The 72089-nt window shown below is 43.6% G+C and overlaps 2 non-coding genes and 1 gene segment (V, D, J or C); 2 read left to right on the forward strand and 1 right to left on the reverse strand.

Moving 5' to 3' along the window:
* Positions 1-16954: 16954 nt before the first annotated feature.
* Positions 16955-17027, forward strand: trnav-aac (transfer RNA valine (anticodon AAC)). Its single transcript has one exon. It is a non-coding gene; the product is annotated as a tRNA-Val (tRNA).
* Positions 17028-18661: 1634 nt separating this feature from the next.
* On the forward strand, positions 18662-18734 carry trnav-cac (transfer RNA valine (anticodon CAC)). The gene has a single exon. It is a non-coding gene; the product is annotated as a tRNA-Val (tRNA).
* A 7824-nt stretch (positions 18735-26558) lies between these two features.
* LOC144698094 (Ig heavy chain C region-like) lies at positions 26559-43668 on the reverse strand. The segment is given in 7 exon segments: positions 26559-26649; positions 26788-26915; positions 29955-30284; positions 31000-31308; positions 31671-31958; positions 32172-32471; positions 43591-43668. Coding segments are annotated over 7 exon segments (1407 nt in total).
* Positions 43669-72089: the final 28421 nt, after the last annotated feature.

Raw genomic sequence — 72089 nt, forward strand, 5'->3', positions numbered from 1 at the left:
TGCAACCACAATGTTCAGCGGCGCTGTCAAGCTCTCAAACACAAACCGAGCGTAAACCAAATTAACCTCGATTCAAACCGTCACAAAACTGTTTTCAGGAGCCGCCGACAAAACAAGCTGCAGAATCCAATTGGACCGATTCAGCACAATATCATGTTTGTTGACACCAATTCTAATCCTCAATAATCTGTTGCTCTGTCTCAGGAAGCTCCCCAGTTCATTTCCCAGAGGCGGTGCTGAGCTGGGTGTTAGTGAATGGAAACACCCCGAGCTGAGATACAGTATTGAAAGGGGAGTCGTTGCTCTTTTAGAGGCCAGGCCTGGGTAGGGAATTAAATCCTTGTTTGCTAATTATCGCCAGCGAGCTCCGGGTTGTTGGTGGAGAGAGAAAATATTCCAACATTAAGGAGACATCCTGAAGCAGGGGACAATGGAGGACTCTGCGTTTTGGGCTTATGAACATCTGTCCATTGTTCATGAGCTGTCCCCGATCCAGTAGCACACTCTGACCAGGCCGAGGTCAAAGGCTGTGGGAAGGTTACAGGGGAGATGGGGACAGAGCTGCTCAATATCACAGGCAGGGACAGAAAGAGCCCAAAGGACAAAAATATGTTCATGCTCCGCAAAAAAACTTATGCAGATCATTTTTAGTATAAATGCGAGCTGAAACCAACTAATTTAACTCCCAATTCCCCTCGTTTGTTCTTGTTAAGTGTTTTGTTTCATGACCTTTTCGGAAGGTCCCGGCGAATCTGTGGTTAAATTATCGCTTCCGATTAGCAGCGTGAGAGCGCCCACTGGTGGCCACCAACTGGGACTGCCAGTGTGAGTTTTTCGGCTTTGTCCGCTACATCTCTGCAGTCGTGTGGGCTCCATGACACACGAACAAACGGCGGTGTCGGAGAGACAAGGAGACCAGCGACATTTAAATGGACCGTTTCGTTTCCTTTGTGCAAACCAGCAGAGAATCCGTCTGGAAAATCTGGAGACTTACCTCCCGTGTCTGAGCTATATCTGCTCAGTAAATATCTCGGAGATTCCCCGGGATTGAGGATGTGGTACAATAGAGTTGGACAGTTTATGTTATCAAGTAGCTACAGCCCAGTGTTGTGTTTTGTCCTTGGAGAGCAGTTAATTCAGACTAACCCTGAAAGAATTGATCCACAGCACTAGTTCCGAAAATGTAAATGCAGAATGTTTCAAAAATCAGAGTAATCATGATCCGTGGAAAACACACCGACTATTTAAATACAGGCTAAACGAACAGGAAGATTATTTTTTATCAATAATGAACATAGAGTGTCTGCTTTAGAGTAATAGAAAATAGCAGAGTTCCAATTATGAACTATGGAGTTGAAATAGCGATGGTTAAACTTTCACAAGTCGATGACCATCCTGTTCTGCTCACCGTTCAAGTGACTGAGGACAAATAAAGTGGCAGGGACATGATAATACTTGAATCTTGGAATCATAGAGCACGGAATGGGGCCATTCGGCCTATCATGCCAGTGCCTCTTTGAAGGAGCTATTCGGTTCGTCTTTCGACTCCTGCATTTCCACATCATTCGGATTTTCCCCATTTCCAGTTTCACACCTTCCTTTTAAAAGTTACGATTTAATCTTTGCTTCCACCGTTTTGGGCAGTGTATTCCAGATTTTAAAAAATCGCCGGGTCATAAATGAAGTGAACCTTTCCCTATGTTTTTCTCTCTTACTCCGGGTGATTGGATTTTCCAATTTTCTTCTTGTGGTACTGGCTGCTTCTGATGCATTCTATCAAACCATTGATCATTTTGAGCAACTCAACTAAGTATTTCCTCTAAATTCTTTGAAATCAAGTGAACAAACCCAGTTTCTCCCGTCTGCTCACATAAAAGCCCCTCATCCCTCTCTCGGGTTTACAAATAGTCATTTGCTCGTACAGAACTTGAGCATTTGTGAAAAAAGAGACATGTCGAAGTATTTCGTCTTGCACTCATCGGGACAGTTTTGTAAGACATCTACGGCAGGATACGAAAAAGCTGGACAAACTTATCATGTCAGGCAGCTTTGTGGACAAGGCAACAGATCTCACCTTTCACCTCCAGATCCTTTCATTGAAACTGGGAAAGGTTAAAAATGTAGGAAGTTTTAAACAAGTGAAATGGAGATGGGAGGAAACACAACCACAGGAAAGGGCTCTGATAGGGTGGAAGTCTGGAGAGATTCAATGAGAAAAGAGTTTGGGTGCGTGGCATCAGAGTGAGGTAATCAGACTGATAGAATGATTACACCACAGGATGAGACGATTCGGACCGTCGGGCCTGTGCCAGCTCCCTGTAAGAGCAATGGAAGACACACAAGATGTGGCTGGAGGAGCAGTCAATGACAACTGCCGCCTGGAAACAAAACAAAAACAAGTGTAATCGAGAGAAACCGCAAATCTGCAGTGTAGAGGAAACAAAATGGCGGCAGCATTTACAGTGTGAAATTGTTGAGCTCAGCCTGAGTGTGAAGGCTGTAAAGAGCCCAGTTGAAAGATAAGGTTCTGTTCCTCGAGTGTAGGTTGAGCTTATTTCGAACACTGCGGGAGGTCGAGGGGCGGGAGATCATGGTTAACATCCAAGTCACCGGTCATTCCAATTCTCCACTTTGACTCTGTGGATTATTTCGTTCGTTAGTTGGATGTGGAGGGGATGTTCGTCCTTGTGACAGAATCAAGAAGTGGGCCGCCCTTTAAAAATATGGGATGGCCCATTTAAAACAGAGATGAGGTGACTTTTTTTCTCTCGGAGGGTCCTGAGTCTTGGGAACTCTCTTCCTGAAAAGGCGGTGGAGGCAGATTCTGTGAATATTTTTAAGGCAGAGGTGGATAGATTCTTGGTAAGCAAGGGAATGAGAGGTTATCGGGGAGTAGGTGGGATGCAGATTTGAGGTTACTATCAGATCAGCCGTGATCTTATTAAATGGCGGAACAGGCTCGAGGCCCGGATGGCCTCCTCCTGCTGCTTGTTCGTCTGTACCTGTGAAGTTAACGTTGATCTTGGGCATTCAATCCTATACAAACAAACCTGTGCTCAGACACTATCTCTCTTCACAAAGTTCCACTCAATCATACACTCACCAAAGACCCTGGCACTTTGATACTTGTTGCCCAGCAATTGGCCTCAGTCCTGTCTGACTTCCCTGCGCCTTAATTCCCTATGAAGTGGAATGCTGAAGTGGGTGAAATGATTCACACTCTACTGAGTGTAACTCCTAGAATACAAATAAACCCTGGTCAAATGAGATGGAAGCTGTGGGATTCCAGCTCTGTCAGTCCTCCTGTTGTCTCAGACGGGATTACAATTGGAGACACACAGCCAGCTGCCTGAACCCGCCAGCGTGGGGCCACCTGAATTGGCGAATAGGGAGAAGGTGAAGGTCCATTTACATGGTCAAGCCTTTCAAAAACGTATCTTAACTTTCTTGCACTTGGGTTGTGCTGATAGATTCCCTGCAGCATGTGCTCAGGTTCTTAAAACCAAACCCCATGTAAACCAATCCCGCCGTAGACACCGCAACCAAATGAACAAAGCACAGCTTGTGACTATGCCAAAAGGAAACAAGATCAAAGGGCCCGTCCAAGATCTCACACATTTTTGGCGAGAGAAACACCAAAATCGAGAATCACTCCCCAAGACCAACGATCCTTTAACAATCAGCCACCTCAACCAAAAGATACTTCCACTGCCAGCCAAAGCTGATCACACATCTGCAGCGAAAGCTGTAAGCGCTGGAAAAACTCCGGCGGTCAGGCAGCATCTGTGGACAGGGTAAGGAAGTTCATGTTTCACTTCCATGACCTTTCATGAAAGCCTGGGAAGGTTGGAAATGTGGGAAGTTTTAAAGAAGCGGAATCGTGGAAGGAGGAAGCATTAAAAACAGGAAAGGGGTCTGATCGGTTGGAAGTCAGGGGAGAATATGAACTCTGTTTTTCTCTCCACAGATGCTGCCAGATCTGGTGAGTTTTTCCGGCATTTTCTGTTTTTATTACCCTATCCAACGCGCCGGAGGAACAAAGAATCCTAAACCAGAATATCATTTAATTGCAATGCAAAGCAGATCAGGCATCTCCGGCAAAAGCCGATAGTGCTGGAAAAGCTCAGCACGTCAAACAGTATTTATGCAACTGGGAACAAAGCTCATCTTTCACTTCAATGGCCTTTCAGCTTCGTTTGAGACCATTGACGGACGAGGCCTTCGTTGTTTTCCGCCCATCACCATTCTTTGTCACATATTGGGCTGTCAATGGGACTTAAAGATCCAGAGCCCAACATTGCCGGCTCTGCTATTTGACCCGGGGTCCGTTTAAGCAAACATGATGACCACTCCACCACACAAACAATGCACAGCGCTGAACTGAACGAGCTAGAATGTCAAACCGTGCAGTTTCACTGTACTTCAGAACCTTTGTGGAAATACAATTCGGCTGAAATACAGCCACGTGGCAGAGAAATTGATCTAACATTAGAATCATAAAATGTATTACCAGATTTGGAGACTATTCAAAAGTTCCCACATTTGCGAACTACCTTCCTCCAATGCGCCCCAACTTTTTTCCATTTGGCCTGTCTATGATGTTCAGCTGTGCTGTCATTCAGACCCATTTGGGGTCTTTGTTTGGAAGAAATGGAATTCTGCTGCTATAATAAATAATGCTGGAGACAGAATCATCTAACGATGTAATCATAACTTGGCATGGCACAATAAGAGGCCCTTCGACCCATCGTATTTATGCCTGCCTTTTAAAAGACCTACCCAATTAGTCTCAATTTCCTTCTCTCTCCCCCTAAATCTGAATTTCCCCTTTTCGAATCATTGTCCAATTCCCAAATGAAGCAGGGGTTTCTGCAGAACCCATGCACAGATTGCCCTATTTAACAAAGTTTCCCTGACCCAATGACATGAAGAGTTGGACTTGGGTTCCTTATACAGTTCTCGATACAGGCATTATTTATTTATGCAAAAGATTTCATATCGAATTTACAAAAGGCGTTTCTTCTTATCAAGAAATTCCTCACTATGCTTGAGTTGATATACACAAACTAATGACATTTACTCTACAACCTGTTAACCGAGGGTGTTATATAACAAAGAGTTACAACTTAAAACCGTGCTGCGATCACATGCTGAAATGGTTAATTTAGTTTATTTGGTTGAAAACCATTTTGTTCCATGAACAAAATCTTACGCAAGATAAATATTTGTCTTGGAAACAGGACGGTGCTGATGTACCAGAATGTTTGGAGGATTCCAATGGTTAGATGAGAGGCCATGCCACTTGTTCCAGGGAGACAGTTGTTGGTGTCAACCTGATCCCTCAGCTTGTTTCGAATATCAAAATGTAGAAGTGTCCTCCAGCAAATATCCTAGGGTGCAATTCTTTCTGCTCAATCATTCATAACTTCAGTTTCTTAGCTGAACTACCTTCTAATATTTTCAACTCAATATTTTTTTCCAGGATTCAATATTGAATATTAATATTTTTATTATCATCATGAAACGAGACTCTCACAAATATCCAACAAAATTCACTTATAAACATAAAAGGCAAACAAAGGAAAACGAGTCATTGGGCAATAGAAATCACTAGGTGTTCATTTTGAGATTCACATCAGGCAGCCTTTAAACAAAAAGAAAGAGATGGTGGTGCTATTTGGATTTGAAGTTTTTTGTTCTAGGTCTGAAACATTATGGTGCTCAAATTCCGTTCGTGAACAGGAAATGAGGGGTTTCAACAGATTTGCACTGATCCTCGGTTTCCTCATCCCCTGAGTGGTTTTTCCTAGTCCTCTATTATGAAGACCGATAGAAAGTGATTCTGTACCATCTCTGTCATGTCCTCTGCCTCAATTACAGCATCGCTTGCGTCTGACTGAATGAGCACAAATTACTATTAGACATCTTTGAGACGGTGAGTTACTATGTTAATCTGCAACTGTATACCCAGTAATTTCTGTTGTTGACTGAACGAACTGCTGATGTGTGTGCCGAGTCAAAATATAAACACCCTTTCCTGCTCAGTGTGTCATGAAACTTCACCCCTTCCGGTTTTTCCAAATACATTTTGTGACATAGGGCAAGGGTAAATGTAATACAGCTGTAAGCAACTCCATTCACTTCATATTCAACAACAAATCAAAATTATCGAGTTTCTCCTCACATTTGGATGAGCAAGCTTTGCTAACGTTTCTGCTCGGTTTCAAACCGGGACCTTTGGCTTATAAAGGAAACTGTTCACCGCCACAGTAGAGAAGCAAGTCGGTGGCAAAGCCCCAATGGGGCTGTCTACAATGTTAAGCTGTGCCGTCATTCAGGAGCACTTTGGGTCTGAGATGGAAGGAATCGAATTCGGATGCTATGATCAGGAAAGATGCAGGCAGGCTGACCTAACAATGTCATCACAAAATTGCACAGCACAATGAGAGGCCATTAGACCCAGCACATATATGCCAGCTTTTTTTTCTCAATAGCTAATCAATTCGTCTCAATTTCCTCTCTCTTTCCATTAACCTAACTTTACTCCCCGTTCCATGAACATAGACACCCAGGTTTGGACATCAAAATTTTCCAATCTCTCACAACTGAAGCAATGCTTTGCGTTTCTGTCTCTGACCGAACTGTCAAACGTGCTGGGTTCAAAACACACTCTCTACAGAAGTTAGGGTTTCAATCTGGTCGCTGCCAAAGGTTCAGTTGATTTGCCCCTGGGGCTACTTCAGCACATGCTTTAGGACGAACAAGTGACAGCTCAAAATGATGCAGCGGAGATAATTTATTTTGACAGAAAGACTGGGGAGAGGCAGTATAAACATAAATTCCTGTGGGGAGAAGGTGGATATGTGAAGTTCGTTCAGTTGCACTTCCAGAGAGTCAGCATGAACACGACAGGCCGAGTGACCTCCTTCGGTAGTCATCAATGATTTTAGACGAACAACAGTCTATAGGACCTATAGTCGTGGCCGAGAGCTTAAGGCCATGGACCTTAAATCCACTGGGGCCTCAGCATTATATTTTAATCCCGAAGGATGCACTTCTCATCATTCCTGATCTTAAACAAGTGCACACAGAATTAATTATCGATTAAATGGAATAAAAGGTCATCCAAACTCTCCAGCGTTTTTTCCTGTTTCCTTTCATCAGCAAGAATTCAACAAATTTCTAATCTGAAGTATAATAAGTATGAACCAGGCTGGTGGCAGTCTTGGTTTCTTGCTGTTTGTCTCTCCTCAGGCCTCTCTCACTTTCGGCCTATAGGTCTGTGTGTGTTCCTCTGTGATTGTCAATGCGGTTCAGGTCCCCATTTTTGCACGTTAAAACTTTATTCATATTATAAAAGCAAAATACTACAGATGCTGGAAATCTGAAACAAAAACAAAAATAGCTGGAAAAACTCAGCAGGTCTGACAGCATCTGTGGAGAGGATCAGTTAATGCTTCGAGTCCGTATGACTCTTCATCAGAACTAAAGAAAAATAGAAATGAGGTGAAATATAAGCTGTTTGAGGGGGGTGGGACAGGTAGAGCTGGATAGAGGGCCAGTGATAGGTGGAGACAAAGAAGAGATTGCCAAAGATGTCATAGACAAAGGGATAAATGGGTGTTGACGGTGGTGATAGTACCTAAAGGATGTGCTAATGGTGACATTAAGGGTAGGAAGCAGGGCGAGTAAGTGACAGATGGCCCTAGTGGGGGTGGGGTAGAGGCAATGGATCGAAATAGGCCAAAATATGGAGGTAAAACAATGGATGGAAATACTTTTAAAATTAATAATAGAAATAGGTGGGAAAAGAAAAATATATGAAAAAAATACTTCACCCCACCCCCCCCCCCTCAACCGTCGGCATTCCGTACGGAGCGTTCCCTCCGGTACACCCTGGTCCACTCCTCCATCACCCCCTACACCTCCACCCTCTCCCACGACACCTTCCCATGCAACCACAGAAGGTGCTACACCTGCCTCTTCACATCCCCTTCCTCACCGTCCAAGGGCCCAAACACTCCTTTCAAGTGAAGCAACACTTCACTTGCACTTCCCTCAATTTAGCCTACTGCATTCGCTGCTCCCAATGCGGTGTCCTCTACATTGGAGAGGCCAAATGCAGACAAGGTGACCGCTTTGCGGAACACCTTCAGTCTGTCCGCAAGCATGACCCAGACCTCCCTGTCGCTTGCCATTTCAACACACCACCATGCTCTCATGCCCACATGTCCGTCCTTGGCCTGCTGCAATGTTCCAGTAAAGTTCACCGCAAACTGGAGGAACAGCACCTCATCTTCAGATTAGGCACTTTACAGCCCTCCAGACTTAACACTGAGTTCAACAACTTCAGGTCATGAACTCTCTCATCCATCCTCACCCCCTTTTTTCTAATAATTTATATATTCTTAAAATATATTTTCTTTTCCCACCTATTTCTATTATGAATCTTAAAATTATTCCCATCCAATGTTTTAGCTCCACCTTTTAGCCCATTTCGATCCCTTCCCCCTACCCCACTCCCACTAGGGCCATCTGTCACTGCTCACCCTGTTTTTTTACGCTTAATGTCACCAACAACACATTCTTTAGCTAATATCACCACCGTCAACACCCCTTTTTCCTTTCGTCTATGACATCTTTGGCAACCTCTTCTCTGCCTCCACCTTTATTCATATTAATTGCGTTGTTTCATAATAACATGGTAGACAGAAAAGTTATCAGGATTAAAAGAAGCAAGAGAAACTTCTGTTGGTGCAGCATGTGTATAGCCGTGGGGCATGTTATCGTGACTGAGTGGTTAAGGTGCTGGCAACCCATTGCGGCCTTTGCTCATAGGTTTGAATCTTGCTGACTCTGCTGCCCCTTGTACCTGATTTTAACCAGGTGCCTGCAGAACAAATTATTAGTAAACAGAAGAAAAACAAAACTTCCCTGTTTTCTTATTTCCGTTTATCTGCCAGCATTCTCCAAATTTGCAACAGAAAATGGAACAAAAACTGAGCCAAGTTGGTAACATTCTCCCCTATGGATTGGTGACATCCTTCCCCATCTCCTCTGGTCCCTCTCACTCTCTCTCTATCTGCCTGTGTGTGTTCCTCTGCGATTGTCAATGCGGTTCAGTTCCCCATTTTTACCAATTCAAACATTTTTCACGTTAGTGGTGTAGCTATCCATTAAAAAATGTTAAAGAGTACACAACAGGTCAGCTTTAAAACAGATTGGAGGATGACTGAAGTTCTCACAAAGCAACATTTAAACAAACAGACACCGAGTCACTGTGGTCGAATGGCTAAAGGCAGAGGAGATGTTAATGAAGCAAGGAAAGAAACAGATAATGGGAGAGCAATTATTGCATCAATCTCTCTCACTTCTGTCCCACACTGAAAACTCTCGATCCTTCCCCTCCTGGAATAAACATTTCATTGAACCAAGTCACATAGGAAGAAAAATCTTCATTGTGACTTGTATAATGTTCAGGCGCAGTTCCCTAATTTCCCTCCTGTAATCTTATGAATTAGACCATTCTCATCTGGTTACCACCGAATGTGGACCCGATGCTATCAGTTCTCCAGGAAGCGACCATTCTATTTCAGTGACTCTGAGCAGCTGTGTTGGTACAGGGGCGTGAGTGGAACTTGCCACTTTTAAAGTGTCATCATTCATTGCACATTAGACCGGCACCTACAAACTAGTCTCCCGCATTTCCCTTGAAGCTGTAGGCAGTTTCCACTCATAATCCACCAATTGTGATGTTAACAAAGTGGGATGGAGACAGACTCCGCTTAAATGCGGTGATGCTAGCAGAGGGATGGAAAGCTTCACTCCTGAAAACAACAGCAATGTTTAAAATGAATAATATCTAAGTGGAGCTCGAAAGCAGGATCCTGAGATTAAGAGGCTCATGCTCCACCGACTGAAGCAACCGGGCATGCATGAATCAGGCTTCATATCTCAGAATACATGGAGAAAATATTGGTTTCCATCTGGTGTCTCGGTTTGTTCTGAATTTCAAAGTGTAGAAGGGAGAGACGATGACATTGTCACTGGGCTAGTAGTCCATAGACCCAGAGTAATTCTCTGGGGGACCCGGGTACGAATACCGCCACGGCAGTTGGTGGAATTTGAATTCAATAAAAATCTGGAATTAGAAGTCTATTTTTAACCATAAAACAATTGCCGACTGTTGTTTAAAAAAAATCTGATTCACTAATGTCCTTTAGGGATGTGACTCCAGATCCACAGCAATATGGTTGACTCCAAATTGGCCTAGTTGAATAAAACCTTTACATGTCCTCAAAAAAAAGTGAAGTAACCGGATGGAGCACCGGGCATCGACCTAGGCACCGGAAAAAACAATAGCAAACTCAGCCATGTCGAAAGTCCTCCTTCTTACATCTGAGGACGTGTGCCAAAATGTGGAGAGCTATCTCACAGACTAGTCAAGCATCAGCCTGACATAGTCATCCTCACGGAATCATACCTTTCAGATAATGTCCTAGACTCCACCATCACCAACCCTTGATATGTCCCATCCCATCGGCAGGACAGACCCAGCAGAGGTGGCAGCACAGTTGTTTACAGTTGAGGGGGAGTTACCCTGGGAGCCCTCAAAATCGAGTCCAGGCATCAAGCATTCTCATGGAATCAAGTCAAACCTTGGCAAGGAATCCTCCTGTTGATTACCACGGACCGCCCTCACCCACTGATGAATCAGTGCTCCTCCATGGCTGATCATCCAACTCAATAGCCTGCCCGCTTTCTCCCCATACCCTTTGATCCCTTTCGCCCCAGAGCTATATCTAACTCCTTCTTGTTTACAACACACAATGTTTTGGTCTCAACTACTTTCTGTGGTATCGAATTCCATAGGCTCACCACTCCCTGGGGGAAGACATTTCTCCTCATCTCAGTCCTAAATGGTCTACCCCGCGCCCTCAGACTGTGACCCCTGGTTCTGGACTCCCCACCATCGGGAACCCATCCTGCATTTACCCTGTCTAGTCCTGTTAGAATTGTAAATGTTTCTATGAGATCCCCCCTCATTCTTCTGAACTCCAGCGAGTGTAATCCTAACCAACTCAATCTCTCTTCGTATGTCAGTCCCGCCATCCCAGGAATCAGTCAGGTAAACCTTCGCTGCACTCCCTCTATAGCAAGTACATCCTTCCTCAGATAAGGAGACCAAAACTGCACACAGAGAGGGAGCTTTCCCAGCTGCAGTGAATTGATGGAGTCGCTGCCTTCCACGGCCCATTCACCAAGGAAGAGAACCGAAACCCTAACTTCCTGTTCTTCCTCTCCACCCTGCCAGCAAGAGAAACAGTTTATTTTAATCTACTCGGCTCAGACCCACATGATTTGGAACACCTCTATCAGACCTACCCTGAACCTTCTATTCTCCATGAAGAACAAGCCCAGTTTCCCCAATCTATCCAATTAACTGAAGTTCTGCATCCCTGGGACGATTCTGGTTAACTTCTCTGCGCCCTTCCTAAACCATTCACATCCTTCCTAAAGTGCGATGCCCGGAAGTGGACACAATAAGACCATGAGACCATAAGACATAGGGGCAGAGATTAGGCCGTTCGGCCCATCGAGTCTGCTCCGCCATTCAATCATGGCTGATAAGTTTCTCAACCCCATTCTCCCGCCTTCTCCCCGTAACCTTTGATCCCCTTACCAATCAAAAACCTATCTCACTCTTACATACACTCAATGATCTGACCTCCACAGCCTTCTGTGGTAATGAATTCCATAGATTCACCACTCTCTGGCTAAAGAAGTTTCTCCTCATCTCTGTTCTAAAAGGTCTTCCCTTTACTCTGACACTGTGCCCTCGGGTCCTAGTCTCTCCTACTAATGGAAACATCTTCCCCACGTCCACTCTATCCAGGCCTTTCAGTATTCTGTAAGTTTCAATCAGATCCCCCCTCATCCTTCTAAACTCCATCGAGTATAGACCCAGAGTCCTCAAACGTTCCTCATATGTTAAGCCTTTCATTCCTGGGGTCGTTCTTGTGAACCTCCTCTGGACACTCTCCAGGGCCAGTACATCCTTCCTGAGATACGGGGCCCAATATTGCTCACAATATTCGAAATGTGGTCTGACCAGAGCCGTATAAAGCCTCAAAAGCACATCCCTGCTTTTATATTCTAGTCCTCTCGAAATAAATGCCAACATTGCATTTGCCTTCCTAACTGCAAGTTAACCTTAAGAGAATCCTGGACTAGGACTCCCAAGTCCCTTTGCACTCCAGGTTTCTGAATTCTCTCCCCATTTAGAAATTAGTCTATGCCTCTATTCCTCCTACCAAAGTGCATGACCTCACACTTCCCCACGTTGTATTCCATCTGCCACTTCTTTGCCCATTCTCCTAACCTGTCCAAATCCTTCTGCAGCCTCCCCGCCTCCTCAATACTACCTGTCCCTCCTCTTATCTTTGTATCATCTGAAAACCTAGCCAGGATGCCCTCAGTTCCTTCATCTAGATCATTAATGTATAAAGTGATAAGTTGTGGTCCCAACACTGACCCCTGCGGAACTCCACTAGTCACCGGCCGCCATCCTGAGATGGGCCCTCTTATCCCCATGCTCTGCCTCCTGCCAGACAGCCAATCTTCTATCCATGCTAGTACCTTGCCTGGAACACCATGGGCTCTTATCTTACTGAGCAGCCTCCTGTGTGGCACCTTGTCAAAGGCCTTCTGGAAGTCCAAGTAGATCGATTGGCTCTCCTTTGTCTAACCTACTCGTTACCTCCTCAAAGAATTCTAACAGATTTGTCAGTCATGACCTCCCCTTGATGAATCCATGCTGACTTTGCCCTGTTTTACCATGCACTTCCAAGTATTTTGAAATCTCATCCTTAATAATGGACGCTAAAATCTTACCAACGACCGAGGTCAGGCTAATCGGCCTGTAATTTCCCGTCTTTTGCCTCACTCCCTTCTTAAACAGGGGGGTTACATTAGCGATTTTCCAGTCCCCTGGGACCCTCCCTGACTCCAGTGATTCCGGACAGATCACCACTAACGCCTCCACTATCTCTTCAGCTATCTCCTTCAGAACTCTGGGGTGTAATCCATCTGGTCCAGGTGATTTATCCACTTCAGACCTTTCAGTTTCCCTAGCACCTTCTCCTTGGTAATGGCCACCATACTCACCTCTGTCACCCGATTCTCTTGAACTTTGGGGATGTTACGCGTGTCTTTCACCGTGCAAACTGATGCAAAGTACCTATTCAGTTCCTCCGCCATTTCTTTGTTCCCCACTACTACTTCTCCAGTGTCATTTTCCAGCGGCCCAATGTCCACTTTTGCCTCTCTCTTACCCTTTATATATCTAAAAAACTTGCAATTTTCTTTTATATTACTGGCTAGTTTATACTCATATTTAATCTTCTCCCTCCTTATTTCTTTTTTAGTTGTCCTCTGTTGGTCTTTGTAGGCTTCCCAATCCCTTGGTTTCCCACTGCTCTTCGCCACATTATATGCTTTCTCTTTAGCTTTTATGCTGTCCCTGACTTCCCTTGTCAGCCACGGTTGCCTCGTCCTCCATTTAGCATGCTTCTTCTTCCTGGGGATGAATTATTGCTGCGTCTCCCAAATTACTCCCACAAACGCCTGCAATTGCTGTTCCACCGTTTTTCCTGCTAGGCTCATCTCCCAGTCAATTCTGGCCAGCTCCTCCCTCATGCCTCTGTAGTTGCCTTTATTCAACTGTAATACCGTTACATCTGATTACAGCTTTTTCCTCTCAAATTGCAGGGTAAATTCTATCATATTATGGTCACTTCCTCCTAAGAGTTCCTTCACCTTAAGCTCCCTTATCAAATTTGCCTCATTACACATCACTAAATCTAGAATTGCCTGTTCCCTAGAGGGCTCCACCACGAGCTGCTCCAAAAAGCCATCTCGTAGACATTCCACAAATTCCTTTTCTTGGGATCCACTACCAACCTGATTTTCCCAGTCTACCTGCATATTGAAATCCCCCTTGATCACTGTTACCTTGCCTTTCTTACACGCCTTTTCTATCTCCTGGTGTATCTTGTGCCCCACATCCTGACTACTGTTCAGAGGCCGGTACATAACTCCCATTATGGTTTTTTTACCTTTGCGGTTCCTCAACTCTACCCACACAGATTCTATATCATTTGACCCTACGTCATTTCTTGTTATCGATTTAATTTCATTTCTTACTAACAAAGCAACCCCACCCCCTCTGCCAACCTGCCTATTTTTTCAATAGGATGTATATCCTTGGATATTTAACTCCCAGTCCTGATCCCCTTGCAACCATGTCTCCGTGATGCCCACCACATCAGACCTGCCAATTTCAATCTGCGCCACAAGCTCATTTACCTTATTTCGTATACTGCATGCATTCAGATCCAACACCTTCAGTCCTGTATTTCCTGTCCCCTTTCTCATTGTCGTCCCTTTATCTGATGTGCTTGAAGTTAGATTCCTAGCCCTTTCCAAATACTCTGCCCTATTTTGTGTTCTGGGGACTTTAATAGCCTCTCCTGGGCTCTCCTTTCTTTTCAGTTTTTTCATAATTTTCCATGAAGTTGAATCCACCCCCCCACACGCTAACCTGCTGCTTTGTTTCCCATTAGTCATACTTGTTGGAGTTTTACCCTCCGCCCCCCCCCACTTTCTAGTTTAAAGTCCTGTTGACCACCCTATTTACCCTTTTCGCTAGAACATTGGTCCCAGATCGGTTCAGGTGGAGACCATCCCAACGGTACAGATCCCTCCTCTTCCAATACTGATGCCAGTGCCCCACGAAATGGAACCCCCCTTACCCGCACCACTCCTTTAGCCACGTGTTTACTTCCCTTATTCTCGCGCCCCTATGCCAATTTGCACGTGGCTCGGGTAGTAATCCGGAGATTATAACCCTTGAGGACCTGTTCTTTAATTTAGTTCCTAGTTCCTGATAATCCCCAAACAGGTCCTCTTTCCTTGTCTTACCTATGTTATTTGTCCCAACGTGGACCACAACAACTGGATCCTCCCCGTCCTTCTCTAATATCCTTTCAAGCTGGTCAGAGATATCCCTCACCCTGGCACCGGGCAGGCAACATACCATGCCGGACACTCGATCCTGCTTACAAAGGATGCTATCAATTCCCCTAATTATAGAATCCCCTACAACTACCACTTGTCTTTTTGCTCCCCCCTCTTGAATGGCCTCCTGTGCCATGGTGCCGTGGTCAGCTGGCTCATCCTCCCTACAGCCCTGTTCCTCATCCAACCAGGGAGCAAGTACCTCATACCTGTTGGACAAGGTCAGGAGCTGAGGCTCCTCTGTTCCTGAACACAGGATCCCTCTACCTGCCTCACTTGCAATCACGCCCTGCTGATCCTGACCACTGACCAAACTTGAGGTACTTAATCTACTGGGTGTGACCGCCTCCTGAAACAAAGCATCCAGGTAACTCTCCCCCTCCTGGATGTGCCGCCGCGTCCGGAGCTCGGACTCCAGCTCATCAATTCTGAGCCGGAGTTCCTCCAGCAACCAACACTTGCTGCAGATGTGGTCACTGTGGCTTGCAATGGGATCTGCCAGCTCACACATCATACAGCTACAGCACATCACCTGCCCAGCCATCTCGACTTAGATAATTAATTTATTAATTAGCATTGCAGTGTTATTTTTTCAAATTTGGTGCAGATTTCCTACCAACCAATCAGGTCACACCTTTCCTGTGATGTCACTTTTTCAGTTTCGGCTTCAGTTACTCTGTGCCCCAAGGTCACCGCTCAGGTGCTCCTCCCTCCGAGTCTGCTCCCTGGAGACAAGGCCGCGAATCCCCAAGGTAAGCTAGATTTAAACTCACCACTCCAGTGCTCCTCCTTCTGAGTCTGCTCCCAGGATTTACTCACCGATCAGCTGCTTTTTCTTTTAAAACCCACTTTCAGAACAGTGTCCCTTGCAGGTCTGGTGCACTCCTGAAGGCACTGCCTCTTCCTCTCTCTCCTTTTTTTCAGGTTTGAGGAGGAGGGAGGGATGGAAACACTACAGCAATGTAATGTTTGGGGCTATTCTGTTCTTTGACAGTGGGTCCTCCTCAATTACCTCCTGAGTCGCAGTGGCTGCGGTGACTTATCCCAGAATGCTTCAGTCACTTCTCATCAGCGCCCTCTGTTGGATGCTCTTTCTCCTGTTGAGTGCAAGAGTCCTTCTCCTCGATTCCCTCCTGAGTCGCAGTGGCTGCGGTGACTTCTCCCAGAATGCTTCAGTCACTTCTCACCAGCGCCCCCTGTTGGATCTGTGGAGCAAAAGTAATACGATTTAAAAATAGTAAGGTTGAAAAAATAACACTTTCACAAATTCGATATGAGATCAATTGCATAAATAAATCATGTTCATCTGGCGAAGTATATTAGGAATCCAAATCGTCATGTGAACCTTGTGAATTGAGGCAAACCAGGCATGGATTCTGCAGAAAAGACTTTTTCAAAAGGGAATTCAGCAATTTAATGAAAGGGAGGAAAAAATTGGTTCATTAAGAGAGAGAAGCAAATTGCGATTAATTAGTGTGCTTGGATCGGATGATGGAAGGGCCGCTTATGTCTTTGCATGGATAGATGGTGCTCGGCCATTTTATGATGACATTGCTACATCAGTCTCGCTGCAGTGTTCCTGAGAACAGCAGCTGTATTTCTTATCTCCGTAATAGAGACCCAGATTGCTGCTGAGTTACAGCGCAGTTTAGCATTCCGGACAGGCTCAATAAAGTCTCTCTCTCCCCAACCCCACCCGCCCCCTCCCCCCCACCTTAAACCAGCTTATATTTCACCCCTCTCCTAATTTTACTCAGTTCTGTTGAAGGGCCATGAGGACTCGAAACGTCAACTTTATTCTTCTCTGCTGATGCTGCCAGACCTGCTGAGTTTTTCCAGGTAATTCTGCTTTTGTTTTGTCAGTGAAGCCACAGCTGTTTCTGTAGTGTAATGGTTATCACATTCCCCTAACACGCGAAAGGTCCCTGGTTCGAAACCGGGCAGAAACATTATGAAAACTTACTCAATATATTGTGAGGATAATTTGCATCGTTGAAACTTACCTGAATCTCCAATTTTGCAGGCATAATGCATTTGCTCTCACCGAGGTCATAAAACGCGTGCAGCAAAATCAGAATAGGTGCAAAAACTCAGCAGGTCTGGCAGCATCTGCGGAGAGGAACACAGTTAATAAATAGAAAAGAGGTGAAATATGTAAGATATATGCGAGTTTATATTTCACCTCTTTTCTATTTTTACTTAGTTCTGTTGAAGAGTCATACGGTCTCGAAACGTTAACTGTGTTCCTCTCCGCAGATGCTGCCAGACCTGCTGAGTTTTTGCAGGTATTTTTATTTTTGTTTTGGATTTTCAGCACCCGCAGTTTTTTGCTTTTATCTGCAGCAAAATCAGTACGTATTTCGATGCAGCTTAACACAGTTACTTACCATGTCAAAGGTGTCTCATTGTAACGTGTGCTCACAAAGACAGACAAAGAGTGATCAGATCTAATTAACGCATCATTCTCAAGCATCATTGTGTTCCCAGTAAAATTCTTGGATTTTGTATAAAAGCTAACTGCGCTCAATTTCAAATGAGCACCATATGATTTGCATTACCTGTTGACTGGCATTCTTTCGTCTATCAGTATGTTTGCAATTCGGGGCTGGTGTATATTTCAGAGAGTCTCAATTCAGACGAAGGCATCAATAACAGATAAAATATGAATATTAAATATAGAATAACGGAACAAATACTGAGTTTCTTTAATTTCGTCTTCCAAGGATGAGAAGGATGTTCCTAATGATTGAGCAGAAAGCATTGCACCCGGAGACATTTGCTGGACGGACACGTCTACATTTTGAAATTCAAAACAAGCTGAGGCACCAGGGTGAAATCAACAGTTGCTTCGCTGCAACAAGTGACATGGATTGTCCAACGAATGAAAACCTCCAAACACCCTGGTAGCTCAGCACGCCCTGTTTGTTCCACAAGTATTTGTCCTCTGTTAGATTCCGGTCCAGGAACAAAATTATTTCAAACCAAATGAAATAAACGAACAACTGAAGCACGCGATCTTGGCAGGGCCCTGTTAAACTCCGGAACAAACATTTTCCTCTGTAATATCGCACCCTCGGTTGAAGGGGTATGGAGCAAAAGTAATAAGATTGTAAAAATAGAAAGGTTAAAAATAACACTTTCGCAAATTCGATATGAGATCAATTGCATAATTACATCATGTTCATCTGGTAAAGTATATTAGGAACCCAAGTCCAAATCGTCATGTGAACCTTGTGAGTTAAGGCAAACCAGGCATAGATTCTGCAGAAACGACTTTTTCAAAAGAGAATTAAGTAATTTAATGAAAGGGAGAAGAAATAGATCATTTAGAGAGAGAAGCAAATTGTGATGAATTAGTTTTCTCGTTTAAAAAGGGACCTGAGATCGGATATTGGGAGGGCCTCTTTTGCCATTGTTTGGATACACGGTGCTAAGCCATGTTATGATTACATTGTTACATCAGTCTTGCTGCAGCGTTCCTGAGAACAGCAGCTGTATTCCATTTCTCCGCAATACAGATCCAGATTGCTGCTGAGTTACAGCACAGTTTAGCATTCCGGACAGGATCATTCAAACCGCAGCAGTTTCTGTAGTGTAGTGGTTATCACGTTCGCCTCACACGCGAAAGGTCCCCTGTTCGAAACCGGGCAGAAACATTATGAAAACTTACTCATTAAATATTGAGGATAATTTGCGTCGTTGAAGCTTACCTGAATCTCCTATGTTGCAGGCAATATTGCATTTGCTCTCACCGAGATCACAAAATGAATGCAGCAAAATCAACACGTGCTGAGATTCCATGACACACTTGAGTGGATAGATGTTCGTATTTCACTGCGCTCACATTTTAGCAGCTCATTTAATCAACAAGATAAATCAATGGATCTTTCGATGCAGCTTAAGAAAGTTACTCACCTTGTCAAAGGTGTCTCAGTGTGATGTGTGCTCATAAAGACAGACAAAGTGGGATCAGATCTAATTAACGCATCATTCTCAAGCCTGTTCCCTGTAAAATTCTTTGATTTTGTTGAAATGCTGACTGTTGTGCTACATCTCAAATCAGACCCATATCAAATGCATTACCTGGTGACTTACATTCTTTTGCGTGCCAGTCAAGTTTGCAATTCGATGTTGTCTATTTCAGAGAGCCTCAAGTCAACCAAGGGCATCAATATCAAATACATTAATACTGAATGGTGAATAAGGTAAAAAATTGCTGAGAAAAGTTTGTTGAATTTCTTCTGCTGAGGAGCAGAAGTGTGTTCATAATAATTGAGCAGAAAGCATTGCTGCCTAAGACATTTGCTGGACCGAGCCTTCTGCATTTTGAAATTCAAACAAACTGAGGCACCAGAGTTGTCTTCCTGTAACAAATGACATGACCTCTCAGTCTAACCATTGGAGTCCTCCAAACATTCTGGTAGATGAGCACTTTTTCCTAAACAAATATGTATTCTGTAAGATTACCTTCCCAGAACAAATGCATTTTAAACCAAATGAACGAAACAAACTGTACCAGCCTTTGATCTTGGCAGGTCTCTGTTGAACTGTAACAATGATTTCCCACTGTGATATAACACCCTCGATTAGCCGTTTGTGGAGCAAATGTAATTAGATTGTATAAATCAACTCAGAAATAATGAGATGTTTGGTCAGAAAAATACGCACTTTTGTCAATTCGATATGAAATCAATAGAAAAAGTAAATAATGTTCATATGCATAGCTATGTAAGAAGCACTAGTCTAAATCTTCATGGCATTGGGTGAGGGAAACAGTGTTAATTAAGGTAAACTAGGCATGGAATCTGCAGAATCTCCTTTTTCAAAAGGGAATTGTGCAATTAATTGATATTCAGAATAATAACAGGTTTACTAAAAGAGGGAAGGAAACTGAGATTAATTCGTTTGCTCTTAAAAAAGCTAATCGAGACAGGATTATGGAAGGGCCCCTATGCCATTGAATAGATACATGGTGCTTTGCCGTTTTATGATTACATTGTTATATGAATCTTTCTGCAGCATCCCTGATTGTACCAGCTGAATTCCATTTCACCGAAACAGAAACCCAGAGTGCTGCTGCATGACAGCATGGCTTAACATTCCGGATAGGCCCTGGTCAGTCGGACAGCTCACCCTTCATTCTCCCCTGATCCGTTTCCTAAAGAGTTTGTAATTATTCATAGAACTGGAGACTGGGTTTCCTGTTTTGGTTCCTCCTCCATTTTTCCACCTGCCAACTAACAACATTTTCCAAAATCTCGTCACAATGTTCCGCCTTGCACCATGTTCAGGGGTGAACACATTCAGTTTTGTGGAGAGACTATAAAGGCCGGGATCGTTTTCTTTAGAGCAAAGCAGGTTAAACTGAGTTTTCATGGTGTTGTTTAAAATTATTGGGCTGAGGAAGGGATTGGTGGTGGGCGGTTTGATAGAGCAGTTAGGGAGAAACTGTTTCCACTCTCGAGGGTCAGTCACCAGAGGACTGGGGTTTATGATAATTAAATAAAGACAGGCTTGCATTTATATAGCACCTTTCCCGACCAGCGGACGTCTCAAATCACTTTCCAGTCAATGAAGGACATTGTGAAGTGCCGTCATTGTGGCAATGTCGGAAACACGGCTGCCAATCACCGCTCAGCAAACTCCCACAAACATTAACGTCATAATGAACGGATAATGTGTCTTTGTGATGTTGATTGAGGGATAAACATTGACCAGGAAGCGGGGAGAACTCCCTTGCTCTTCTTTCAAATAGGCGCATGGCATCTTTTACATTCTGGCGCCTACATCCCGTTCATGTCTCTTTTTTTCCGTACTGAATATGAAAGGAGGGATGTCACCAGACCTGCACCGAGTCGTGGTTTCCTCGGTTCCCTGGTAGTTTTTCCTCTTCCTCTATTCTGAAGCCCGATACAAAGTGATCCTGTGGCATATCTGCCATTTCCTCGATTTCAATTACAGTATCGCTTGTCTTGCTAGTCTTTAGGAGCACTCATTGCTTTTAGCCATCTTTGAGACGGGGAGTAAGTATGTTAATCTGCATCTGTAAACAAACTGCTTAGAGGTCTACCGAGTGACAGTTGAAAATGGTTCATAAACTTTACTGTTTCGTGTGTGATGAAGTGTGCTTCTTTTTCGTTTGTGGGATGTTTTTCAGCCCATCTGGAAGAGCAATTGCCACGTGGCCGTACGATACTGTATTTAATATTTAACAACACAAGTGAATTATCGAACTTCTCTTCACATTTAAATGTACAGGTTTTGATAATGTTTCCGTCTAATTTCAAACCGGGGTCTTTTTGTGTGTTTGGCGAACGTGATAAGCACCACGCTACAGAATCACTGCGCTGCCGAAACCCAATGGACCTGTCCACAATGTTAACCTGCGCGGTCATGCAGCAGCACTTTGGGTATTTGTTTGGAAGAAATGGAATTCAGCTGCTACAATCAGTAATTCTGGAATCAGACTGATTTAGCAATGTCATCTTAAAATGACACAGCGCATTAGGAGACAATTCGGCCCATCGTGTCTATGTCAGTTTTTTACAAAGAGCTTTCCAATTCGCCCTAATTTCCTTCTCTTTTTCCATTACCTTGATTTTTCTCCCTTTCCAGTTCCCTTTTGAAAACTCTGAGAAACAATATTGAAAGAGGTGCAGGAGTTTCTGCAGTGCCCCTGCGCACTGTGTGATCATTAACAAAGGTTCCAAGACCCAAAGACATCAAGAGTTGGACTTTAGATTCCGATATAGTTTTTGAAACAAAAAATGTATTTATGCAGCTGATTTCATACCGAACTTTCCAAAGAGATTGATTCAGATCCAGCATGTCCTCGTTTTTCTCAGTCGCTCTATACAATCTAATTCCCCTTGCTGTACAACCTGTTACAGAGCCTGTTATAGAAAAGAGGGAAAGGTTTGCTGCAGCTGCACAAAGCCCTGGTTAGATCACACCTGGAGGACTGTGGATAGTTCTGGGAACGGCAACTTATAAAGGATCAATATTTGCCTTGAAAGTTTCAGAGGAGCCGCATTGATTCTGTTGGTGGGTTTGGAAATTGAAAGTTGTCCATCCGCAGCTTGTGGCACTATTTCCCCTCACTGTTCACGTCATGCTCATGTCGAACACACTCGATGCTGTTATTGGCTGAACAAGTCTTCTGTGTTTTAACTAAATGCTGCTATTCGGCGCTCCCGCTCCTGCCGCCCGGGGTTGGCCCTCATCAGGGAATGTTGTTTTCTTGTTGCTGTCTGAACTGTCACAATGAACTGATCCCGCAGTCTCTTTCCCCCGGGATCGACAAAACCCGTCACGTCTCTTCTTCTTTCATTCTCACTCGTTCATTCCCAGTTTGAGTCGGTTCTCCTTTCGAGCCCTTCAACAAATCCATTTGGACCGACAAGTGGCAGCTGAAATTTAATGTCTGGAAGTGTGAAGTGATTCATTTTGGTCGGAGAGGAGAGGAAACTGAAAATAATAGTTACAGTTTTAAAGGGGCTTCTATGTTGCACATTGAGTGGTTCGGATCAGGAATGTATCAAAGCGGTTCGGTTCCACGAGGGGATGGACGTATTTTTACCGTCGCAAACTTCACTCACATTAGTTGTGTAGCTTCACATTAAAAAGGCTGAGAGAGAAAAAGCAGGTTGGAAAGATGCAAGAGGAGATTGTTTCTTTCGGTATGTTTTTTCAGTGGAGACCGTTCAGTTACTGAATGTTACAAAGTGGAGAGTGATTGAAAATGTCAGTCAAGGCATGGACAATTTTAAATGCTGTGGTGGTAGCGTGGCCGAGTGGTCCAAGACGCTCGAGTTAGGTTTCTGTGGAAGTGTGGGTTCAATCCCACCATTGTCAGACGCTTCATATTTTCAATCAATTTTGCCAAACCCTTCAGTCATAGAGGCCCACAGCACAGAAAAAGTCTGCACCCATCAAACAAGTGCCTAACTATTCTAATCCAATTTTCCAGCACTAGGCCCTGTATGCCATGGCATCACAAGTGCACATCCAAATACTTATTTAATTGTTTTGAGGGTTTCTGCCTCTACCACCCTTTCAGGTAGTGAGTTCCAGATTCCCACCACCCTCTGGGTGAAAAAATTCTTCCTCTCATCCCCTCTAAACCTCCTGCCCCTTACCTTAAATCTATACCCCCTGGTTATTGATCCCTCCACTAAGGGGAAAAGTTCCTTCCTGTCTACCTTATCTATGCCCCTCATAATTTGTATGTTGTATTCACTGCTCACAACGTGGTCTCCTCTACACTGGGGAGAGCAAGCACAGACTGACTGCCCACTTTGTGGAACACCTTCACACAGTCCACAAGCATGACCCAGACCTGCCTGTCAACATCTCGCTCTCACGCTCACATTTCTGTCTTCGGCCTTCTACAATGTTCCAGTGAAGCCCAACACAAACTGAAGGAACAGCACCTCATCTTCTCATGAGGCACTCTACAGCCTTCTGGACTCAACATTGAGATCAACAAATTCACATTATGAACTCCATCCTCCATTTTAATTTACCTGCAGCCCCCAACCCCCCAAGTGCCAGTCTGCATCTTGTTCTCATGTGTTGCTTTCAGACAGCGCTGACCCTTTCCCTGCTATTAACACATTCTGCTATTTTGCTTCCAGTCAGTGCTGACCTTTGTCTAGTTATTAACGCCTGCTTTCATAATTAATAATATCATTCCCGTGCCTTTTACTTGCGTTCTATCATATCTTTGTCATTGAATCTCTCCTGACCTCCAACCTATCCCTGAACTTTTTTGCTCCATCTTCTCCACCCACCTTCGTCAGCAGCATAAAACCCATCACATTTCTACCTCCTTTCAGTTCTGAAGAAGAGCCATATGGTCTGGAAACGTTAAATCTGTTTCTGTCTCCACAGATGCTGCCAGACCTGCTGAGAACTTCAGCGCCCCCTGTTTTTATTAGCGCACGAATTCCTGGCTTTGTCATAATATAAAATGCATAGCAAGTCGGCCAAAATCCGTGGAACGAGGAGCAGAGTTAAAGTTCCACGTGGGTATTAAATAGAACTGGAAATGGCTGAGGTGGAGGTTAGGAGTTAGAAGATGTAGCATGAAAGTGGAAGAATTCTATGTCGGTCAATTACTTTCGGTGATGAATGTCTGCCGTGTGTGGCCTTGCAAGTTTCACAGGAGCCGCAGTGATGAGATTGGTGGGTTTTGGAAATTGACTTTTGCAATTCACAGCTTATGGTACTATTTCACCACACTGTCAATTTCATGTTCTAGCCAATGGCAATGGTTGTTTTAATTGGCTGAATAGGTCATTTTGTCTCTAGACAAAGCGGCCTGAAATGAAAAAAAAAGGCAAAAGTATCGTTTATCAAATCACAAGGATAACTTCCCTGGTGGTCATGTGGTTAGAATTCGGCCCTTTCAACTTCGCGGCCCAGATTAAATTTCTGGTCTTGGAATGAGGGTTATTTGCTCATGTCACTCTGCTTAAACAGAGAGTTCTTATTATTGGTTAAAAACTGAAAACGCATAACAGCCTCTGCCAGAATCAGTGGAGTGACAGTTGAAGCTTCCCATCAGAGCTGGTATCAGGGGGAAAGGAGCAGGAAGGGAGGATCCCTGGGATGATGTTCAGTGAGTTCAGGAGGATGGGATCGGAGGGAATGGAGCCGGGAGAGAGGATCCCTGGGGTGATGTTAAGTGAGTTCAGTAGGATGGTATCAGAGGGAATGGAGCCGGGAGAGAGGATCCCTGGGGTGATCTTCAGTGAGTTCAGGAGGATGGGATCGGAGGGAATGGAGCCGGGAGAGAGGATCCCTGGGGTGATGTTTAATGAGTTCAGTAGGATGGTATCAGAGGGAATGGAGCAGGGAGAGAGGATCTCTGGGGTGATGTTCAGTGAGTACAGTTGTTTGTTGCGTCAGGCAGGCCGCAGTGCCTGGGAATTTCCACGATTTGTGCTCCCTGGTGTCCCTGATAAGCCCCAAACTGTGGTAATAATTTGCAGAATTACTCCTCGATAATGTTTCTGTGTAAGATCGGCCCTAGTCTCGAGGAATCATCCAATGGTTTGTCTCAACTGTACCGTCTGTGGTATATATGTATTTTTTGTTATTCGTTTATGCGATGTGGGCGTGGCTGTCTGGGCCAGCATTTATTGCCCATCCCTAATTGCCTTGAGAAGGTGGACTGTGGCGTCTCTGCCTTGTGAGTGTTTAATTGGACAAGGTAGAGAGAGTCCAGGCGAATGCTCTGGCGGCTTGGGCCCAAATCCCAACATGGCAGCTGCTGGAATGTGAATTCAATTCATAAAATCTGGAATTGAAAACTGGACTCTGTAATGGTGACCATGGCAACTATCACCGATTGTCGTAAAAATCCATCTGCTGCACTCAAGTCCTTTCGGGGAGGAAATCTGCCATCCTCATCCGGCCTGGCTGACATGTGATTCCAGATCCACAGCAATGTGACTGACACTTAACTGCCCTCTGAAATGGCCTCGAAAGGCGGGCTGTTCAAAGCGGCCTTGCCAAAGACACTCATATCTCATGAAAGGATAAAGAGGGAAAAAAAAACTTTTTCTCTCTATCTAAACCCTGCTGCACCGACCATGGGAGTGTTTAATGGGACAGTGTAAAGGAAGCTTTAGTCCTCCATATACTGTCCTGTATGGGCCTTTGATGAAGCAGACCCCTGCTGTTTACTATTACCTGACATGTGACTGTGACAGGCCTGAGTATGAGTGAAATCACCGAGGTTCTCCTCGCCGTGCAATCATTCTGCCTCTGGAGTTTGCCATAAAAAGGCAGAGGTAAAGGTGTAGTAACACCGATGGGACGCTGGGTGGCGCAGTGACTCTTTCACTGAAGGACCTTGGGCTCTGAAGAAGAGTCATGAGGACTCGAAACGTTAACTCTGTTTTTTGTCTCCACAGATGCTGTGAGACCTGCTGAGTTTTTCCAGCATTTTCTGTTTTTGTTTCACATCCCAGACAGGACTGGTTAAAAATACCTGCCTGGGAAAGGGGGGAAAACAGTGTAATAGGGAAAATGGAGCGGTGTCGATGGGTCCGAGAGAAAGGAGTTCAGCAAAGTCAGTTCGTTTCACATTCATGATTTATTAACAATTTCAGGGAACATTTTACAGAAAAAAATTATTTTAAAGTTAACTGAAGTGAATATAATGACTGAGAGTCACATCGAGAACAGAGCACATTCGCTCTGAGCTGCCAACTGTGTGTACAACTGTAACAGACGCCAGAAAGAGAAAACAGGAGCTCAATATAAAGGGAAGGGAGTAATTGTGGACGAGGAATGAAAAAACTTACTTATTTACACAGGGAATTCAAACGACTGGGAAATTATAAGCTGCTATTGCAATGCAATCGTAATTATCTCGCACATTTGAAACAGAGAAATGGAAATATCGTCTATCATTGTCTCAGTTACAAATTCGGAAACTTAAGCTGAAGGTATTTCAGTTTTAGAATCACCGAGAGGACATATTTTAAATTCGGAGTACAGAGATCTCAGTAAAGAGCTGAGGAAAATCTACGGTGTCCAAAATTCAACTGGTCACTTGATCTGTAAAAGAGGATGAAATAATGAAGCAGATCTTTATGATCTAGGACAATTATGTTAGAGTTTTAATCAATGAAACATTGAGAGATTTTTCAAACCGCTTCTGTCAGTTTGAAGTGTGAATGGATTGAATCTTCTCACCTTCGCCAGAGTGACGGCAGCGCTGTAGAAAATGCTCAGGAAGAACAGGATGATGAATGTAGAAGCGGTTGTCCAGATATTGCCGTTATCATCCTCAGAGTCTTCAGTCCAGATGCGGTCTGTGGAATCTACAGGGATATATCCGAGGAGATATTATTAGATTGTTTATTAATCTAGGATATCATTTTTTAAACATTTCCTTTACTCTTTCCTAAGTTATTAATGTATTCAATGTTCAATGTATATCTACCATTAAGTTCGTGACACCCAGTAACCCATTTCTGTAATTATCACCACAGCTGTTCTTCCTTTACAATCTTTGTACAGTCCGTGTCGGAAAATATGGCAACTTTTCTCCAGTATCAATTCATTTTCGAACAATTTCGTACGATCTATTATTGGAGAATATTATGATGGGTATCGGGAGAGATTCACTGAGCAACTTATTTGGAAACTGTGAACGTTGCTTTTTAAAAGCTCGGATGTGATTTCCCATCTTGTTTGTTTATTTGTGATGGGAATGTTTGGTGCGTCATTAACTTAAATCAGTTTCTCAGTAAGAACATTGTTTCAGTGTGTTTATCGGGTTATTATGTAATAGGGACAATTGCCGGAGGATCTGCCCGTTAAAAAAGTACATTTGAATTATACTTTCTTCAATTGCCTGGCGTTTGTGTTGTGCTTTAGCTTTTGTGTGTGTCTGCATGAGTATGTCGCGCTTTGCATTACTGTTTGTTTGTGTGTCCATAGGTGTATATGTGTGTTAATGTGTGTGTTCATGTGCCAATGAGTACTGATTTGTGTATTTTTGTGTCTGCGTCTTTACGTATATTTTGTTTTTCTGCCAATGTGGATGTATGAGTGTGTTATTGTGTGTGTTTATGTCTTGATTTCTATATTTACTTATTACTATCTGTGTTAATGTGTGTTTACTTGTTTAATGTGTGCCTGCTAATATGAGTGTTAATGTTTCTTTTTGTGTTCCACGTGTATGTCAGCATATTAATGTCTGTGTCACATCGTCTCTGTGTGTGTGTGTATGTGTGTGTGTGTGAGACAGCGAGAGAGAGTTTTCAATATGTGCATTTGTGTGTTGATCGATATTTAGAACTATGTATCAATGTGTGTTTATGTTTTCATATGTACTAAAGTGTGTTTTTTGTTTTCTAGTGTGCATGTGTGTATTCATGTTTGTGTCCACATGTGTGTCTGTGAATGTGTTAGTCTGTTCCTCTGTGTTTTTGTGTCTGGGTGTCGTCTGCTCATATGTGTGCATGTGTTAATGTGTGTCCATGCATTTGTTTTAATGTGTACGATAGTGTGTGTCTTTATGTCTGTATTTATGTCATTGTGAACGTGTGATAATGCATATGCTAATAGTTACATTTGTGCTTTGTGTCCTTGTATGAGTCTGCTTGTCTGGTTTTATCTGTTAGTGTGTGTGATTGTGGATAAGTGTGTGAGCGAGTGTGTCTGTGTGTGTATTTCTGTATGTGTGTGATTGTGTGCGTGTGTATTTGTTTATGTGTGTGACTGTGTGTACGTGTGTGTCTGTGTATGTTTGTGCATCTGCACCCAAGTGTTTGTGATTGTGCGCGCGTGTGTGCATGTGTGTGTGCACATGTGTCTGTATTTGTCTATGTGTGTCTGCCTATGTTTGTGTGGCTGCGCATGTATGGGTGTACATGTGTCTGCCTGTACCTGTGTGTGTTTGTGTCTGCGTGTCTGTGCCTATGTGTGTACGCGTGGTTGTGTCTGTCCATTTGTGTCAGTTGTGTGTATTTTTTACTATTTTTCCGAATTTCACCAGTGCCAATGATCGAGTCCGACCTTGACGGTGAAAAATTTGGTGAATATTTTTAATGTTCTGTGTATAAACGTGTTTTCTGTGCGCTGCAAGGTGATATCAGGTGAACGAATGCAAACAATCAACCATGTGTCTCATAAAATTCAGGGACAGAACTTTGAACAACCCAGGGAGGATTCAATCACCAGTTTAGATTCGGATTATGGGAAATAAATCTTAGCATAAGCTGAACAGGGACAAGAATGTAAAACATCTTCAAATTATGTTGCATAAATATATGTTTTTACAACATCCTAAGCATGATGGGAGTTTAAAATCTGCGGCCAGTAAGCTGGAAGCCGACTTGGACTGTTGGTAAGTTAGTCCTGACAGTAGAGACCCATTCCCTTCCAGATTCTCTGCTCGGGGACTGAAGGTCCAGTGAGTTAATAGTTTTGCTCTGTCTGGTTGTCTAAGCAATTTCCCTTTCGGTTCTCTCTGCTGAGAAGGTGGAGACACACCGGGTTAACCAACGACCTTCCTCATCTTTTTGTTTAGCAAGTGGAGGTAAAATTGGCTTAAAATTTTCCTTTCAGTTTTCTCTGTTGGGAAAGTGGAGGTACAGTGGGTTAACAATTTCCCTTCCCCTCTCTCTGTTGGGAAAGTGGGAGTACAGTGGCTAAACAATCCCCCCCGCCCCCCCCCCCACCCGCTGTTGTGGAAGTAGAGGTGCAGTGGGTTAACAATGTCCCCTTCCCCCCTCTCTGTTGGCGAAGTGGGGGTACAGTCGGTTAACAATTTCCCTTCCCCTTCTCTCTGTTGTGGAAGAGGGGGTGCAGTGGGTTAACAATTTCCCTCCCCCCCTCTCCCTGATGGGGGATTGTTGGGACATGTTTCTGTGTGACCCCACTTCAGTTCCCAGTGGGTGTGGTGCAGCAGCTTAAAGCTGATATCCATTTTAAAGGATTGGACAACAAGAGAAGCAGGAACACCCAGATCTAAATGCGCTGTGATTGTTTGTCAGAAATGGGAATGGTCAGATTTCTCCTCAGCGGGAGGAGAGCTGGTGAAGTTATTTTGCAGAATCCCGTAATGAATGAGCTTTACTCTGTCTCTATCCCAGGGTGTATCTGAGCTGCGAGCACTGGGTGTACAAGACTTGGGTGTGAGCCCTGTAAATATCCGATTTTAACTAAACAGGTCTAACATTAGCAAAAGTGGAAAACAACATTAATTAAGCGATTGTGAATTTAAATCACGATTGGAGAAAAGGACTTTATTATTTTTTTATTGAAGTTTGAAATGTAACCGAGAGATTCTCATTGACATGAATTAACGGTGTCCATCAGTGCAAGGGAAATGTTCACAAAACTCGGTTTACCGCTGGATTTATCAACCGTTCTGTTGATGATCTTCAAGGGGATCGCTTCATGTCCCACCACACAGGAGTAAGAAGCGCCGCTGGCCCACTCCTCCGCTGCAATGGATAACAGGCTGTACATGAAGAAGGAGCGATTGCCGTTCTCCGCCACCACCTCGGTGTTCTTGTAGTTCCCGGGATCCACCGGCTTGTCATTGACGGTCCACTTGACGAAAATCTCTCGCGGGGAGAAACCTCTCACTAAGCAGCTGAGGGAGACGAATCTCTGAGCGGAGACATCTTCTGCCGAGGGTAGGAGGACAGACACGGACGGTTCCCGCAGGTCTTTATCTGCAGAAAATGTACAATAAATGTCAATAAACTGATTACTTTCGTAGACAATGAAACCGCTGGTTAGATGTGAGAGAAACGTGTTTTGTGATGAAAATTAAGGGTTTTCATTATCCACTTATTGGAAATATTTCACCGATCCTTCACTATAGCTGAATCAAAATCCTGGAACTCCCTCCCTAACAGCACTGTGGGTGTATCTACACCACATGGACTGCAGCGGTTCAAGAAGGCAGCTCACCACCACCTTGTCAAGGGCAATTAGGGATGGGCAATAAACTCTGGCCCAGCCAGCGACGCCCACATCCCATTAATTAATAAATAAAATACTTTGGGATCTGTCCGGTTTTCCAGCTCGGAGCAGAGGTGGACACAATCCTTTTCCCTGAGAACTTATGGGGTTGGACGAGAAAGTTTCTCAAAGTTTACAGCACATAAACAGGCCATTCTGCCCAACTGGTCTATGTTGGTGTTTCAGCTTCGCACCAGGCTCCTCCCATCTTGCTTCATCTAAACCCAATGGCACAGCCTTCAATTCATTGTTCATTCATCTACTTATCAATTTCCCCCTGAAATTCCACAGACCAGAGCGTTTAGTTGGCGAAATTGCTAATCAGAGTAGACCATGAATACACTGAATAGTAAATATTGATCCTTACACTGACACTGGAAATAGACACATTGAACCACTTATTGCTTCAATTTCACCACTCACCTTGTTCCTTGTGGATGGAATTTCTTAAAGGAGTCGGCAGATCCTGATGGCTCACCACGCAGTAGAACTCAGCACCACTCAGCCAGGCTTGTGTCGAGATGTTTACGTTGCTGACCACGCTGTCAGGATCCGCTCCCGGTTGCACGGCGATCTCTGATTTCAAAGGCTTCTTCTCTTGGGTCCAGGACACGAGGACTCCATAAGGAGCATTAGAAACGATGCAGGTTAAGGTCACGGTCGCCTCCAGTAAGACCTGTTCTATTGGCGGTGGCAGTAGAGTAATTGTGGCATCTCTGCAGTTGGAACATTCTGTGAGACAGAAATGAAAATCAACCAAAGTTTCACCTTGAGAATCAGGACAGCAGCATTCAGTCTTCACTCTCCAAAGGAGAATAAACGACCTTCGACATATCAACCTCTAACTATCGTCTGTAATGGTCTTTACACAATGCAAAACCAGCTTGGTCTGTGTAAATTGTTCTCATAATTTCAGTCGTTCAGCCCGGGAAACATTCTAGTGAATCTGCGTTGCCCCAGTCCCAAGACAAATATACCATTCCTGGGCCCTGGAATGCAGTACTGAACGTCGCTTTATGAATAGGGTGGACACACTTTCCAGCACTTTATTCCGAAGCTGTTACCAGTTACTGTAATGGGTTTATATCTCTTACCAGACCCGGTGGTGTTTTGACTTTGGGTGACCCCTTGGTGAGTGACCTGACAGGTATAGACCGCGCCGGTGAACAATTCCCCAGCGGAGACTTTCAGCCGACTGGTCGCCGAGAAGTTCCCGTTCATTTCAAAGGCGGGAGAGGTGACAATTCCTGAATTCATGGGTTGTCCATTCTTCAGCCACTTCACGGTGATTGACTTTGGACTGAAATCGATGATTGAACAGACGACGGTATCTTCCCGGCAACTCACGGTGAGGTGAACAGTTGGAGGGTGGATATCAGGACCTTCAAAAAACACAGGTTAAACATTTCTTGCAGAAGAAATTGATAACAGATACAATGAGATCGTATATTTTAACAGGCTTTTTCCGTTAATACACACTAAACTGGGTTTTCCAGGGATCAGAACTATGCAGAGCACTATAAATGCGTTATAATCAAGGCCCTATACAGGTCAATCACAGCCTTTATGTTTCTCACAGGTTCCCCAACACTTACATGGCATTCCAATGCTCTTGTCTGAGCCGCTGTGTTGAACCTCACACTTGATTTTGCTGCATTCTCCCTCTGACTCGGTGATGGTTAACTGGCTGGTCAGGGTGAAGGTTCCCTTCTGGTTTCTCACTGACGGATAAGTCTTAAATCCAGTGGTGATCGGCTGCCCATCTTTCTTCCAGGTCAGTTTGGTGATTTCTGGGGAGTAGTCCATCGCCAAACAGCCGTAGGTGACGGAGCCGTCGGTGTTGAGTTGCTGACAGGAGGAGACCAGGCTGTAGAGAATGGGCGAAGACGGTGTCACTGGGAAAGAATGGCCGATTGAACAAGTTAGACTCTGTGATTTGTGATCATTAAGCAACCAAACAATATAGTCAAAATTTGACTATAACTATAAACATATCCAAATATATTCCCACTAAAACCCACACCCACATTTGTTCATTTATTATTTCCATCCTTTGGTGATCCTCATCTGTCGGTTCCCTCTTTAGAAACCCACACCTCTTTTTCCGCTTCTAACCCATTACTAAAAGAGAACATTCTAATGTCATCTGAATGACGTACCTTCATTGGATTAAAATGGAAGAGCAGAGGATTTTCCCCATTATTTCGCCACCATTTATTTCTCAAACAACAGCACTTGGTGATAGAGAAATTGTCTCATCATTTATATCATTGAAGCTTTGGAAATTGGCTCTGTTCAAATTGAGTGAAGACCCCTTCCCAATCCACGTCCCCCAAAACAAAGAATAGCAACGGCCCTTTGAAAGTACCTTTGTAATGGTACCTTTATAATGACCAGTGAACTCTAAATTGAATGCCAGTTACAGTAATTACGACATTTTCCAATCGTGTGTACATGTGAACATGCGGATCAGTAGCAGGAGTAGGCCATTCGGCCTCTGGGGCCTCCCCCAATGTGGGGAACTGTGTTCCCTATCGTTAGTCTCTCCCACAAGGGGAAACGTACTTTCAGCATCCATTCCCGTCAGGATCTTGTATGTTTCAATAAAATCAGCTCTCATTCTTCTAAACTCCAATGGATACAGGCCCAGCCTATCGAAACTTTCCTCATGAGATAACCGACAACACCTCCCAGTACCATTTGAACATTCTCTGAACAGCTTCTAATGCTTTTATATCCTTTCATAAAGAAGACCAAATCTGTACACAGTAATTCAGACAAGGTCTCATCAACGCCCTGTTAAACTGCAGCAAAACATCCTTATTTGTATATTCTATTCCCCTTGTAATAAATGACAACACTCCCTTTGCCTTCCTCATCACTTGCTGTTCCTGCGTTATAACGTTTTGTGATTCATGCACGAAGGGATCCACATCCCCCTGTACCTCAGGGTTCTGCAATGTCTCTCTTTTTCAATAATATGCTGTTTTTGTATTCTTCCTGCCAAAGTGGACAAGTTTATATTTTCCCACATTATACGGCATCTTCATTTTTTTGCTCACTTACTTAACCAATCGATATCCCTTTGTTGACCCTTTATCCCCTCTTCACCACTTACGTTTGTATCTTTCTTTGTGTTATCAGCAAATTTAGCAAATTAATTCAGTCCTTTCGTTAAGTCATTGATATAAATTGTAAATAGTTGAGGCTGCAGCATTGATCCCTGTGGCACTCCACTTGTCACATCTTGCCAATCTAAAATAACCAATTTATCCCTACTTTCTGTTTCCTGTTTGCTAACCAAACTTCTACCCGTGCTGAAATGTTACTGCCGACACCATTATTTTGTGTAGTAACCTTTGATGTGTCACTTTGTCAAATGCCTTCTGGCAGCGCAAGTACAGCACATCCTCAGGTTCTTCTTTATTCATGTTCCTTGTTGCTTCCTCGAAGGGCCTCAAATAAATCAGCCAAACATGATTTCCCTTTCACAAAACCATGATGGATCCACATATTTGCAATTGGATTTTCTAAGTGACCCGTGATAGACTCGATAAAAATAGATTCCAGCATTTTCACTCTTTCAGCAGTAAAAGTGGGAGACAAACAGGTTGCGATTGGAGGGGCAGTGAACACCCGCTGGAGAAAGGCGCAGGGAGTCGGGGGGGAAGCGCACAGAGACATTGTCTCCCTTCTATCCCAGGCACTTGACACCTTTCCCCGGGAATGGAAAGGATTTCAGGAGGAGGAGAGACAATGAGGGAGAGAGAGAGAGAGAGAGAGTTAGAGAGAGTGGAGCCCAGGGTGCCTGGGGCCTCATCTCGCAACTGCTTTCACCCGGCTCTCCCCACTATAGCCCGGCTCTCTGCGCTTTCGCGTGCCTCTCCGCCCTTCCCCCACCGCCTCTCTGCCCTTTCCCCCACCGGCTCCCTACCCCTTCTCCTTCCCGCCTCTCAGCCCTTTCCCCCTCCCGCCTCTTTGCCATTACTACCCCCCTTTTCTGCCCTCACCCTCCCCCCCAGCTCTCTGCACAGGTTTGTGTGCTTTCGCCCGGCTCTCCCCGCTATAGCCCGGCTCTCTGTCCTTCCCCCGCCCTCCGCCTCTCTGCCCATTCCCGCCACCCCTCTGCCCTTTACCCTCCATCCTCTCTGCCCTTTCCCCCTTCCCCTCTGCCCATTCACCCCACCCCTCTGCCCTTCCCCCCCGCCTCTCTGCCCTTCCCCCCCACCGCTCTGCCCTTTACCCTCCATCCTCTCTGCCCTTTTCCCCCTCCCCTCTGCCCATTCACCCCACCCCTCTGCCCTTTCCCCCCTCCCCTCTGCCCATTCCCCCCCTCCCCTCTGCCCTTCCCCCACGCCGCTCTGCCCTATGCCCCCGCTTCTCTGCCATTTCTCCCCCAGCTCTCTGCACTTAATCCAAGGTTCGCTGCCCTTTCCCCCGGCTCTCTGACCTTTCCCCCATCTCTCTGCCCTTTCCATCACCTCTTTCTCCTTCCCCCCACGCCTCTTTGCCTGTCCCACCCCTCGCTTCACTGCCCTTTCCCCCCCTCCTCTCTGCCCTTTCCCCACCTCCTCTCTGCTCTTTCTCCCTCCCACCTCTCTATTATTTCCCTGCCGCCTCTCTGCCCTTTCCCCCTCCCGCCTCTCTGCCCTTTCTCCCCCAGCTCTCTTCATTTACTCCACAGCTCTCTGCACTTTTGCCTGGCTCTCTGGCCTTTTTCCCAGTTCGCTGACCTTTCCGTCACCTCACTGCCCTTCATCCCCCATCTGTCAGCCCTGTCGCTCTGCCGCCTCTCTGCTCTTTCCCCCCCAGCTCTCTGCACTTACTCCAAACTCTATGCGCTTTCATCCGGCTCTCTGCCCTTTCCATTGTCTCTCTGTCCCTCCCCCTATACCTCTTTGCCCTTCTCCCGGCCCCCGCTTCTCTGCCCTGTCGCCCTCCCGCCTCTCTGAGCTTCCCTCTCTCAGCCGTTCTGCCCTCCCGCCTCTCTGCCCTTTCCCCCTCCGCCTCTCTGCCCTTTTCCCCCTCCCGCCTCTCTGCCCTTTCCCCCTCCCGCCTCTCTGCCCTTTCCCCCTCTCGCCTCTCTGCCCTTTCCCCCTCCCGCCTCTCTGCCATTTCCCCCTCCCGCCTCTCTGTCCTTTCCCCCTCCCGCCTCTCTGCCCTTTCCCCCTCCCGCCTCTCTGCCCTTTCCCCCTCCCGCCTCTCTGCCCTTTCCCCCTCCTGCCTCTCTGCCCTTTCCACCCTCCGCCTCTCTGCCCTTTCCCCCTCCCGTCTCTCTGCCCTTGCCCCTTCCCCCCATCTGCCTTTGCCCCCTCCCCTTCTCTGCCCTTTCCCCCTCCCGCCTCTCTGCCCATTCCCCCTCCCGCCTCTCTGCCCATTCCCCCTCCCGCCTCTCTGCCCATTCCCCCTCCCGCCTCTCTGCCCTTTCCCCCTCCCGCCTCTCTGCCCATTCCCCCTCCCGCCTCTCTGCCCATTCCCCCTTCCGCCTCTCTGCCCATTCCCCCTCCCGCCTCTCTGCCCTTTCCCCCCCGCCCCTCTGCTCTTTCCCTCCCACCTCTCTGCCCTTTCCCTCCCGCCTCTCTACCCTTTCTCCCACGCGTCTCTGCACTTAACTCCACGGATCTCTGCCCGTTCACCGGCTCGCTGACCTTTGCCTCATCTCTATGCACTTTCTGCTGGATCGCTGCCCCTTTCCCCGATTCTCTACCCTTCCCCCCCACCTCCCTGCCCTTTCCCCCAGGCTCTTTGCGCTTTGGCCCCGCCTCTCTGCCCTTTCCACCGACGCTCGTCGCTCCCTTGGGCCATGCTCCACTTTCCGGAACTGCTAGGTCTCAGGCCTCGCTTTCAGGTCTCTCTTCCCCACAGTTCCCGCTCTCCCACACACCGATTTAGGAAAAGTGATCGAGTGAGTGAGCGTGTGCATGATTGACAAAGTGAGGGTGGCTGAGTGACAGAGCGAGGGCGGGTGGCTGAGTGAGTGAGGGTGCGTGGGTGAGTGAAGGAGTGAGTGAGGGTGAGTGATTGAATGAGGGGAGATGAGGGAGTGAGGGTTGTTGGGCATGTGAGGGTGGGTATGTGAGTGAGGGTGAGTGGGTGTGTGAGGGTGGGGAGGATGAGTTACTGATTGTGAGTGCAGGTCAGTGAGTAAGGATGCGTGGATGAGTGAATTTGAGTGAGGATGAGTGAGGGTGGGTGAATGAGTGTGAATGAGGCTGGGTGTATGAGTGTGGGTGAGTGAGGGTGGGTGAGTGAGTGAGGGTGAGTGAGTGTGAATGAGGCTGGGTAGGTAAGGGTGACTGAGGATAAGTGAGTGTGAGTGAGGGAGGGTGAGTGAGGGAGGGTGAGTGAGGGAGGGTGAGTGAGGGAGGGTGAGTGAGTGAGGGAGGGTGGGTGAGGGAGGGTGGGTGAGTGAGTGTGAATGAGGCTGGGTAGGTAAGGGTGAGTGAGGGTGAGTGAGAATGAGTGAGTGAGGGTGAGTGAGTAATTGATGGTGAGTGAATGAGGGTGAGTGAGTGAAGGTGGGTGAGTGAGGGTGAGTGAGCGAGGGTGGGTGAGGGAGGGAGTGAGGGCGAGTGAGTGAGAGATTGTGAGTGATTGTGGGCAGTGAGGGTGAGTGAGTGAGTGAGTGAGGGTGAGTGATTGTGGGAAGTGAGGGTGAGTGAGTGAGTGAGTGAGTGAGGGTGAGTGATTGTGGGTAGTGAGGATGCCCAGGTGATGCAGGCTCATCAAGGCGATGTTTCTCCGGATGATTTTCCACTCCGGCTCAGCTTTCCATTGTCTGTTGTCCACAGCCGAGCTGGGGGCTCCTCCATTCGGCTCCACCACCTCCACCTCCTCTTCTTCCTCTCCATCGATCCTGTCCCGATTCTCCAGATTGATCAGGCTGTGTAAAGTCAGGCAGCAGTGTCGATCGCTGGCCAGCTGCTTTAATGCCGATGTCTTTCTTTGAGAAACCCGTGTCAGTGCGAGAATAGGCAGACTGAGGGGGCTGGAGGGGAAGGTTACAGCAAAACCAGGATGGGCCGTGCAGGCATCTTGCACCAAGTGTGCACCAGTATTGTGGATCCAGGCGGCCGTGGTCTCCGCCACATCCCTCCCTTTTCCTTGTTCCTTTGTGTTTGGTTCAACACTTGGAAATTCTCCACATATATAGTGATGTCGCCTGTGTAATTTCATTTTACACAAAAAGACATCTGAAATGGAACAGTGAACATGCATGCAGCTTAACGGATTTTCATTCAGCAATTAATATTTTCAGCCCACTTCTGTATGTGAGAATGTGTGTGTGTGTGCGTGAGAAAGAGAGAGAGATTGCATTCAAGTGTATGTGTGTTTTTCAGAGAGAGAGACAGAGACAGAGAGAGACAGAAAGTGTGTGTGTGAGAGTGTGTGTGTGAGATAGGGAGTATAAGTGTGAGAGTGTGTGAGATAGAGAATCTGCGTGTGTGGGAGAGAAAAAGTGTGTGTGTGGGAGAGAGTGAGAGAGCGTGTGTGAGAGTGTGAGATTGTCTGAGATGGAGAAATGTGTGTGTGTGAGAGAGAGCGACTGTGTGTGTGTGTGAGAGAGAGAGAGTGTAGGGGTGTGAGTGATAGGTAGTAGAAGTCTGTGAGAGTGAGTGTGTGAGAGAGAGAGAACGTGTGTGTGTGGGAGAAAAAGTGTGTGAAAGAGAGAGCCAGTGTGTGTGTCAGAGGGAGAGAAAGAGAGTGAGAGAGAGAGTATGTGAGTGTTTGTGAGAGAGAGAATGAGAGAGAATGCATGTGTGAGAGAAACAGTGTGTGTGTGTGAGAGGGAATGTGTTTGTGTTTCTGCGTGTGCAAGAGAGAGAGATCGAGGATGCGTGCGTGTGAGAGAGAATGTTATGAGTCTATATGTGAGAGAGAGAGAGAATGGAGAGTGTGCGCATGTGTGAGAGTGTGTATGTGTGTGGGAGAGAGGGTGCATGTATGTGAGAGAGAGTGGGTGTGCATAAAAGAGAGGGAGTGTGCGTGTGTGTGTGTGTTTGTGTGTGTGAGAGAGAGAATGAGTGTGTGAGAGTGCATGTGTGAGTAAGAGTGCATGTGTGTGTTGGAGAGACAGTGTGCACGTGTGTGAGAGTGTGTGTAGTTGAGAGAGTATGTGTGAGAGTGTATGTAAAAGAGAGAGGCAATGTTTGAGACAGAGTGCGTGCGTGTTAAAGAGAGTTTGTATGTGAGAGGGAGAATGTGAGAGTTATGTGTGTGTGTGTGTGTGACAGAGAGAGAAAGAGACAGTGTGTGTCTGTCAGAGAGAGTGCGTGAGAGGGAGAGAGGGCACGTGTGTGAGAGAGAGCGTGTGTGACAGAAACAGTGAGCGAGTGAAGGTGTGTGGTAAAGAGACTGAGTGTCGAGGTAGATGAACCATGATCTTACTGAATGGAGGGCAGGATAGAAGGGCCTCTCCTCATGCTCTCATTTCTGTAATTCATTCCTCCCCCTGCAGGCGGCAATCCAATGACTCAGTTTTTGATGGCAGCTCCTTTTCCCCAAATCCCCCGCGGCTGGTTGTTTGGAGTGGGAGCCTGGTCATTGTCCATTTCAATCGTTTAAATAACTCGCAGCCTCTGATCAGATCAGAACAGGCGCTGCTCTCTGGAGCCTCACTGTCACTCCCTGATTCTGTTTGTTCTGAAATTGTGCTCAAGTTCAGCTCACTCACATTCAATGATTTTCTGATACTCAAAATGCTTAAAAATAATTAATTCATTAAAATTTATACATGTTCTCTCCAGAAATATTGTTAATAACAATTAACGTGCGTCATTTCAACCGAGCAATGGAACAATTTATTTTCACAGATCTGGCTCAAGAACTCACAGCCAGCAAGTTCGATGCTGATTCACTTTGTTTGACCTCTGCATGGAAAAGACTCAGGTAAGGAACAGGACAAGTTAAGATATGGATTAAAGCCCCCACTCCTCCCCCAGTACACTCCTGTCATCAGCTGCAAGGGTGGGAGCCAACTCTCCACTGAACTGTCAAACACTCCGGGTCAGGTACAGCACTGGTTTGACATAAAATAAAACTCTCTCTACATTGTCCCATCAAATATGCCCAGGAGAGAGTTCAATCCGGTTTTGATATAAATGCTGTGGCTGCAAGAGCCGGTCAGAGGCTGGGAATTCTGTCGTGAGTAATTCAACTCGTATCACCCAAAGAAAACTGACCGTCTACAAGGCACAAATCAGGACTGGGATTGAATAGTTTCCACTTGCCTCAATGAGTGAAACCTCAAAAAAACCTCAAGAAACTCAATACTATCCAGGACAAAGCAGCCCACAGAATTGGTACCCCATCCACTGCCTTAAACATTCACTTCCTCCCCCACCACCGCACAGTGACAGCAGTATGTACCATATACAAGATGCACTGCAGGAACTCGCCAAGGCTCCTTCAGCAGCACCTTCAAAACTCGCAACCTTTCCTAACTAGAAGGACAAAGGCAGCAGTATGGTTGTACCGCCACCTGTACGTCCCCCTCCAAGGCACCCACCATCCTGATTTCGAATTATATCGCCATTCCTTCACTGTGAATACGTCAAAATTCTGGAACTCCCGACCTAACAGCACTGTGAGTGTACCTGCAGCTATTCAAGGAGGCAGCATTTCAACACTTCCTCAAAGGGTAATTGGGGATGGACAACAAATGCTGGCCTCGTCAGTGACCCCAACATCCTATGACAGGATTAAAAATAAGATACAGGCTAATTTCTTCCTCCACACTGTCCAACCAAATAGGTCAAGGACTGCTACAGCACGGATTAAAAGAGAATAAAGCTCTCTCTGCATTGCCTAACCAAACACTCCCAAGACAGGTACATCACTGATTTAAAGTCGACCAAATCTCCCTTGTCAGTCTGTCTGTCGTTTCTGAATTGCCCTTTCTGACTGTCACAATGGGTTGGGTATCTCATTTCTGAGGCGCCTGGGCAGAAAGTCAAACTTTCACATTTCTCACAGATACAAGTTTTTTGAAGAAATAAATCAAATTGCACTTCCTGAAATCCAGGAGAGCGAACCAGAAGGTTAACAACCAGTCAGGAAGATCCCTGGTCCCAGCACAGTGACCACGCGCATAGAAACAGAACAGACACAAATGATGCAACAATCGAGTTCCCAGCAGATAGATCTGTTCATTTCATTCAAGCTGTTTGATTCCAATTGATCAATGGTCAGTTTACTACAATTATTCTATAACTTCTTTGAAATTAATCTGATTTTCATTTCAAAACTCCCTTTGAAGTCCAACTAATTCTCCCTGGCAATCTCCAACCTCCAAACAATGTAAGATTTAAGTTACCCTGAAAATGAGCACAGATTCAGGATAATTTGATGTCCGTAACAGAGACTCAATGACAGGATAAGAATTAAATAAATCGGGAAACATTCACATTGAAAACCGATTACCCGCTGATTTAATTTGATTTTAGGTATAAATATAACCAATAAAATCATCGAGGCGAAACACCTTATCGAGCTGAGCACAGCTGAGTAAGAAAAATATTCTTTTCTAAATTAATTTTGGATAAAATTAAAAATTCTCTCCACTGAGATTTTGCATTCACTATTATGACCACTATACTACTCAATTGTTGGGGTTCATTTATGTTGAATTAATTATCCCTAATATTATATTGTAAGTTAATTATCTTGTTATTGTTAATTTATTTCCTTGTTAGTTGATTTCTACTCTATGATATGAAAAATATGGTTTTCAAAAATTGAAAATTTGTTTCTCCCTGGTACTTTGTGAAATAATTGGAGTTTATTTAAATCAACCTGACACTGAAACAATGTTAAACAATAAACTTCAAATAACGAGATGGTAACATTCAGGCAAGGATATCAATTTTACTTAAATCTAATCACTATTTACTATTTTACATTTACTTCTACTGCTCTGTTTTAACGTACAAAATTGTAAACTATGCGTGTTTCTGAACGCATTGAGAAATCATAAGTTTCATCTATTCTCATCGAGTAATTCACACGACGAATTTATGAGTGGAATATTTTAAATACTTTCAAATCTGGCCGGGGTCACATCACATTCACTGTCGATGATTTGTAACATCATCTGTTTGCTAAAGCAAACTTGTCTTAACTCAAAACCACATGTAAAAAAATGTTCCTTTGCTGTTACTTATTATCAATAAAAGTGGTTCCTTGATAAAATCCCTATAATTTAATTGTTAACTATATTGTTCATTGAAAGAAGATCCAAATTAATCAGTGTACAATTTGATGAGAAAAATTCATTCAGATCATCTGCGCCACTGAAGTATAACCAGCAAATTGATTAGAGATTTTGCTCTTCAATTTAAAATTTAATAAGAATTAAGCATGAATCTCAGATATAATCTTTTCTTCTCCTATAATTCTATCCTGTGTACAGCACAGCTATGGAAGACAGAATGTTGTTATTAAGTTCAAAACTAACATTAATGTTTGCAATTAAATTAATCTGTTCGAATTTCAAACTTTCCTTGTCAATCTCTAGTCATACGCAGTCTGCACCTTCCTACAGTTCAAAAAAATAAGAACAATTCCTTGACTGCCAGCGAATTCCAGCCCCCAGAAAACTGTTTACGATTAGATTAGTGACAATTATCTCGCTATCCAAATCCCAATGACATTGAAGGAATAATATGGTTACGGTTGCACAGAAAGAATGTAATAACCGGATAGACATATTGCCAAACTGCAATGTCAAACTCCTCTTTAAATCAATGCAAACGTTATCAGGGATTTTAAAAAATTCGAAATCTCTTGTGGAAATGAACAATCCTGTAGAATCAGTATATTCTTATTGAAATTTTTTCATACATAATCACAAAATGATTCCACCCTAAAAATTTTCCCGATCAAGTTAATTGTGCGCAGTGCACAGCAGAATTGTGAAAAGCGATTAATGATCAATTAGGTTAACATGAAAGCTGTTCAGCCAATATGGAGAAATATTAGCACATTATAATTGCTTGAATTATATTAATTTTACTCTACAATTTGAAAACTTGTTAATTATATAGTTTCTGATTGCAGTAACGAATTATGTTCTGATTGAGCGTCTTAATCCATGATTTAGTTTAATCTACAAATATTACTTAAAATAAAAACAACATGTTCTAACACATCTTTAAACGCTTTTCCCCCATTTCTGAAGCCTGCCCGTTTTCTGCATACAATCGCGCTTCAAGCAGATACAAACGCGTAGGCTGTTTCCATTCAATCACAAAACGTGCAACCGCTCAATATCACCGAGTTTAAACAATGCAGAAACAATGCAGAACCGCCAAACCGTTTCACAAATTCTACTAATTCAAAGTCACCCAGCCACACAATCTCCTCAGGAGAAAAATACCTAATCACATCACTGAGGGACTGAAACCCGTTCCATGGAGAAACAGCTCAATTCTACAAACACTTCCAACAGAATCCAATGTAACATACAAGAAAATCTCAATGTCGAATCCAGACAACCCGCTCGTCACTAAATAAATGAATAATTAAACTAAACAGAAAAATGGAATAATGACACCAGCATTGTGAGCAGGAACATGTTCAATAAATTAATATTGAAACTTAAGCATATTTTGTTGATACTGGGTTTGATTTCAAACGTATTTAAACCCTTGTGCAACAGATGGTAAAATCCGAAGCCATTAGATGTCACCGAGATTAAACATTGCAGAAACGTCAAACTGCTTTTTTTTTTTACAAACGTTAGATATTTCACGTAACCCGGCCACACAGTATCTTCAGCAGATAAACACCAAATCACAACAACCAGGGACTGAATCCCTCAGCAGCACATTTTTGTAGAGACACAGCCGAATTACATAACTCAATTTCAGCAGAATCACATGAAACATTGTAAAATATCTCCATACAGAATCCACCAAACCCAAGTTTCAGTGAATGAATCAGTTATTAAAATAGACAAAAATATAAAACAAAGACTCAAATAAAACAGTTACTAAGTAAGTGAATGGTTCTTACCTGCAGTCACCGTCACCATGGTCCCTTGTCCCCAGTAGCCCATAGCGTCACAGTGTTACACTTCCTGGGCTGTGCCATACAATAACTGTCCCTGCACGAAAAAGACAGAAATCCACCATTATTTTAAATATTCATAAGTCAGAGGCAAAGTAAGGTCACGATGAATCTTCACGAAATTATATTTGCGTTTGTAGATACCTTTAGGTATCCATCAATGATCCTCATGTTTTATAATTCACAGAGTAACACATGAACATGTTCTTGAAATCACCAACTGATGAATGGATAATTATCACAGTTTTTCCATTTTAAACCATGTTTTTTGGGCAGCGCTGGACATAAATAATGCTTCATTGTAAATATAGTAGGATTGTAAAAGCGAGCACTGACCCAGGCAGACTCAATTAGTGCTGAGGGGTTTTTGTATTGACAGTAACTGCTGTGCCATCCAGTATATCAAAGTGAGACACATCATGTCAAATACTGCAGCAGACTGTTAACTGTAAAACACGGAGATTTAATCTCACTGCCCTTTCCGAAAACCTGATCCCGACTCGCCTAAGAGTGAATCAGTGAGATATTTCAGCTTGTGCTGGTCATTATATTTATAAATGTGATTGGAGTTATTTAAAAGCCTCTGTGAAGATTTGGCGTGTCCGTAAACACAAACAAAGCGGAAGACTTTTATATATTTTTACTAACCAATATTACTTATACCCATTATTTTATTTAGCTTCCATTTTCTTTGACTTTTCCTGTTGTGATCGTGATCACCAATTTGAACAAACTCCTTCTCTGAGGTTTTTGTATGAGGATGTCGCTGTGCACAGCACTGTGACCCACTGCTGTAGTATCACAGTGAAATACACCCGCACAAAAACTGCACCCAATCTCTGATCAGTGCTGCCTCTCAATATTCACTTCAAATAGACGTTTAATTCAGATCTAGTTTAGTATTTATGCAGCAATTTACAAAACTCAATGAACAGTGATCCCCTCCAAGTATCAGACATATTAAAATGAACATTATATCCAGGTATGTAATTGCGGAAACTGTTAACAGTAAATATAAACACAGCCAAAAGCTCAGCCCATTATATCAATTGCTTTGTTAGGTTTTACTGTTAAATTTGCTGTTTTATTTTTGTCAGAAGCGGCTTGTTGTCGGTTCTGATCATTACAGTTAATATTACATTTAAAACAAGTACTGACCGTCAGGTTATGATGGAAGTTGTTGAGTCCCTCTCGATCTGTTCTTGTTCGGGTCCAGCCCTGGTTCCTCTCGCTGTGGTATCTTGCACAGTAATAGATGGCGGTGTCTTCAGTCTTCAGGCTCGTCATGTCCAAGGAGAAGATGCTCCTTGAAGTGTCTTTGGACGCGGTAAATCGATTCTTAATTCCTGGGGCGTAGTTGTTACTGGATGAACTTTTGTACTCAAGGAGCCATTCCAGCCCCTGTCCGGGAACCTGTCGGACCCAGTTCATCCAGGTACTACCAAGGTCGAAGCCGCTGGTTTTACAGGTCAGCCTCAGGGAGCCTCCGGGACGCCCGGTCTCTGCCCCTGGCTGAGTCAACACAACCTCCGACTGGACACCTGTAAAAATATATCAAAAACCCCGAGGGTTAATCCTGGTGAAATGATTCCTGATTCTGTAACATTCCAGAGAGAGACTAACACTGAGACAGTAACAGAGAGAGACTTGGACAATAAAAACTACTCACGGGATAAGAAAGTCAGCAACAAACTGAGAGAAATCGCCGGCCTCATCCTTCTGGTCACTTGGGGAAAATGGTTCTGTCCAGAACTCAGTGAACAAACCAGCTCCCGGACTGTTGGATTCCGGCCCCAGTGAGCGGCATTTAAATACCCGGCAGAAGGGGGCGGGTTTCCAGGCGCCGCCTGTTGGTTCCCTGGTGGAGGCGGCGACTGGATCCACGCCCCACCTTCCACATCCCCAACAGAATGGACTCAGATATTTACAATAGGTTAAAAGTGGACATTTTATCTGTATCGTGATATTTGGCTGAATGGATTCATTGTAATGTCTCCATTGGTTCTAATGGTGAAATTGCAGTTGAGCATCTGTTAATAAAAATCTAATTCCATTGTAAATTAAGTCCATTTATTTCTACACTACTTCCCAAGGGGTTGAACCTAAAAAAATTACATTATCGGGGAATAAAGGTCAGTCTGTTTTGCAGCAACCCCGGATCTATATCTCACTACAATAATTAAGTATCATCAGTCATAGGAATTATTATTGATTTATGTAACTAAATGCAGGGGATGAACAAAGTGATTCTATTTACAGCCAGGGTGGCTATCGCTGTACAATTTGGGTCCGAAAATAAGAAGAATCTCCTCACATTATACAATGCCTCTCCTTGCATTTCTCGATCTGCCCCTGACCCGAAGACAGCCCTGTGAAAATTAGCGATAAAAGAAGCCCGCCTGCCTGATAATTCAACAGTAAGTTTACAGAGAAACGTAAAATTTACATCACCTGTTGACAAAGAAGTTAATGAATCAGAACAGACACGGAGATCAGAAAAGTTATCCTTCAGCATCCAAATCATTGCAGTTAATTTTATTGGCCTCCCGCTATCTACCATTCACTGGTATTGGGAACACAGGATATCAGAGCTTTGCGGCATATTACACAATATCACAAGAATAAATGTTTTATCTTCCAGCGGGTCATGAACTGGTCATTTCTCCACTCATTGGCAGCTATGAGAGGGACTGTTAAATAATCGAAATCAGCACAAATTAAACTGTACAGTACACGATGCTAATGAGGTGTAAGAGACCCCTCAGGCTAAATGAGGTGCACAACTGGGAGAATATTCAAGGAATTCCTGCAGGTTCAAGACAATTCTACGATTTTCTTTTAATTTAATTTCTTTTAATTTTTTGCCATTCAACTCAGTTTATTAGACTGGGGGATTGGGACCATCAACATCGCTCTCTCGCACTCCATGAAGTTCTTAACAAATCGGCTTTAATAACTGGAATGCCCTTTACTTAGAAATAATATAAATTAAGTAACATGTGGTGAATTTAATATTTTCTGATCGAGTTTAATCTCACAGTGAACACGGCATTCATTCAAATATTTCCTTAGATGAAATACCATTTAAAAATGTGTCTTTCGTGTGCGACAGAAACATTTATTGTTTGAATGGCTAAAACCATTTTGTTCATTCATATCCAGGCTAATCTGCCCCACACAGTATTTGTCAGCAAGCCAGCCGGCTGCAGTTAGGGAGGCTCGAATGTCCAATGCTGTTTACAGGAAGCATCAGGGAGTTTGTGCAGCTAATCAAAGATCTGTTTCCTCAGTACTGGCAAGCCAACTTCAAACTCTTAACATTGTCAACAAGGCCTATTTATAACAAATCTACCCAGCAACAACACTGGAGTCAGTTTTCTTTTTTAAGTTGTGAACCTATGTGAACTGTTCCCATCTCTCAGAGAAGAAAAGTTATCCAGCTTCTCTGACACCCTGTTAGCAACAATAGCTCATTGGAGGATCTCTCCAACACATCATAAAATTCTGGTGGTTGGATGGATGGGAAGAATTACAGACAGACTATTAGAGAGGACTCAGAGAGAGGATACATTTTATAACAGTCAAACATATACATTTGTGTGATTTTTTTGCCTCTTTACTCCTTCACGGGATGTGGGAGTCATTGGCAAGGCCAGCATTTTTTGCCTGTCCCTAATTGCCTTTGAACTGAGTGCCTTGCTCGGCCATTTCAGAGGGCAGTTAGAGTCCATCATGTTGCTGCGGATCTTGAGTCACATGTAGGCCAGACTAGGTACAGTGGCAGATTTCCTTTCCTGAAGGGCATTAGTGAATCAGATGATTTTTTTTTTGCACAATCGCTGGTAGTTTCACGGTTTCCTCCTCAGGACCAGCTTTCAATCCCAGATTTATTATTGAATTTACATTCCACTAGCTGCCATGGTGGGATTTGAATTCGTGTCTTTGTTACTTATCCAGTGACATTAATACAACACAACCGTCTGCCAAATAATGGAGGGATGACTGCAGTGATGCAGGAATGAATGGTAATTGGATGTCTGGCTATCTTGATTAAGGAATCAATGAATGGGTTGACTGATGTATCGATCGGCGGGCCTGAAAAACGCTGTTCCACCTTCCCATCTTGGTGCATGACTACTTTATGTCTTGAAGCAGATTTAGTATTTCATTTGTGTCAGTCTAATACCTTCAGTCCCTCCAGATTTTCTGGATGTTTTCCATCCCCAGTCTAACGAGCTGAACGTCACAAGCGAAGGCTGGTGATGTCCCTGCGGTACTGATGATTCTTCCCTGCTGATGGTGAATCATCATCTTTCAGACAGAAAGCGGGTACATAATTCGGTTTCGGATGGAGGATTGTAATATTTGAAATATGTGGTCCTTGCATGTACAACAAAACATTCAACACATCCTCACCCAAATTAGTGAAGGTAACAGACATTACTCACTGGAGAGCCGCATTAACTTACAGTCAGGTCCAGGTAGTTTTATTTATACCATCACTTTACAAATCCTCACACACTCCAGTTACATATCAGGAGTTTCTGTGTGATGATGAGGTGATTACTTGTCAATAAAGCGCAGAGGCTGCTGGGTAGCTGCTCATTATCCTCGGTCTGATTTAATTCCATTTCCCACTGAATTCTGGGACAGATGTGATTCCTTGCTGACAGAATGGTCAGTGTGGTCTCAATCAATGTTAATGATATTAAATGAATCGCAATTTCATTTTGTATGGAATCAAATGCTGAAAATGCTTGGTTCAAACAATTATTAATCTTTGTGAATGGATGATATTTGCTGATTATAATTATTTGTCTTGTGAATTGATGGTAATTGGTGAATATAATTATTTATCTTTGTGGATTGATGATAATTGGTGAATATAATTATTTATCTTTGTGAATTGATGATAGTTGGTGAATATCATTATTTATCTTTGTGAATTGATGTCAATTGGTGAATATACTTATTTATCTTTGTGTTTTGATGATAATTCTTGAATATAATTATTTACCTTCATGAATTGATAATGGTTGGTGTTCATAATTATTTATCTTTCTTCGCCTTTACGACCTTCTTCTTCTCTGCTGAAAGATAAGATCCGTTCCACAGGAGGTGAATGATGCAAAAATCACCACACTATCTGAAAACAAAGCCGACAGGTGAGACTGCAACAACTACAGGGATATCTCACTCATAGAGTCACGGAGAAGCCCTCGGGTCATGCTTTAAAGACTTCATCTGGGTGCAGGCTGAAGCACAGTGTGATGTTTGTGTCAGAAGATGTACTCTGGACACGATTTGCTCCATACGCTTGACACCGTCAGCAGAGCACGACTCTAGAAGATTTTTGGGAAAATTGGCTGTTCACCAAAGCTCCCCAGTCTCATCCACTCCTTCCATGACAACATACCCTGCGCTGTACAGATTGATGATTCAACTTCCGACAGATTCAGAGTGAAGAATGGAGTGAAACAGGCCTGTGTCCAACCCCCACTCTGTTGGGCACCTTCTCCATGCAGCTGATCTTTGTCTTCCCTGTCGATATGGAAGGAGTCAACTTACACACTCGATCAGACCGCAAGCTCCACCATCTATAAGACAGAAAGCGAAGACATAAACACATTGAATCCTGATCAGAGAATTCCTCCACGCTGATAACTCTGTCATCAAAACGGAAACTCATCCACAAAGACTGATGAACTGACTCTCCCATGCCTGTAACTTGTTCTCCCTGACTATAAGCATGGAGAAAAGCGTGGTCCTGGGAAAAGGTGTTGCATTTCCGTCATTGATCACAATAAATAACAAACGGATGGAAGTAAATTCCGCTCCCTGGGTTCCAAGGTGACAGGCAGCCTGTTCCTTGATAAAGAACTTGATACCCGCATGGGGAAAGCAGCTGCCACCTTTGCCTGATTCATGAAATGCCCCTGGAATAACATCAAATTCACCCTTAGGACCAAGCTGATGATTTATAAGGCCTGTGTTTTCAGCACCTTGTTGAATGGCTGTGAAACATGGGCGACTTGCAGCTATCAAGTAAAGAAGCTCCACAATTTCCATCTTCAATACCTGCTGCGCATTTTGGGTATGTACTGGCAGGATAAAGTCACGATTGCAGTGATAGTCTCAAAGGCAGAGCTCCCAAGGCTGAAGAATTCATCAAACAGAAGCAGTTTTTGTGGCTTGGGAACATTCGCAGGATGGAAGATGGTCACATACACAAGGACTTTCTGTTTGGTGAGGGAGCTGGAGGCAGACAACCAGTGGGACGCCCAAAACTCCGCTTCAAGGCTGCTTGAAGTGAAGGCCCTAAATATCGATTATCACAACTGAGTGTAACTAACTGACAACTGACAAATGGCGACATCTCCTGTGGGTTGGCGTGAATAACCACGATGACCAGCGGCTAAAGCGGCTTGGAAATCGAGGCCAACACCGGGAAAAACAACCAAGCCACAACGACACTTTGTAGCTTCACGTGCAGCACTTTTGACAGAACGTGCCTCACAACAATTGGCCTCCTTAGCAATCAGCACATCTGAAATGGGTTTGTTTCCATTGTGTGTCTGTGACCTTTCATTGATGGAAGGTTGTCCTGGATCATCGTGAAATTCAGATGCAAACAATGTGATGTGCCTCTCGCTCTTTCTCTCCCTCCCAATCTCCCTCACACACACACAGACCAAAATGGCATCTTGTGCTTCAACTTAAGATGCCACCTTGACTTCCTGGGAGGCTCCTTAGGCCTTAACTATTGAAGAAAATGACCCTAACTATCTAAGAGGTGGTATCATGAACCAATAAACTCTTCCCAACACTATGTTTGTTGAGGTGGATCTTAAAGCTCCCGCCGTCTCCATACAGCTCCCTGGTCAACATCCCTCCCTTTAATCAAGATGAACAAAGTTATATCACCAGGAATTGGGCCGCTTTACTCTGGTGCTGACTTTAACGTGCGCTAATCAACCAGGTTCATCTGAAATTAGTTGAATTTTGTTAAATTTTGACACGTCCCGCAGAAGGCGATGTGGACAACTACATCTGAGGAAGTGGATTCTTGATGCAACAATGTTAAAGATCGAACCTGACAGCGACATTTTCACAGTAGCTACAATTGCAAAGTTTGGCCAGCAGATGGATGTGAAATCTTGATGGACACATTCTATGAAGCAGGCATTGTCTCAGTTAATACTGCACTGGACCCTGTCTCTGTCTTTTTAAATTGGACTCCATCTATTTTTATGTTAGACCAAACACTGTCTCTCTTTATATTTCAATGTACCCTGTTTCAATTAATACTGCACCAGTCAATACCAATATTTATATCACACAGTCTGGAAGTTCCCAATTCAAACCGGATCAGATTTACCTCTGCAGTCCTGTCACATCCAGTCGTAAATGGTGGCGGACAAGTAAACAAATAACTGGAGAATGGGGCTTCACAAAGTTGTGGGTCTAGAGTTATATGTATGGGAGGTGGTGATGTGCTGGTTTTCTCACTGGGCTAGTAAATCGCTGGAGGTCTGGGTTTGAATCCCACCATGCCAGATGGTGAAATTTGAATTGAAAAATCTAATGATGACCATGAAACCATTGTCGTAAAAACCTATTCTAACAAGCCACACTGTTCTCAATGGGGGCAATTAGAGATGGGCAATAAATGCTGGCCGAGCCAGCGCCGCCCCCATTCTCATGAACGAACAAAAAAAATGTAGGCCAGACTGGGTAAGGCCGGCAGGTTTCCTTCCCTAAAGGACATCGGTGAACCAGGTGGATGTTTAATATAATCGAATATAGTTTCATGGTCACCATTATTGAGATGAGCTTTTAATTCCAGATTTATTAATTGAATTTGGATTCCACATGCTGCCATAGTGGGATTAAAACCCCTATCCCCAGGGAAAAGGCCTGGATCTCTGGGTTACTAATCCAGTGACATTGCCACTGCACGATCGTCCCTCCCATGTTATACAGGATCCTGGTTCGATTATTATTTCCCTGGGAACTACTTTATTTCTATTGTGCTGGATCAGGCCTCTGTTTGTATTAAAATAGACCCTATCTCATTAATGTTCCTCTGGAAGCCATCTCAGTTTGTATTGCACTGGATTCTTTCTCTGTTTATATTTCACTAGGCCCTGTCTCTGTTTATGTTATATTAAATCTTGACTATGTCTACATTATAGTGGTCATTGTAACTACGGCACTAGGCTATGTTTCTGAAGAAGAGTCATATGGACTCGAAACATTTAACTCTGTTTCTCTCTCCACAGATGCTGTCCAACCTGCTGAGTTTGTCCAGCATTTTCTGCCTTTATTTCAGATTTCCAGCATTTGCAGCATTTTGCTTTTATCTATGCCTCTGTTTAAATTAGAGCTGCATTACTCCATGTTTCTGTGAGATGGAGAGATAATATTATAAATAAAGACGTTAGGCTAGAAATGGGTATCTGAAAGGACGGTTTTGGATCGGCCGTATATGCTACGCAGCACTTGATATTCATTTTCAGTGCAGTCAGCAGAATTAGATTTCAGATATCCCTTCTTTCCCTGCGCCAAGGACCAATTTCCCACCTATAGAGTGGTATGTGTAGGAGGATGCAGGGCATTGTGTTCCCATGTGCTTGTTGCCCTTGTTATTCTGGAAGGTGGAGGTCACAGGTATGGAAGGTGCTGTTGAAGAGGCCTTGGTGAGTTGCTGCAGTGCATCTTGTGGATGACACACACTGCAGCCACTGTGTGTCGGTGGCGAAGGGAGTGAATGTTTAACTCCTGGATGAGGAGCCTATCAAGGGGTTGATTTCCCCTGGTTGGTGTGGAGGTTCTTGAGTGTTGCTGCAGTTACATTCGTCAAGGAAAGTAAATAATTTCCAACAGGCATCTGACTTGCAGATTTGCAGATGGTGGAAAGGCTTGTGGGAATCCGGAGCTGAGTTATTCACCACAGGATTCCCAGCCTCTGACCTACTCTTGTAGCCACAGTATTTATATGGCTGGTCCAGTTCAGTTTCTGTTCAACGACACCTGCACAACGTTGATGGTGGGTTTCAACGACGGTAATGCCTTTTGAACGTCATGTGGAGATGTTTGGTTTCTTTATTGTTGGAGTTGGTCATTACCTGGCACTTGTGTGCCGCTTATATCACTTGCAACTTATCAGTGCAAACTTGACAAGTTCAAGATGCAATAAGTAAGGACGGTTTCATTATCTGAGAGGTCATAAATGGAACTGAACACTATGTAAATATGAGCGAACATCCCCACCCCTGACCCAGTGATGAAGGGAAGGTCACTGATGAAGCAGCTGAAGATGGTTGGACCAAGGACACTTCTCTGACAGACTCCTGGAACGATGTCCTGGTGCTGAGATGATTGGCCTCCAACAACACAACATCTTCAGATGCGCTAGGTGTGACTCCAGCCAGTGGAGAGACTTGCCCTTGATTCCCGTTGACCTGACACTTTCCAAGGCTTCCTGATGCCACACTCAGTTAATAGCTACTTTGACATCAAATACTGAAGCACTCATACATCATGTCTGGAAGTTCGCTCTCTTGTCCATGTTCAGACCAAGTTTACAATGAGGTTTGATGCTGGCTGACCCTGGTGGATCCAATCTGAGCTTTGGTGAGCAGGTCGGCGACACCTTCAGTCACTTTACTGGTGATTGAGAGTAGACTGATTGAGCTGCAAGGGGACAGACCTGATCTGTTGTCCATTACGTACAGTGTTCTAGCTTCACGCTATGGTTCATCATTTTCAGGTATGCCTGGTCTTGCTTCTGACCTGCTGACCTACATTCCTCATTATTCCCAGACTGGATGTTAGACTCATAGACGTTTACAGCACAGATGGAGGCCATTCGGCCCATAGTTTCCGGCCCATCGTTTCCGCCCCGGTAAACAAAGATCTGACTACACTAATCACATTTTCCCGCGCTTGGTCCATAGCCCTGGAGGCTATGGCAGCTGAAGTGAACATTTAAATCCTTCTTAAATGTTACTAGAGTTTCTGACTCAACAACCCTTTCGGGCAGTGAGTTCCAAATTTCTACCACCCTCTGGGTGAAAAAGATTCTCCTCAACTCCCCTCTTAGACTTCTACCTCTTATCTAAAATCTCTGCTCTCTGGTTTTTGACTCCTCTACTAATGGAAAAGGTGCCTTCCTATCCACCCTACCTATGCCCCTCAGCACCCCCTCAACCATCGTTGCTCCAAGGAAAACAGCCTCAGCATAACCAATCTTTCCTCATAGCTCAGACCCTCCAGCCCAGACAGTATCCTGGTAGATCTCCTCTGCACTCTCTCCAGTGCAGTCACATACTTCCTAGAAATGTGGTGACCAGAACTGCACGCAGTGCTCCAGTTGTGGCCTAACCAACGTTTTATACAGTTCCAGCATAACCTCCCTGCTCTTGTGTTTTATGCCTCAGCTAATAAAGGCAAGTAACCCATATGCCTTCTTAACCACCTCATCTACCTGCTCTACTACCTTCAAGAATCTGTGGATAGGCACACTAAGGTTTGAGTGAGAGATATTCTGGTCCATGAGATTAAAGGGTGTGATTGAATGCAACTATCCTGCTGTTAATGACCAACAGTGTCTCGTTCATGCTAAGTTTTGAGCTGCTAGACCTGTTCTGAATGTATCCCGTTTAGTACAGCGGCAGTGCCACACAACACAATGGAGAATGTGCTCAGTGTGAATACCGGCCTTGGTTTCCACAAGGACAGTGCAGGGGTCAATCTCACCTATATCGATAGTGTGGTGGGCCGGAGATCAGGTAAGGTTTTCCCTCGTGTTGGCTCTCTAACCATCTGTGGCAGGTCCATTCTTGCAGATACGTCATTCAGGACTCATCCAGCTCCAGCATTCGTGGTCTTGTCAAATGGTAATTGATTTTGAAAGTTCACAGCACATCCGTTGCCCTTGCTACCCTCAGTGTTTCTTCCATGCAGTGCTAAAGATGAAGGAGTACAGATTCATCAGTTGAGGAAGGGCAATAGGTGGTAATCACCAGGAGGTATCTCCACCCCTATCTTATCTGGTTCTGTGGGACTTCAGGGCATCTGGTGTCAATATTGCTGCTCTCCACCATGCCTCTGTTCGTACTACACTGGGCCTGTCTCATTGTTACTGCTCTAGTCCATGTTTCTGCAATACTAGACCCTGTCTCAGTATTGCTGCTCTCCACCATGCCTCTGTTCATACTACACTGGGCCTGTCTCATTGTTACTGCTCTAGTCCATGTTTCTGTAATACTAGACCCTGTCTCAGTATTGCTGCTCTCCACCATGCCTCTGTTCATACTACACTGGGCCTGTCTCATTGTTACTGCTCTAGTCCATGTTTCTGTAATACTAGACCCTGTCTCAGTTATTGCTGCTCTCTACCATGTCTCTGTTCATATTACACTCAGTTTGTCTCATTGTCACTGCTCTAGTCCATGTTTCTGTTTCTGTAACACGGGACCATGTCTCAGTTATTGCTGCTCTCCACCAGGTCTCTGTTCATATTACACTGGGCCTGTCTCATTGCTACTGTTCTAGTCCATGTTTCTGTTTCTGTAACATTAGGTCCTGTCTCAGTTATTTATGTAATTGTCCTCTGTTTATATTACATTAGTATATTCCCTTACTTCATTGCACTAGACCCTGGAAATAGGAGTTAAATGGTTTAATTTAAACAGCCGCAAGATAAGAGAGGTCTGCGGATCATGAACACAAATCTGGGATGCAGGGAGGACAAGTCATAACTTCTAAATAGGCACCCATGATAATTGTTCCCTTATCTTCACTATTTCCACCCCAGCCAATTTCCACATTATTGCACTTGTGCAGTGCAGTAATAACTGAGGCAGGGTCTAATGTAATTTAAATACAGATATGATCTAGCACAGAACTGAGACAGCGTCTACTGAAATACAGAAACGGATTAATATATACAGAGAGAGGTCAATTATAATATAAACAGAAACAGGGCCTTGTTTAATAGAAGCAAAGACAGGGTCTAGAGTAATATAAACAGAAACAGGGTCCAGTGTAATATAAATAGAGACAGGGTCCAGTGTATTATAAACATACAGGGCCCAGTTTAATATAAACAGGGGCAGGGCCTAGTGCAATATAAACAGAGACCAGATCGAATGTAATATAAACAGAGACAGCATCTAGTGCAAAATAAACAGAGACATATCGAGTATAATATTAACAGAGACATGCCGAGTGTAATATAAACAGTGACATATCAAGTGTAATACAAACAGGGGCAGAGCCTAGTATAATATAAACAGAGACAGGGTCTAATGTAATGTAAACCGAGACAGGGATCAGTGTAACATAAACAGAAACAGGGTCTAGTGTAATGTAAACCAGGGCAGGGCCTAGTGCAATATAAACAGAGAGAGCGTCTCATGCAATATAAACAGAGACATGTCGAATATAAAAAAGAGACATGTTGAGTGTCATATAAACAGGGAGAAGGCCTAGTGCAATATAAACAGAGATACCGTCTAGTGAAATATAAACAGAGACACCGTCTAGTGCAATATAAACAGAGACATGTCGAGTATAATATAAACAGGGACAGGGCCTAGTGTAATATAAACAGAGAAAGGGTCTGGTCTGTGTAATATAAGCAAGGACAGGGTCACGTTCGAACGCAATATCGAGACAGGGTCTACTGTCCCATCAAACACTCCCAGGACAGGTGCAGCATGGGGCTAGGCACAGAATTTAAAGCTACCTCTACATTGCCACATTGAACACTCCTAGGGAAGATGCAACACAGGTTAGAGAGAGGGAAACTCTCTCGACACTGTCACCATGAAACACTCCCAGGGCAGATACAGCACGGGTTAGATATGGTTAGACACAGTCTAGTGTAATGCATAAACAAGGCTCCATCAAACAGCCCCAGGACAGGTGTAGCATGGGGCTACATTAATAATGTAAAGTTCCCTCTACATTGCCACATGAAAAACTCCCAAGGCAGGCAAAGCACGGGTTAGATTCAGGGTGAATCTCCCTCTACACTATCGCCATCAAATATTCCCAGGGCAGGTACAACACCGTTCAGATACAGCGTAAAACTTCCTCTACATTGTCAGCTCAAACATAGTTAAGGCATGTAGGGTAAGGGTTCTATGCAGTGTAAAGTTTCCTCTGCACTCTTCATCAGACATTTCCCAGGAAGCTCAACACTGGGGGCAGGTTAAGAGGAAAGCTGCCTCTGCACCGTCACATCAGGCATTCCCAGGGCTTTGATACGGGGCAAATCTCCCTTTACACTCTCATCAAACACAGCCATGTCAAATAGAGCATGGTTTAGATGCGGAGTAAAGCTCCCTCTAAACTGCCCTATCAATTACTCCCAGGCCAGGTATACCACAATTTAGATACAGAGTAAATCTCCCTCTACACAGTCATATCAAACAGTCCCAGGGCAGTCACAGTGCAGGTTAGGTGCAAAGTAAAGCTCCCTCTACACTGTCCCATCAGACACTCCAAAGGCAGGGACAGCAGGGGCTAGATACAGGGAAAGATCCTTCAGCACAGCCACACCAAATCCTCGCTACTGGCTGCAACACAGGTTAGATACAGAGTAAAGTTTCACCTGCAGTTTCCCATCAAGCACTCTCAGGTCAGTGAATGCTCAGAACAGATTTAGAGTAAAGTTCCCTCTACGGATTCCAATCCATTTCATTAGATCCATTTAGATTGAAGTGCATGAATCGGGCTGAGAGAATACATTGGCTAGGCATTGACTTCATGTTGTGGAGTAAAGACAGTGACCCATGGTGGAGAGACAAGACACAGAACCAGAGAGGAGAAAGAGACAGAGAGAGAGAGAGGGTACAGGAAATCTTTACAAACACATTTGCCATGTAATTATATTTCATGATAAGTAGGAATCTTTCTTAATTCTGAACATAGATATCATCCTGACATAATTCTCATATAACTGATTTTAAAAATGCCCAAAAAACAATTGCTACTGAAATCGGTTGATGTATTTGCATGTTTGACTCTATTTCTGTGCTGTGTTGATGGGGAAATATTTGTTGTGTTTTTGTGTCTCCAGAATCTAATCTGGGACTTCTATTTCTGTGTTTATTTACATAAACGCCTGACTGGTTTCAATGAAGTGTTCATGGCAGCAAAACCAGATAAACACAGACACTTATTGATTGGTTTCAACTCAAAACAAGGGTTTATTTTAAGAATATTGACAGTTGGTACAAAATTAATAGAAACTTTTTCAACGTCCATTAGAACAGATGTTATTTATTTCAAATAATTAAAAATACATTTAAATTAATAATTCAATTCTGAAAGTTCTACTGTCACAATCAATGATGAATATTTGAACAGGCTGGGATTACACCGAATGTCACTTTGTTGGAAGATTGAACCGATTAAAAATGGACAATTTAAAACAGCAGCCAGAGGAGCGACCTATAATCATATTAATCTCAGAGTTTTCAACATATCACAACTAGCATTTTAAAATGTTAACATTTAGGAAGAATTTGCATTTATAGAACGCTGCTTATGACCCCAGGACATCCTAAAGCCCTTGAAATTCGTTGATGTACATTTGTTGAAGTTTAGTCACTGCTGAAATGTTGGAAATCCATCCGGTGATTTGTGCACTGCAAGCTCTCTTGAATAGAGCTGTGAAAAATGACAAGATAATATGTGATTTTAGTTGAAGAATGAATATTGGTCCATGATAGTGGGGAGAACAGTCCTGCTCTATAGATTGGTACCAAGGGAGATGTTGAACTTGTCATCGGCCTGAGCGTTTGACCTGTTTCTCTCTCTATTGATGCCCACTGACGTGCTGAGTGGTTATTTTTTGCCCTGCTTTAGATTTCCCGAATCTGCAGTATTTTGCAGCATTTTAATTCGTTCTTGGGATATGGGTGTCAATGATGAACTAATTCTAACACTTCGCCCTGTCTCAGTTTATTCTAGTGCAGACCATATATCAGGAATCACTGCACTACACACTGTCTCAGTTTATATTAATTTAGACCCTGTATCAGTACTCACTGCAGTAGACCCTGTCTCAGTTTACATTAATCTAGACCCTGTATCAGTCATCTCTGCACTGGACATTGTCTGAATTTATATTGATCAGGACCATGTATCAGTAAACACTGCACTGGACCCTGTCTCAGTTTCTATTAATCTAGACCCTGTATTAGTAATGACTGCACTAGGCCCTGATTCAGTTTATATTAGTCCAGACCCTCTATCAGTAATCATTGGAAAGGACACTGTCTCAGTTTATATTGATCCTGATCCTGTATCATTAATTACTGCACTAGCCCCTGTCCTAGTTTATATTAATCTAGTCCCTGTATCAGTTATCACTGCACGAGGCCCTGTCACAGTTTATATTAATCTAGATTCTGTGTCAGTAATCACTGTACTAGACGCTGTCTCAGTTGACATTGATCTAGACCTGAATCAGTAATCGGTTTATATTATCACAGAATCACAGAATCACACAGTGCAGAAGAGGCCCTTCAGCCCATCAAGTCCGCACCGACACGTGAGAAACACCTGACCTACCTACCTAATCCCATTTACCAGCACTTGGCCCATAGCCTTGCTAATGTTATGATGTGCCAAGTGCTCATCCAGGTACTTTTTAAAGGATGTGAGGCAACCCACCTCCACCACCCTCCCAGGCACCGCATTCCAGACCGTCACCATCCTCTGGGTAAAAAAGCTTTTCCTCAAATCCCCCCTAAACCTCCTGCCCCTCACTTTGAACTTATGTCCCCTCGTGACTAACCCTTCAACTAAGGGGAACAGCTGCTCCCTATCCACCCTGTCCACGCCCCTCATAATATTGTACACCTCGATCAAGTCGCCCCTCAGTCTTCTCTGTTCCAATGAAAACAACCCAAGTCTATCCAACCTCACTTCATAACTTAAATGTTTCATACCAGGCAACATCCTGGTGAATCTCCTCTGCACCCTCTCCAGTGCATCACATCCTTCCTATAATGTGGTGACCAGAACTGCATACAGTACTCCAGCTGTGGCCTCACCAAGGTTCTATATAACTCCAACATGGCCTCCCTACTTTTGTAATCTATGCCTCGATTGATAAAGGCAAGTGTCCCATATGCCTTTTTCACCACCCCACTAACATGCCCCTCCACCTTCAGAGATCAATGGACACACACACGCCAAGGTCCCTTTGTTCCTCAGAACTTCCTAATGTCATCCAGTTCATTGAATACTTCCTAGTCAAATTACCCCTTCCAAAGAGTATCACCTCACACTTTTCACGGCTAAATTCCATCTGCCACTTATCTGCCCATTTGGCCATCCCATTTATATCTTCCTGTAGCCCAAAACACTCAACCTCACTGTTAACCAACCAGTCAATCTTTGTGTCCTCCGCAAACTTACTAATCCTACCCCACACATAGTCATCTATGTCATTTACATAAATGACAAATAATGGGGGGCCCAGCACAGGTCCCTGTGGTACTCCATTGGACACTGGCTTCCAGTCACTAAAGCATCCTTCTGTCATCACCCTCTGTCTCCTATAACTAAGCCAATTTTAGAATTATATTCTGCCTTGCCTCAGTTGTTATCAAACTAGACTCTGTATCAGTTATCACCGTACTAAGCCTTGTCTTCCTTACATTAATTTAGAGCCTGCATCAGTAATCACTGCACTGTGCCCTGCCACAGTTTATATCAATTAAGACCCCGTGTAAATAATCACTGCACTGGACACTGCCTCAATTTGTATTGAGCTAGACCATGTATCAGTAGTCTCCGCACCAGACCTGTCTCAGATTATATTAATCTAGACCCTGTATCTGTAATCTCTGTACTTGAGGCTCTCTCAGTTTATATTAATCTAGACACTGTAACATTAAACACTGCACTAGGCCCTGTCTCAGTTTATATTAATTTAGTCCCTGCAGCAGTCATCACTGCAAGAGCTCCTGTCCCAGTTGTATTTATCTAGGCCCTGTATCAGTGAACATTTCACCAGGCCCTGTCTCAGTTTATGTTGGTTCAGACCCTGCATCAGTAATTACTGCACAAGAGCCTGTCTCAGTTTATATTAACCAAGACCCTATCTCAGTTATCATTGCACTCGACCTTGTTCTGGTGTTAATAATTTGCACCCTGAACCTAAAAGTACTGCACTGGACTGTTTCTCAGTTTATATTAATCTAAAGCCTGTATCAGTAATCACTGCACTAGGCCCTGTCTCATTTTATATGCATCCAACCCTGCAACACAAATCACGGCACCAGGCCTTGTCTCAGTTTATATCAATCTAAACCCTGCATCAGTAATCACTGCACTAGACCCTATGTCATTTTATATGAATTTGGACCCTATATCAGTAGTCACTGCACTTGAGCCTCTCTCAGTTTATATTAATCTCGGCCCGGTATCAGTAATTTCTGCGCTATGCCCTGCCTCAGGTTTTCTTTATCAATCTAGACCCTGTATCAGTAATCACTGCCCGAGCCCCATCCCAGTTATATTTATCTAGACCCTATACCAATGAACACTGCACCAGGCCCTGTCTCAGGTTATGTTAGTTCAGACCTTGTATCAGTAATTACTGTACTAGAGCCTGTCTCAATTTATATTAATCAAGGCCCTTTTTCAGTAATCACTGCACTCATCCCTGTTCTGGTTATAATAATCCACACCCTGAATCTATAATCATTGCACTTGGCCCTCTCTCAGTTTCTATTAACCTAGACTCTGTAGTACTAATCACTGCAATATGCCCTGCCTCAGTTTATTTCAATCTAGACCCTGTATCAGCAATTACTGCAATTTTCCCTACTTTAGTTTATATCAATCTAGACCCTAAATCAGTAATCGCTGCACTAGGCCATGCCTCAGTTCATATTAATCAAAATCATGTATCAGCAATCACTGCACTAAACACTATCTCAGTTTTATTTTTATCAAGACCTAGGATCAGTAATCACTGCACTAGGCACTTTCTCATGTAATTTTAATCCAGACCCTCTATCATTAATCACTGCACTAGACCTTATCTCATTTTATATTGATGTACACCCTGTAACTGAAATCACTTCAATAGACACTGTCTCAGTTTATTTTGATCCTGATCCTGTATCATTACTCACTGCACTAGCCCCTGTCCTACTTTATGTTAATCTAGTCCCTGTGTCGGTAATCACTGCACTAGGCCCTGCCTCACTTTATATCAACCTGGACCGTCTATCAGTAATCACTGCACTAGGCCCTGTCTCAGTTCATGTTAATCTAGACCCTAAATCAGTAATCACTGCACTAGGACCTGCCTCAGTTCATATTAATTTAGGCCATGTATCAGTAATCACTTCAATGGACACTGTTTCAGTTTATATTGACCCTAATCCTGTATTATTAATTAATGCACTAGCCTCTGTCCTACTTTATATTTACCTCGGCCCTGCATTAGTAATCACTGCACTAGACTCTGTCTCAGTTTAAATTAATGTAGACCCTGTATCAGTAATTCTGGCATTAGAGCCTGCCTCATTTTATATAAATCAAACACTGTATAATAATCAGTGCAATGGACACCCTCACTTTATATTGATCTAGACCCCGTATCAGTAATCACTGCACTAGCCGCTGTCCTCGCTTTTATTTATTTTGGCCCTGCATCACTAATCACTGCACTATGGCCTGCCTCAGTTTATATCAATCCAGATCCTGTATCAGTAATAACTTTGCTGGACCCTGTCTCCATTTATATTAGTCCACACCCAGTATCAATAATGACAGAGCTAGAGAATGCCTCCATTTATATGAGTCCAGACCCTGTATCAGAAATCACTGCACTGGCCCCTATCCCAGTATATATTTATATAGACCCTGTATCAGTAATCACTGCACTCACCCCTGTCTCTGTTTATATTGATCTGGACGCTGTGTCAGTAATCACTGCACTAGACCCAGCATCAGTTTATATCAATCTAAACCCTATAGCAGTAATCACTGTACTTGGTTCTGTCTCAAGTTCTATTGATCTAGACCCTGTATCGTAATCAGTGCAATGGACACTATCTCAATTTATATTAATCTAGGCCCTGTATCAGTAATCCCTGCAGTTTGCCATGCCTCAGTTTATATCAATCCATATCCTGTATCAATAATCACTGCACTAGACCTTATCTCAGTTTAAATGAGTCCAAAACCTGTATCAGTAATGACAGAACTAGAGAATGCCTCCGCTTATTTTAGTCCAGACACTGTAACAGCAATCACTGCACTAGCCCCTGTCCCAGTCTATATTTATCTAGACCGTGTATCAGTAATCACTGCACAATGCCCTGTCTCAGTTTCTGTCAAGCTAGAGCCTGTATCAGTAATCACTGCACTAGACCTCGTCTCAGTTTATATTAATCAAGACCCTGTATCAGTAATCACTCTACTGGAAACTGTCTCAGTTTATATTGATCTAGACCATGTATCAGTAATCACTGCACTAGGCCCTGTATTAGTTTCTGTCAAGCTAGAGCCTGTATCAGTAATCACTGCAATAGGCCTCATCTCAGTTTATATTAATCAAGACCCTGTATCAGCAATCACTCTACTGGAAACTGTCTCAGTTTATATTGATCTAGACCATGTATCAGTAATCATTGCACTAGCCCCTGTCCCAGTTTATCTTGATCTAGACCATGTATCAGTAATCACTGCACTAGGTCCTGTCTCAGTTTCTGTCAAGCTAGAGCCTGTATCAGTAATCACTGCACTAGACCCCGTCTCAGTTTATATTAATCAAGACCCTGTATCAGTAATCACTCTACTGGAAACTGTCTCAGTTTATATTGATCTAGACCATGTATCAGTAATCACTGCACTAGGCCCTGTCTCAGTTTATATTAGCCTAGAGCCTTGTTCAGTTATCACTGCAATATGGCCTGCCTCAGTTCATATTAACCTAGGCCCTAAATCAGTGATCGCTGCACTAGGCCCTGCCTCAGTTCATATTAAATTAGGCCATGTATCAGTAATCACTGCAATGGACACTGCCTCAGTTTATATTGACCCTGATCCTGCATCATTAATCAATGCACTAGCCTCTGTCCTGCTTTATATTTACCTCAGCCCTGTATCAGTAAACACTGCACTAGGCTCTGTCTCAGTTTACATTAATCTAGACCCTGTATCAGTAATCACTGCACTATGCCATGCCTCTGTTTTTATCATCTAGACCCTGTATCAGTAATCATCACACTAGGCTCTGTCTCAGTTTATATTAATCTAGACCCTGTATCGGTAATCACTGCACTGGACACTGTCTTAGTTTATATTGATCCAGACCCTGTATCAGCAATCACTGCAGTAGGCCCAGTCGCAGTTTATATTAATCTTGACCCTGCATCAGTTTTCACTGCACTGGACACTGTCTCAGATTCTATTAATCTAGACCCTGTATTAGTAATGACTGCACTGGACATTGTCTGAGTTTATATTGATCAGGACCATGTATCAGTAACCATGGCACTGGAACCTGTCTCAGTTTCTATTAACCTAGTCATCTATGTTGTTTATATAAATGACAAATAATAGGGGACCCAGCACAGATCTCTGTGCTATGCCACTGGACACTGGCTTCCAGTAACTAAAGCATTCTTCGGTCATCATCCTCTGTCTCCTACAAAGCCAATTTTAGAATTATATTCTGCCCTGCCTCAGTTTTTATCAATCTAGACCCTGTATCAGTAATCACCATACTAGACCTTGTCTCAGTTTAAATTAATTTAGAGCCTGCATCTGTAATCACTGCATTGTTCTCTGCCGCATTTTCTATTAATCAAGACCCCGTGTCAGTAAGCACTGCACTGGACACTGCCTCAATTTATACTGAGCTAGGCCATGTATCAGTAATTTCTGCACTAGACCTGTCTCAGATTATATTAATCTAGGCCCTGTATCTGTAATCTCTGTACTTGAGGCTGTCTCGGTTTATATTAATCCAGCCCCAGTAACATTAATCGCTGCACTAGGCCCTGTCTCAGTTTTTATTAATCAAGACCCTGTATCAGTAAACACTGCAGTAGAAACTGTCTCAGTTGATATTGATCTCGACCCTGTCTCAGTTTATATTGATCTTGGTCCCACATCAGTTATCTCTGCACTAGACTCTGTCTCACTTTATATTAGCCTAGTCCCTCTATCAGTAATCACTGCGCTAGATCCAGTCTGAGTTTATATTAATTTAGTCCCTGCAGCAGTAATCACTGCAAGAGCTCCTGTCCCAGTTATATTTATCTAGGCCCTGCATCAGTGAACACTTCACCAGGGCATGTCACATTTTATGTTGGTTCAGACCCTGTATCAGTAATTATTGTACAAGAGTTTATTTTAATGAAGACGCTGTTTCAGTAATCACTGCATTCTACCCTGTTCTGGTAATAATAATTTGCACCCTGAACCTAAAAGCACTGCACTAGACTGTTTCTCAGTTTATATTAATCTGGACCCTGTATCTGTAATCACTGCACTAGACCCTGTCTCATTTTATATGCATCCAACCCTGTAACACAAATCATGGCACTAGGCCTTGTCTAAGTTTATATCAATCTAGACCCTGTATCAGTAGTCACTGCACTTGAGCCTCTCTGAGTTTATATTAATCTCGGCCCGGTATCAGTAATCACTGCACTAGACCCTGCCTCAGCTTTTTTTATGAATCTAGACCCTGTTTCAGTTGTCACTGCACTAGGCCCCGCCTCAATATATATTAACCGAGACCCTGTATCAGTAATCACTGCCCGAGCCCTGTCCCAGTTATATTTATCTAGGCCCTATATCAATGAACACTTCACCAGGCCCAGTCTCAGTTTTTATAAATCTAGACCCTGTATCAGTAATCACCATACTAGACCGTGTCTGAGCTTAAATTAATTTAGAGCCTGCATCAGTAATCACTGCACTGTTCTCTGCCGTATCTTCTATCAATCAAGACCCCGTGTCAGTATTCACTGCACTGGACACTACCTCAGTTTATATTGAGTTAGACCATGTATCAGTCATCTCTACACTAGACCTGTCTCAGATTATATTAATCTAGACCCTGTATCTGTAATCTCTGTACTTGAGGCTCTCTCAGTTTATATTAATCTAGCCCCTGTAACATTAGTCACTGCACTAGGCCCCGACTCAGTTTTTATTAATCAAGACCCTGTATCAGTAATCACTGTAGTAGAAACTGTCTCAGTTGATATTTATCTAGACCCTGTCTCAGTTTATATTGATCTTGGTCACACATCAGTTATCTCTGCACTAGACTCTGTCTCACTTTATATTAGCCTAGTCCCTCTATCAGTAATCACTGCGCTTGATCCAGTCTGAGTTTATATTAATTTAGTCCCTGCAGCAGTAATCACTGCAAGAGCTCCTGTCCCAGTTATATTTATCTAGGCCCTGTATCAGTGAACACTTCACCAGGGCCTGTCACATTTTATGTTGGTTCAGACCCTGTATCAGTAATTACTGCAAAAGAGCCTGTCTCAGTTTATATTAATCAAGACCCTGTTTCAGTAATCACTGCATTTGACCCTGTTCTGGTAATAATAATTTGCACCCTGATCCTAAAAGCACTGCACTGGACTGTTTCTCAGTTTCAATTAATCTGGACCCTGTATCAGTAATCAGTGCACTGGACCCTGTCCCATTTTATATCCATCCAACCCTGTAACACAAATCATGGCACTAGGCCCTGTCTCAGTTTATATCAATCTAGACCCTATATCAGCAATCACTGCACTAGACCCTACGTCATTTTATATCAATTTGGACCCGAAATCAGCAATCACTGCACTTGAGCCTCTCTGAGTTTATATAAATCTCGGCCTGGTATCAGTAATCCCTGCACTTTACCCTGCCTCAGCCTTTTTTATGAATCTAGACCCTGTTTCAGTTATCACTGCACTAGGCCCCATCTCAATAGAGATTAAGCTAGACCCTGTATCAGTAATCACTGCCCGAGCCCCTGTCCCAGTTATATTTATCTAGGCCCTATATCAATGAACACTGCACCAGGCCATGTCTCAGTTTATGTTAGTTCAGACCATGTATCAGTAATTACTGAACAAGAGCCTGTCTCAGTTTAAAATAAATAAGGCCTTTTTTCAGTGATCACTGCAGTCATCTCTGTTCTGGTTATAATAATCTGGTTATTATTATAATAACCCTGAATCTATAATCACTGCACTTGGCCCTCTATCAGTTTCTATTAAACTAGACCCTGTATCAGTAATCACTGCAGTAGGCCCTGCCTCAGTTCATATTTATCTCGGCCCTGTATCAGTAATCACTGCATTGGACATTGTCTGAGTTTATACTGATTGAGACCTTGTATCAGCAATTACTGTACAAGAACCTGTCTCAGTTTATATTAACTTAGGTCCTGGGTCTGTAATCACTGCACTAGCGCATGTCTCAGTTTATATTAATCCAGATCCTGTATCAGTGATCAGTGCACTTGGCATTGTCTGAGTTTATATTGATTGAGACCCCGTATCAGTAAACACTGGACTAGACCCTGTCTCAGTTTATATTAATTTAGACCCTGTATCAGTAATGACTGCACTAGGCCCTGCCTCAGTTTATATTAATCCAGGCCATGTATCAGTAATCGCTGCACTTGGACCCATCTCAGTTTATATTGATCTGGACACTGTATCAGTTATCACTGCATTAGACCCTGCCTCAGTTTATATTAATCTAGGCTCTGTGTCAGTAATCACTGCACTGGACATTGTCTGAGTTAATATTGATTGAGACCATGTGTCAGAAATCACTGCACATGGCCCTGCCACAGTTTATATTAAGCTAGATCCATCTCAGTTTATATTGATCTGGACACTGTATCAGCTATCACTGCACTAGACCCTCCCTCAGTTTATATTAATCTAGGCTCTGTGTCAGTAATCACTGCACATGGCCCTGTCTCAGTTTATATTGATCCTGATTCTGTATCAGTAAGCACTGCACCAGACCATGTTTCAACTTAGATTAATCTCGACCCTGTATCAGTAATCCCTGCACTATGCCCTGCCTCAGTTTTCATCAATCTCGACCCTGTATCTGTAATCACTGCAATAGGCCCGGTCTCAGATTATATTAATCTACACCCTGTATCAATCATCACTGCATTAGACACTGCATCAGTTTCTATTGATCTAGACTTTGCATCAGTTCTTTCTGCACTAGATCCTGTCTCAGTTTATATTTATCTGGACCCAGTATCAGTAATCACTGATTATGGTCTGCCTCAGTTTATATCAACCTAGACCCTGTATCTGTAATCACTGCACTTGGCAGTGTCTCCGCTTTTATTAATCAAGACCCTGCATCAGTAATCACTGCAATGAACACTGTCTCCATATATATTGATCTAGGCTCTGTATCACTGCAATATGCCTTCCCTCAGTTTATATCAAATAGACCCTGTATCAGTAATCACTGAACGAGACCCTGTAACAGTTTATATTAACATAGAGCCTGCATTTGTCATCACTGCACAATGCCCTGCCTCATTTTATATCAATCAAGATCCTGTATCAGTAATCTCTGCACTAGGCCCTGTCTCAGTTTATATTAGTCCAGAGTCTCTATCAGTAATCACTGCACTAGGCCCTATCTCCATTGATATTGATCTAGATCTTGTATCAGTAATCACTGCAAAGGACACTGTCTCAGTTTATATTGATCATGATCCTGTATCATTAATCACTGCATTAGCCCGTGTCCTGGTTTATATTTATCTAGGCCCTGTCTCAGTTTATATTAATCTGGACCCTGTATCAGCGATCACTGCACTATGCCCTGCCTCAGTTTTTTTTAAATCAGTCTAGACCCTGTATCAGTAATCACTGCACTAGGCCCTATCAAAGTTTATATTAATTTAGCCCCTGCAGCAGTAATCACTGCCCGAGCCCCTGTCCCAGTTATATTTATCTGGGCCCTGTGACAGTGAACAGTGCACCAGGCCCTGTCTCAGGTTATGTTAGTTCAGACCGTGTATCAGTAATTACTGTACAAGAGCCTGATTCAGTTTATATTAATCAAGGCCCTGTTTCAGTAATCACTGCACTCGTCCCTGTTCTGGTTATAATAATCTGCACCCTGAATCTATAATCACTGCACTTGGCCCTCTCTCAGTTTCTATTAACCTAGACCCTGCATCAGTAATGACTTCAATATGCCCTGTCTTAGTTTATATCAATCTAGACCCTAAATCAGTAATCACTGCACTAGGCCATGCCTCAGTTCATCAGGTCATATTAATCTAGACCATGTATCAGTAATCACTGCACTAGACACTATCTCAGTTTTATATTTATCAATACCTTGGATCAGTAATCACTGCACTAGACACTGTCTCATGTTATGTTAATCTAGACCCTGCATCATTAATAACTGCACTGGACCTTATCTCAGTTTATACTGATGTACACCCTGTAACCATAATCACTTCAATGGACACTGTCTCAGTTTATATTGATCCTCATCCTGTATCATTAATCACTGCACTAGCCCATGCCCTAGTTTATATTACTCTAGTCCCTGTGTTGGTAATCACTGCACTAGGCCCTGCCTCACTTTATATCAACCTAGATCGTCTATCAGTAATCACTGCACTAGGCCCTGTCTCAGTTTACATTAGCCTAGAGCCTTGTTCAGTAATCACTGCAATATGGCCTGCCTCAGTTCATATTAACCTAGGACCTAAATCAGTGATCGCTGCACCAGGCCCTGCGACAGTTCATATTAATTTAGGCCATGTATCAGTAATCACTTCAATGGACACTGTCTCAGTTTATATTGACCCTGATCCTGTATCATTAATCAATGCACTAGCCTCTGTCCTACTGTATATTTACCTCGGCCCTGTATCAGTAATCACTGCACTAGGCTCTGCCTCAGTTTACATTAATCGAGACCCTGTATCAGTAATCACTGCACTATGCCCTGCCTCTGTTTTTATCGTCTAGACCCTGTATCAGTAATCATCACACTAGGCTCTGTCTCAGTTTATATTACTCTAGACCCTGTATCGGTAATCACTGCACTTGAAAGTGTCTCCGCTTTTATTAATCAAGACCCTACATCAGTAATCACTGCAATGAATACTGTCTCCATATATATTGATCTAGGCTCTGTATCACTGCAATATGCCTTCCCTCAGTTTATATCAAATAAACCCTGTATCAGTAATCACTGAACGAGACCCTGTTACAGTTTATATTAACATAGTGCCTGCTTTTGTCATCTCTGCACAATGCCCTGCCTCAGTTTATATCAGTCAAGACCCTGTAACAGTAATCTCTGCACTAGGCCCTGTCTCAGTTTATATTAGTCCAGAGTCTCTATCAGTAATCACTGCACTAGGCCCTATCTCCATTGATATTGATCTAGATCTTGTATCAGTAATCACTGCAAAGGACACTGTCTCAGTTTATATTGGTCCAGATCCTGTATCATTAATCACTGCATTAGCCCATGTCCTGGTTTATATTTATCTAGGCCCTGTCTCAGTTTATATTAATCTGGACCCTGTATCAGCGATCACTGCACTATGCCCTGCCTCAGTTTTTTTTAAATCAGTCTAGACCCTGTATCAGTAATCACTGCACTAGGCCCTATCAAAGTTTATATTAATTTAGCCCCTGCAGCAGTAATCACTGCCCGAGCCCCTGTCCCAGTTATATTTATCTGGGCCCTGTGACAGTGAACAGTGCACCAGGCCCTTTGTTAGGTTATGTTAGTTCAGACCGTGTGTAAATAATTACTGTACAAGAGCCTGATTCAGTTTATATTAATCAAGGCCCTGTTTCAGTAATCACTGCACTCCTCCCTGTTCTGGTTATAATAATCTGCACCCTGAATCTATTACCACTGCACTTGGCCCTCTCTCAGTTTCTATTAACCTAGACCCTGTATCAGTAATCACTTCAATATGCCCTGCCCCCGCCTATATTAATTTAGACCCTGTATCAGCAATCAATTGATATGCCCTGTCTTAGTTTATATCAATTAAGACCCTAAATCAGTAATCGCTGCACTAGGCTGTACCTCAGTTCATATTAATCTAGACCATTTTTCAGTAATCACTGCACTAGACACTATCTCAGTTTTATAAATTTCAAGACATTGGATCAGTAATCACTGCACAAGACACTGTCTCATGTTATATTAATCCAGACCCTGCATCATTAATCACTGCACTGGACCTTATCTCAGTTTATACTGATGTACACACTGTAACCATAATCACTTCAATGGACACTGTCTCAGTTTATATTGATCCTCATCCTGTATCATTAATCACTGCACTAGCCCCTGACCTAGCTTATATTGCTCTAGTCCCTGTGTCGGTAATCACTGCACTAGGCCCTACCTCACTTTCTATCAACCTAGACCGTCTATCAGTAATCACTGCACGAGGCCCTGTCTCAGTTTATATTGATCGACACCCTGTGTCAGTAATCACTGCACTATGGCCTGCCTCAGTTCATATTAATCTGGTCACTAAATCAGTAATCACTGCACTAGGCCCTGCCTCAGTTCATATTAATTTAGGCCCTGTATCAGTAATCACTGCACTCGCCCATGTCTCTGTTTATATTGATCTAGTCCCTGTGTCAGTAATCACTGCACTGGCCCCCATCCCAGTATATATTTATATAGACCCTGGATCAGTAATCACTGCACTCGCCCCTGTCTCTGTTTATATTGATCTAGACCCTGTGCCAGTAATCACTGCACTAGACCCAGCATCAGTTTATATCAATCTAAACCCTATAGCAGTAATCACTGTACTTGGCCTGTCTCAAGTTCTATTAATCTTGACCCTGTATCAGTAATCACTGCACTAGACCCTATCTCAGTTTATATTGATCTAGGCCCTGCATGATAATCAGTGCAATAGACACCGTCTCATTTTATATTAATCTGAGCCCTGTATCAGTAATCACTGCACTATGCCATGCCTCAGTTTATATCAATCTATATCCTGTATCAGTAATCACTGCACTAGGCCTTAACTCAATTTATATTAGTCCAGAACCTGTATCAGTAATGACAGAACTAGGGAATGACTCAGTTTATTTTAGTCCAGACACTGTAACATTGCACTTGCCCCTGTCCCAGTTTATATTTATCTAGACCCTGTATCAATAATCACTGCACAACGCCCTGTCTCAGGTTATATCAAGCTAGAGCCTGTATCAGTAATCACAGCACTATACCCTGTCTCAGTTCATATTAATCAAGACCCTGTATCAGTAATCACTCGACTGGACGCTGCCTCAGTTTATATTGATCTAGACCATGTATCATTAATCACTGCACTTGGTCCTGCCTCAGTTTATATTAGTCTAGATCCTTGATGAGTA

This window comes from Cetorhinus maximus, chromosome 23 (genome assembly GCF_964194155.1).
Source record: "Cetorhinus maximus chromosome 23, sCetMax3.hap1.1, whole genome shotgun sequence".
Taxonomy (NCBI): domain Eukaryota; kingdom Metazoa; phylum Chordata; class Chondrichthyes; order Lamniformes; family Cetorhinidae; genus Cetorhinus; species Cetorhinus maximus.